The following is a 72,089-nucleotide window of genomic DNA, read 5'->3' on the forward strand; positions in this document are numbered from 1 at the left end:
CTCAAGTTTTGTTATTTAAACTTCGTATTGTCATGCTTCAAATTGTTTTGGTGTAATATGCCAAAATTATAATACAGAAGATAGAAGAGATATCTAGTGTTTTTAATTCTTCCTTTACCAAGACGTTTATACAGGTGTTAACTCGATGAAGTTTTATGAAAGATTTCCATTCATTAAAAAAGAGGAAGTTGTGAATATAAGTAGAAGAATAAGTATAAGTATTTCATGATATCATATGTTCTTAGGTGTAAATAATATATATTCTGTATGTAGGTTTAAATACTGTCAACATTGTGCAGCATATCATAAAGAAGATATAAATATGGTTATTATTTATAGTTCCGTTTCAGTCAAGTTATAAGTTTTCTATAGTACTTGGTATATTATAACCTGATAAGTACAACGTGGGATCCAATCCACTTAGGTATTGTTTAGAGAAAAGAATTGGGTGATTTATAAGGTTGAAGTTCACCCATTTGACTACCTTACTGCTCAAACAAATTAGATTTATAACTCCTCTTTTTTATTTAAAAAACTCTTGAAATGCATTTTACACAGCCTACATATCAACATATTTTTGAATATCTTGTTTGAATTTAATTAAGATGAAAAGGAAGATTTTTATTCACGAGTCCTATAAATTTTAGTTGATAGGTTTTTCTATAATTCTTTCTTATGTAATGATCTGGAAACAAAAGTTAAAGAACATACTAATCTGATAGGAACCCAATCCAATAGTATGATCTGCCAGAGTGTCGAATACGGGTTTTAAAAGTTCGGATACTATAAGAAAAACATATAATTTTGGAAAATGGTATCCTGAAAAGTTCGTATTCTTTAAATCTTCAAAAACATAGATTTCAGTCATAGCAATATGTTCACAGCCTACCGTATAGAATTTTAAATGAAACAAAACCTGCAATTCTGTTCAATGGCCCAATTTTTCCATTAACCATAACTTACTGTAAAATATATTTATACATATTGAAAACAAGGTTATAATTTTGTGTTTCCAGCCTTCAGACAAATAATTCAAAGTTATAATAGTTTTAAGGTGTAAAAGTAAATTTTATTCCCAAAATAATGGTCAAAAGAGTAATGAAATGTTTTCAATTTACAAAGATAGCCTTAATATCTTAGGTGTAAACCTCAAAACATGTTTATTACCATTACTATAACCAAATTGGTCACACCTTGGTAAGCGAAAAATGCACTCACAAACACGTGGAAACTCAATTTTCTCAAGAAGATAACCGATTAGTTTACAACTTCCGACTGTAAGTCCGAGCTAGATAGCGCAGGTCCAAATCCTGAAGGCAATGTTTATCAGTACCTTATCGTGTATGATAAGATCCTCTCACAGGCAATGACTCAAGAGGGTGAGCAGAATAAGGCTTAAAATGGAATGCTTACGTTTAACTCAATCATAAAGTAACGAAAGAAAATTGGTTACAATTTATCAGCCATAATCAAGAAGCTACAATAACAGTAATTCAGTAGGTTGATCATTTAAATTATTCTTTCTCCTAATTGCTCTTAATACCATTCTGATTTGAAAGTAGTCCTGACACCAGGAAGGTAGCCATAAAATAATTTATATTCCCAAGTACAATATAAAATTATATTAACTCATAATATATGTTACTTCTAAAAAAATATAGTTTTGAATCAGCGTGAGACAAGGTACCGTTTGCAACTTTTAAATACCACACTGCAGACCGAGACCGAAGTATATTATGGGCGCTAATGTTTTCCTGCTAATGGGACTTTGCATCTGGGCCACTATCTGCTGGTTTCTGTAATTAAGAGTTCCACGCTAGATGATAAGCTAGCTAATTATTCTGATAAGATTTCTTAACAGTATTTTCAAGAAAGGTATTTGATATTCTGAAGTTGATAACAATTGCAACCATGAGCTGTAATTGATAATTACTTGAAATTGATTATAATGAAAGAACTGTCATATGATAAAAAATGTCATATAAAAAACTGTCATATAAGAATGAAGAAAAAAAATTTAAATATGTATTTTATTAATAAAATAAACGCTTATAGGGAATATCAGACCCTAGTATTACAGTAATTGACATGTCTGTGGTTAGTTGTCAGATTTGTGGTATCAACAATACCGCAGTTCTCGGTATATTATCACGTCCTGCAATCTCGTGTCACGTCACTCACGTCACCAACACTCTGGTTAACTGACGTGACATGGACTGTGTGGTAGATACAGTAAATACCAATTTAGTTTTAAAATAGGCGCGAGTTTTCATTAATACAAAGTGAAGGCGTAATTACAATATTGTAGGAGAGTATGAAAGTTATTGACACGTCTATGGTTAGTTGGCAGGTTTGTGGCGTCATAACTACTGAAGTTCGCGGTAATTATCACGTCCGGCAATCTCGTGTCACGTCACTCACGTCCTCAGCACACTGGTTACTGACGTGATGGCGTAACATGGACCGTGCGTGAATACTTTAAATGCTAATTTATTTTTTAATAAAGCTGCAAGCATACATTAATAAAGTGAGTACATAACTAAAATATTAGAGGATAGTATGAAAGTTATTGACACGTCTATGGTTAGTTGGGAGGTTAGTGGCGTCATAACTACCGAAGTTCGCGGTAAATTATCACGTCCTCACTCGTGTCACGTCACTCACGTCCTCAGCACACTGGGTTACTGACGTGACATGGCTGTGCAGTGTTAAAGCAAGTTTATTTACGTACGAGTTTTAAGTAGACATTGGGCAACAGTCTAATCTCAGAAAATGTATTGTAAAATTATATTGCCAACAAATATCTATTACTTCTTTTAATTGTTGAATGTAAAATTTAGTTGAATATATGAATTAATCTTCTTAGATTAATTTAATCATCTAAACTTTGAGTTATCTAACTTAGCTTATCTAAAATTACTTTAATTTAGTTATCCACAATATCCATACAAATAAAATCAATTAGGAAATAAAATTTAGTGACGTTTAAATAAATTTCCTTTTAAATATTTCATTTGACAGATTGTTTAAAATGAACTCTTAGAAACAAATGAAAAATGTTTTCCTAACCGTTAATACGTATTTTTCGTAAAAATAATATAATTTTTCTAGCGGCATAGCGGATAAAAGTAGATTTTATATATATCTGTAGGCTGACCAGCTAAAATATGAAACAGGTCTTTATTGACGCAGACTTAATTTCTTGTGAGCAATTATAAACTATTTATACGCATATTGAACGGTCACATACTGATACTACGAATGATTCTCAATTTTTTCACAATGTGTTCATGTTGTGAAATGGTCTTAAAAATATTTTATACATTCCAAAGGTGATCATATAGAAACTCTTTATTGGATGAGAATAGTTTACCTATTCATTTTGTTTACATATTATATTAGCTCATCAAAACATTATTTATGTGCTTTCTTCATACGAAAATTAATTTGCATCAATGGGAAGTTATTACTTTAACCCCTTATTCCTATATCCAATCAATATTTTGCAAGATAGTTCTAAGAACACATTTACGAAATATTTGATTATTATTTATTATAAGCGAAATATTTGCTTCTGTTATAAAATAGTCGAGATAAAAATTTTCATGAATTTGAGCTACCATAATTTTAAAACTGTTTATTGCTGAGACTGACTAATTAACTTATCTACCTGATGTAGATATCATCTATGCTGTAATTTTTGTCCAAACTAATATAATTGTTAAGAAAATTATCAAGCCAATAATTGTGCAATATATATCATAACATTGAAATTCTCTTCATTTAAATTTGTTAATTAATTGTTAATTTAAATAAGTTAAGAACACTCTAGGAAAACCTTCAGACACATTAATAAATATAAAATAAGCGCATAAATAGCGAGTCGTACATACTGACTGTTTTGCAGAAGTAGCGACTTGGTCTCCTAATCTGTATGGAGGAATTTTTACTTACATGTGTGACAGTTAACTTTAGGTGCGGCAAGCCATGAAAATTATGACATAAAAGTATTTTAGGCTTAATTAATTAGTTAAATCTCTTTACCCTCTTAATTACTTAATATTTCGACCTCCGCTAAAACTAGGATGGCTAAAAGTTCGATTTCTACCTTAGGAGACATTTCTCTATCGATTTCACGAAAATGTGCTTATATAAAGTTGCAATAATAATTGAAATACTCCTCAATAAACTACAATCGAAAGAGAATATTTTTCAAATTTTTACAGTTGGTTTATCTACCATAAATCTATTTTTGTGTCTCAATTATTGATAAATTACGATATGGAAATTATAAGACATTCAGAAAGGCACATACCGGAAATATTTGTTGTAGAATAACTATGGGTCCAATAAATCTATGACAGATGAAAATATGAAAAAGGATGTTAGACCTGCCGTTCAGTGTACGTTAGTATTCTACCAATTCACATCAATTGCAGTACGTTGCACAGACAGAGATGAGAGCGCTTATGCAAAATGCGCACTATGTAATGGAGTTGCATGTACGAGTACGTTACTCCCTGGTAAGGTACAATTCTGCTGATTGATACTGACCATGTTGTCCAATCAACAGTACACAGCAGTTAGGGGTAACATTCGTCCGGGGTTGTTAGACGTCAATTAAATGGAAATGTGTTTGGTACCGAGATAACATATTGTTCAATAGCGCATTAGATTTAATAAACAGTTGTGCGAGGTTAAAAGCATCATCATGCAATTTATTTCCTAACAATAATATATATGTGTGCTCTCCTAGTTTCTCCATGTTTTTATATTCAAACAAAGAACAACCAAACGTAGTGTCGATCATTTGGGAAATACAAAAAGTACGGAAAAACTAGAGAGTTTAATGAACTTTCCAGTCATATTATAAAAGGAAACGGCCTTAGTAAAAATGTAGCAGAGTTTTCGTACTGAAATTCTCCTTGATATTTTCAATGCAATGTTATATATAATTACTGAAATGTAATATATATCTTATATATGTATTATATTATATTATATATGACTTAATATGATATATATATATATATATATATATGTGTATAATATACTTATATTGTATTATATATAATATATAAGTAAGGGCTCTGTGGTGTAATGGTAGCACATTCACCTGGCAAGTGAGAGATCCGGGTTCGAATCCCGGCGGAGCAAGTACTTTTTGTGATTAAATATTTATTGACATTATTGTATAATATATTTACATATACATTTACTTTTTCAATCTAAAATGATGTCGTAGCATTAATAGTTCTAGATACTATCCTACATAGTTATTTAATTTTTGTGGTATTCTATTCTTGTGTTCATTGAGGGTTTGTCGCAGGTTACTGCTATTAATTTAAGGCTCACTATAAATGTTTCCTGACTGAAAAAAAACCACAAAATTATATTAAATGGCCATATCTGTAGCTTAGTGTGTAAAAAACACAAAGAACTCTAAAGAAGATGTGGCAACGGTTTTAAACATCGCAAAGTGGCGTAATACTTTTTAAAACGTTTTGTAAAAAATATTTAATTTTCAAGTATGTTGTATTATTTTAGAACCTTCCAAAGTTGTAAAAAAATAATTCACTTACAATGAAACCAGAAAGTTATTAATTAATACATTTTAGTATAACACTGACGAAATTGTAATGATACAAAATAATAATTAATATTTAATAAACACAACTTGTGGATTTTACAAAAGAAAAAAAGCAAAAGAAAAAAGTTAAAAACCATTTTCAAATTCCAACAGTATTTAGTTCTAGAACGAGGAGTTAGTTATTATTTAGACACACTGACGTGTTCAAAAATAATGCGTTTCTTCAATTAATCATGACAATTTAGTATCCATGTTATAAAATTATATTATTGATAAACAATGTGCATTCTAGCACTTACGCAAACAGGTAATTAATTGAAGATAAACACATTTTTTAGCAAAAACTGGATAGGTATTGAAAATAAAATAGTTTCATGAATTTGGTTGGTGTGTAGAGAATTACTGTCATGGATCCATGTGGAGTATAAATTTTACCATATCAACTCCATGGCCCTATAATCTTACTCATCAGTATATTTGTTGGATCTTGAGATAACTAATGAACCACTCAACAATATGTCTGGAGTCTGCACTTTTATTTTTTTTGGCTGGTGATCAGGCAGGTGGGCGAACCGAGCTTTTTACTAATCATACCAACAGATGGCCTTGTTCTGCCAATTCTGGATGCTTACCCTCGTTGCTGGATCCTCAATTTTTCATGTTCTCTTAGCATCTTTTCATTTGTTCCGATAATTAAGAACTTCGGTCCTCCAGTTGTTATAGTCTCGCATCTTGCCTTTTAGACTCTGTGGGGCGAACATGAGCTGAACATTTTAGTGGACAGAGTAAGTGATTCGAGCTGACTGCCCCGCCTCCTCTACTTATCATACCTTAATATCATATCTAAAGCTTTCCTAAAAGGTCCACTTACCTCTGAAATGAGTAAGTAGTGCCCTGTAATCTTCCAAATTGTGAAAATCACATAAAACGCTTAATATTTGCACATTTATCACATTTGTTTGTTTTAAAACATTTCGAAACAGTTTATTTTACTTTGATGAAAATAAAAATTACGTTTATGTTGGAAGGTTATTTTTGACGATGAAAGGATTGTGAGTCAAAAAGGATTTTCCGGACATTTGCCATCGTTCAGTGAAAAAAGAGATCAGTAACACTACGTTTCGAGATCTGCAATCTGATCTCTTCTTCAGGTAAATAACTAACCTAATACATAATTACAAACTAAGTTAAAATAAAAAAAATCATACCAAAGCGTTGCGGCATGCATACACGTTTGTAATTATGTATTAGGTTAGTTCTTTACCTGAAGAAGAGATCAGATTGCAGATCTCGAAACATAGTGTTACTGATTTCTTGTTTCACTGAGCGTTGGCAAATGTCCGGAAAAATCCTGTTTCCTTCACGCTAATGTATTGACAAAATTATTCGGGAAATTAAACATATAGTAGCTATATGTTTGGTAAAATATTTATTGCATTTGTAATCAGTTTAATGAAAATGTTATGACGAATCCATTTTAATATAGCTGTGTTAGTTTGTAAATCTAGACCAAAAACAGTTTTTTGAACTCAGTTGAGTGAACAGCGCAACTAATAACTAACCTAACCACATTGTATTTTTGGTGTTCTTCTGAAGAACAATTTTTTCAGTTTTATCTTTGCTGATCTCTTATAGTTTCCAAGTTCACTATAGTGTGCATGCAAATTAGAAACATACTCTACTTATATATTATATGCGAGTTCTTTAAATTTATTTAGCAAATTTATTTATTTAGCATATTTATTAATAAATCCATAGAATTTTTTGAAAATTTACAAAACTCTACTTTAAATAACGAAACTAATAAAAGAACAACTCAATGGAGAATAGGTTGAATAAGAACCTCCTGAAAGTTATCGGTTGGGCTCTAGTGCATAAAGCTTGGCAACATTAAACTTTCTTGTTCCATGCTCCGTTGGCTGGGGGGAAATGGTTCTACAGCCTTTAAATAAACCCCATTATTTTGTTAAGTCATTATATAATATTTAAACTTTATTGTAGGTTAAATGTGCACAAGACAAAAAATTCAATGTTTATTATATTATTTTAATTCCAGTTGAATGCTCTTTTGAAACGCACGCATCAACACACAGTCAAACATTTCATAGTTTTATATTATTTTATACATCTTAATAAATGTATTAGAAGTGGATACAAGTGTGCTGATATTACTTCATGGCATTATTTCATCTCGCACCGGTACGGTGACGTAATTTAAGTTAATTCGCTAAACGTATGTATGCTAACCTTTACCTAACCTAACCATTAAACCTACGGCTTTTGCTTCCTTGCGATACGATAAGGACGTTGTAGGAAGTATCCTTTGGAATCCAAAACATTCATGAATGATGACCATTGTTAAATTTCGTCCTATCTCTTATGATAGGGTAGGGTTAAAATGAGGTAACATTTACACTCCAAGGGAGGTGGTACTTTTCAATACACTGATTTTGAAGTAGATACACATAGATTTTTATACCTGAGCTGTGTTCTGGTAACAGGCGTGAACAATAAAATTAGATAAAGGGACTACGAGGATCAAAGCGGATTATTTAACCTAGGAAGGTTTAATTAGTAATTTCCCCATTTATTGGTTGGGCGTAAACGAAGCCTGGTAAAAATTAACTTTTCTTTATTTGTACCAGAACTAGTTGAGTATATATTTTTTCTAGACTTCTACATAGGTAAGTGCATTAATCTTGCTCATGTGTACATGGCAAATGCCTGTGGGTTAGGGAAGTTTGTCAGTACAAAGGGTATCTTTAGAATGAATTAAGCTATAGACATGAAATTTGGATTAAAAGTCATTTCTAGCCATGTAAAATTTAGTTCAACGATAGTGCTATATGTGTTTGTCCCACGTAAGTGAACTCTAACAATGAGGGGAATACCTCGAGAACAAAAAGACCTATGAACTTCAAATATTGCATTAACCTTTACTCCTGCATGGGTGCGATTAAGTTCGATAATGGTGCATATGTTTACATGGCCATTGTCTGCGCGTTAGCGAAATCTGTTGATGAGGGGATATTTCGAGAATGAATTGAGCTGTGGGCTGGAAATTTGGGTCCAACGTTATTTATACACAGTGAAGATGGAGTTCGAAATGGTACATGTCTCTTCAGAGGATTCTCATCCAGCCAGGATACAGTCAAGGATACACTTTGTTATTAATTGGCATGATAAAAGGTAACTGTTAGTACTTTTTACATGTCCTACCAGGATAATGTTGAGATAATACCCATAACCTCAAAAACTACATATGCCTTGTTATTGCGTGTAGTGATAATGTTTTCCCAACAGTGCTGTACATGGTATTGTAATTGTATATTATCAGTAATTGCATATAATTTGATTGTGAACCATGAACAAAATTGAGTGAACAAATTTTATTTTTAATGATTAATATTTAGTGTGTCATATTTCTGGAACAGAACGAAGTGCTTGTAAATTATTATTAATCTCTATATTAACTCTGACTAATTGCTTCAAGTTTGAATCAAGCTGAACGAAACTCATAAAACAATTACCAATACTATCTAGTAGTATTATAAATATTATTAAATATTAATTGATCTTTAAAATATTTGAACTATTTTTTTCTTCCATTTCGATAAACCGATACAATAGAGACCCCCAAAAAAATAACAAAAAATCCTTACGACATATCAAACGATTCATCACGAGTTTTATAATGTATGATAAAATGTTATATTATTGTACTGTGTTCGGTTAAAAGTTTGTCTATTCTGCGTCTTTATAGCTATTACCATGGTTACGTAAGTATGAAAACCAATGTGATTAAAATAATGTAATTAAAATGTAACCAATTTAATGTAATAAAATTGTAGAACATATTATTTTTAATTTTCACTTTTAGACCTCAATATCGATAGTTCTTCTTTTGACCCAGAGGACCTTATATACCAAGTATCAAGTGCCTAGGCCTTTCAATGAAGAATTATTGCACAACAATATTTTAAAAGGCCTGTAAGGGGGATCCTTAATAACGCAAATTCCAAATGTCTTTATATAAAAATAAAACACACACACACACAATGAAGGTAAGACATTGTGCTATACAATTATGTAACGTTAGGCAAGTTTATTTTATTCCACATTATTAAATAGTAGTGCACAATTGGGCCCACTTATTTGAAAAAATCCTTAAACTAAAATTAATATAAAGTGCCTTTATCGTTACATGAATATAGGGTCAAACAGCTTTTGCACAGGAGTTCGAACAGTGTAGTATGTATATAATACAGTTCCAGTTCTTCCGGTCACTGTTGCTGGCGAAGGTACTAAAACATTCGAGGAAACTTAGCTTTCTCACTCTTGGTTGAGTTTCCTACAAAGTACGAGTGTGTTTATTAGGAAGTTTAATAAACTTATTAGGCTTAGTCAGAATCTTGAAGTAATTAGAATTAATTGTTTTACATTTATCTATGTCATGTAGACAAGGTTGTGTTGAATTGAAAAAATAACTAAAAATTAATAGTTTACTTGAATATGTGATCTAAAAGTTCTTCTCTGAAACGAGAAAAATGCAAATGTGAACATATTACAGTTTCAGCTCTTCCTTTAATTTATCCCTGGGAGGGTATTACAACATTCCAGGAAAATTGTCCTTCTTACCCTTGATACATTTTCCGGTTAAGTGTGTTTATTTGGGAGTTTAATCAATTTATTATTCTTAGTACAAAATCCCAGGTAATTAGAGTTAGCTGTTTAGCAATTGCTTGGTCCTTTTACTATATTAATGTTGATTTTAATAGAAAAATTAACTAATATCTAAATAAATTGCTTACACTCATAGGTAATTAAACAACTAAGTTATTCTCTGTAGATTAAAACAATGTAAATGTAAATATAAAGTTTTAGTTGATCCAGTCAGTTTTGGTGGGAAAGGTGATAAGACATTCCAGGAAACTAGTCTTCACTCTTTGTGGAGTTTCCGGTAAAGTATGTTATTTACGAAGTTTAATTGACTTATTCGTCTCCGCCAGAATTTCGACGTAATTAGAGTTACCTATTAAATATTTGTTAAATTCATGCGCTTTTAGAAAAAATTTAAATCGAATTAAAATATTATGTATTAGTCAAACAGTTTACTTTAAATATTTTATTTATTTTAATCTATTGCCTAACTGTTCAATGAGAAAGAATTTTAAAACCATTTTGTAAGTGTGTGATCAGTCAAATTTACTATATTCCTGTATAAATACACATATATGTTATCTTATGATAATTTCCTCTAAAAAGTACAGTACTTTTAAATTTGATGTGTCTTTTATTAAATTGAATCATAAGCAAAATGGTAGAGTTATCATCTATAAAGCATTTTCCCTATGTCTAAAGACGCCTTGTAACTGTATGGACAAATTGCTCAAGAACTGTTAATCAGGGATAATTCATGATCAGTTTTTGATCAAAAGTAAATCAAAGGCTCGAAACGCTTGTCTCCATAATAATATCGTAATGGAGGCCTAGGTTTACATGATTTTCAACAATTAGTATAACATTATAATATAATAATCTTATTTTTCATTCGCATAGTATTAATTTTTACGTAGCACTCATTTTAATATTATACTGTATTAAAATCCATAAAAGAACCAGATCATTAATTACTTTCAACATGGTTAATAAGACCCCATAACTTTGACACATTCAATCTTGTAATATCAAAGATTTGGTAACATTGCACCGCAAAATAGGATGTGTTTTGAATGAATTAGGTAAATCTTAAAAAAACCATTATAGCTTTAGGTGTAAAGGGCACGAGGGGAAAGTCAGCATCGATTATCGCTTACGAAAATACGAAAGAAAAAAAAACCTTTCCGTCGAAAGAGTAGGCTAAAAGCAAGATGGTATAAAATATAATTAATTGGTATGATATTTTCATAAGGCAAAATTATGGCTAAGACTTTATCTAACATTATCTGGGGACCACTGGCGTAAGGAAGACTTCCGTACCACCACCAATGGCTGAGTAGTTGATCTGCTTGCAAGGACAGGATCGATCATCGGTCACCCATTTAAGTGACAGCCACGCTCGTTGTTGTTGCTTGACACAGTATTCCTGAGGTTAAATCAAAAGACTTTTTAAATATTAAGGAAAAACCCTAAAACTCCTGTAAAATGAGCTCACTGATAGCTTATATAAACAATATAAGTAACTGTTATCTAAATCATACTATTAGGAATTTAGTATATATTACGTACCCCAATGACAATACAATACACTTCTAAAGGGCTGAGCGCATGAAACGGTTTTATTTAATAATGCAAAATATTTTCCTAAAATTGTTGCGTTTGTAACATTCACCTGTATTTTATGGGGCATCAGTGAATAAGGGCAACGGAAAGAATCCTCCGTTGTTTTATTCATGGAAAGAGTATCCACACTGTCTGTCAAGAATGGTATTCTCATGAATAAAGTATGAGTTGTGTCACCTTGTAGTGAAAGTTTGGAACCTTTAACTCAGTTGTGTCTGTAACGTTAACAACAAATTTAATACTTGAACTGGACGTCTGCGCTGTTATTGTCTATCAAGAATGGTATTCTCATGAATAAAGTATGAGTTGTGTCACCTTGTAGTGAAAGTTTGGAACCTTTAACTCAGTTGTGTCTGTAACGTTAACAACAAATTTAATACTTGAACTGGACGTCTGCGCTGTTATTGTCTATCAAGAATGGTATTCTCATGAATAAAGTATGAGTTGTGTCACCTTGTAGTGAAAGTTTGGAACCTTTAACTCAGTTGTGTCTGTAACGTTAACAACAAATTTAATACTTGAACTGGACGTCTGCGCTGTTATTGTCTATCAAGAATGGTATTCTCATGAATAAAGTATGAGTTGTGTCACCTTGTAGTGAAAGTTTGGAACCTTTAACTCAGTTGTGTCTGTAACGTTAACAACAAATTTAATACTTGAACTGGACGTCTGCGCTGTTATTGTCTATCAAGAATGGTATTCTCATGAATAAAGTATGAGTTGTGTCACCTTGTAGTGAAAGTTTGGAACCTTTAACTCAGTTGTGTCTGTAACGTTAACAACCAATTTAATACTTGAACTGAACGTCTTCGCTCAGTCATTGTCTATCAAGAATGGCATTCTCGTGAGTATAACATAAGTTGTGCCACTTTGAAAAGAAAGTTTGAAACCTTTAACTCAGTTGTTACTTTAGTATTAACAACCTATTTAATCAGAGTGTTGAATGTGTGAATACATTTCTCCTCTTAGTACATCGTCTGAAATCTGACGCTGTCACAGACTGGACCCCTGGAATTTAGACTCACGTTCTTGTAAAGAGAATAATTAATGTATATGACGAAGAAGTTTAAAACCAACTCTTTGCGTCCTTCTGACATCTGAGACACATGGCATACAAAACGCATTGTCTTTTAAGAGACTAGATCGTGTCACTGTTTATCAGGTGTACAAGTTCACAATAACGAGAACATTTTGGCCAGTTAATAAAATTTTTTTAATCACACAGAATATTTCCTGTAACAAGTTCTAAAATTGAAATAAAAGCTTTCACATGAGGATAATTTGTGAAGTATTTCGAGTAATTTCTACGTCATCAAGAGTAAGAAAATTACACTCATCCTCCTCTACAGAGTGAATATCGCCTTTTGCGCTTTTGAGAGTCTTTAATTAACGATTTTAGGCCGTTCGAATAGAGTTCGTTCGCTTCTATCCATTTTTTTTAAACTACACATGACGTACATCCTTTCAGTAAAACATCGCACGGGACCTAATGCTGCTGGCTTCAGTACTTTTTGTACTCTACAAAGTGATTTCAGCACTAAGGATATGGAGTGATATCCACCAACATCGATCTCAGTGTCGGCTAAGCAGAAATAAGGCTTCGTGTAAATTTCATAAAAGTCTTGCAAAAGGACGAGCTCGCAGATACACAAAAAAATGACATTTTCCACCCTCTTCAGTAGACAGGTTTCTCCGTCATTCAGCCAGTAAGGTAAATGAAGAAAACGTATTACATCAACGCATTAAATATTTATTCTAACCTAAAACTGTATAAATAAAAACTAAGAGGTAAGTACAGATTTTTAAATATATTTAGATGTAATTTTAAATATACATACTGCAAAACAAAAACGGAAAATCTTTGAATAAAAGGAAATTTATACAGTTATAAGATAATAGAAAACATTATTCTCATTTATATAAACTATTAAGCTTTATTAATAAACACGTGCACAATTTTCTTTTATATAGAGAATTAATCGGGCTAAGCGAATTAAAAAAATTACTTAAACAAAAAAATGTATGAAGCACTTAATAGGCTGATAATATTTTATTTTAGTTTGACGGAGGACTTGTAAAACTTAAGAAACAAAATAATATATATACATATATATATATATATATATATATATATATATATATATATATATTTGAGTTTTATAGGTACTTTGAGTATTTGTTGTTTGTAGAATTTTATTATTATTAAGTTAAGGTTATGGCAACTAATACACATCTGATTTATATATAACACGGAGAGTCCAGTTTCTGAAACCACCTTAATATGTTTTAACCATACCAGATAAAATCTAAAATATCTTAAATATGTTTTACAACTCTCTTCTTTTTATGCTATTACTAACTATCACGGGCTTACATTACGGGAACGATCCGTAGAAAGTGCCTTAGAAATCTTAAATTGCACACAACAATTTAATTTTTTTTATATGTGTATAATTGTAACGATTATGCATATTGCATTTAATTAGTAGCACTTAATGGCTCAAATCACATTTTATACGCTTTATTCATTACAAAATAATGACTGTTGAAATAAGATCAATGTTAAATACTTAAAAAGCCACCATTTTACATAGGGTAAATGTTTTGGGAGTCACTTTATCCGAACATATACTACTTTGAGTATTATAGAGGATTACAATTTGTAAAATTACTGAAATTTTAAATTTTGAGTTTTTGTTATTAATAGAAGTATGTGGGAACAATACCCAAATATTTCTTTTATTGCTCAAGCGATTGTACTTAAATATATATTTATATTGAATCGGGTTAGTACCAATTTCCCCTTCATACATTTCTGATTCTGTTATTTCTATTTCCGTATATGGTTGTGAGAATTTAACTACATATAAATCCTCGACTAACCGTATTAACTTTTCCAAGTAATCACCGTACTGTGATATGATACACAGCTTTGTTATGTCGAGTCTTCTGATCTACTCAGTTGTGTATAAAACAAAGACCTCGAGCGGGGAAGGATTACGAGAAAGCTGTGGGATTTGTTGAATCCTGCTCTTCTGCAAGCGGACAATCTGTATTCTAAATCCACACTTGCTTTAGTTGCTTCTAAATTTATTATAAAGTTTCCCAAAGTACATTGTGGAATTGGGAACACATTACTAATAACTAAGATAATTCAGACAAAGCAGAAATTTGCTCTTTATCCTCCGTCACGATTGTTACATTCACAAAAGTAGAATTAAAAATTTTAGTCTCTACCACAATTTGTAAGTTTTAAAAATATAAATTGGTTTTTATGCTCTTCCTATTTTAACGCTTTATCCCATATGCAAGTTAGTATGTTTAAGGCCTAATCATAGCATGACAATATATGATAATAAATTGCAAGCGTAAATTTATACTCACTGTATCTTAAAATGATGAAATATATTTTAATTTTCAAGAATATTTATTAGTTTATGGTTATTGCTTCGAATATTACAACATAATATACCTTTTGTTAAAACCAACTAAATATATGTTTATTATTCAACTAAGTTTTGTGGGTATTTGGCATATGTTTGGCATGTAACTACATAAACGAAAAAATCCTTATGGGTATAAAAGTAACATCTTACTGTACGTGGAACATTTAACGTACACTGCCTTTAATGTAACACTTACATAATAGAGGAAAGGAACGATAACCCAAGTAATGTTAAATCTATTATTCGATGTGAGAAACCTAAAACTACCATCATCACTCTCTATTTGTGGAAGAGATGGTTGTTGTGTTGTTCTCCTCAAACAACTGCGGCACGGCACAAGACAAATGCACGGTACTTACAGTAACACAACAGCCCTTACAGGCACAAGAGTAATATTTCACTGTACCTGAAACATTTAACGTGCAATGTTTGTAATGCTACACTTACATAATAGATTTACTTTTTGTGTGATGATTAATTTTCAATGTTCTTGATAGGATATGCAAGGTGCTCCGGAAACTGTCAAGAACTATTTTGCAAACTTTATTCCTTAAATTGGGATAAACATATACCAATATAAAAACATGGATATCTACGGTTAATTTCCCCGTATGTTTTTCTGTTTGTGTTTTTATTAATTATTGTATACTTTAGGAACGCCTTGATATAAAACTATGAAATTTGGTTTGGAGATGAAAGAATCGTTTTTCATATAAGATTAAACATTTTAAATTTTCTAATTAAAGCTTACAAAAGTGGTCCCTTTTAAAAATATTTAATTTAAGGTTAAAACAAAACAAACACAATAAAGAGGAACAAAAGATGCACAATTGTATTACAAACGCCATGACACCTCGTTTGAAGGAAAAATGTTTCAAAAAAAAGATAACACGGATGCCGTTTTCTTATGACCCAGTGTTTGGGAACATAATTGTTAATTATATAACATATTTCACCAATTCTCGTAATGTGAAAAATGCCTCTTATATTTAAAGAAGACAACTAAATAAAAGGAGGAAATTCAATGTCAGTAAATAGGAAAAGAGACACATTTTGGGGACAAAGAAAGTGGGACACATTCAGATTAAGCGGAATTGTTAATAATTGTTTTGGTGGAATGAGAGAAAAATTTGAAGGTTAAAGAGTTAGAACTAGGCCTCCACGAAGAGGAAATAAGGATAAAGGTTTTGTGTTCATATGCCTTAGGTATGAAAGGCAAATGTATTGTATTAGGTAGAGCAAAAGAATAACCATTGGAAAGAAAACTAATAGGCAGGGAGTGATATAAGCAAAAACGAATAACGCTGATGTGAAGAAGGTTAGGAAAAAAGGTTGACCGGTAGCAATGAAATGAGGAAAATTAGCAGGAACTGGGCAGAGAAGGCCCAGAGAAATAATTGGATAAATTAGATTAAGGAACAAAATTATAGAAACAATTGAGATTTTTTATTGATTATAAACTGTATTTGTATGTAATTAGTCTTTTTTGCTCATCGTAGAATGAGGTAATTGACTAGGAGAAATTGACTGCCAAAATACATTTTATATGGAAGTATAAAGCCGAAGTCACGTGTGATTACATGTAATAGAAACAACAAAACTACAGTATAAATTGTAGGGTCAGTAAAATCAAGTTTTCATTGTTTCTTAAGTGTGTCATTATCTCTAACCGTAATGTCTGGTTGTTAGTCACAACTTGAATGAATGGTTCATTATAAGTCAAATACCTTTGTTACTTCAGGGGTTCGCACAAAACCATCGGGCTGTGAACAATTGCGTAACCAATTTAGTAGAGTTGTACAAACCGACCTCATTAATTTTCTTGTTTTGTTGATAAAATGTCTCGACTAATTTCCTATCACAAAATCTCTTAGAATGAATACAGACAAAACATTTCTGAATACGGATCTTTCTTATCTTGCTCAATGCGGATTTACTGCCAGCATATTGTGGCCAAATTATTTTAATAGTAACTACAAAAACATTAAATGTTTTAACTAAAAAGAGACTTTAAAATTACTTGAATTGCCGTTGACTACTTGACTATTTGAGTTGACCATGAGCTGAGCATTAGCGAAGCATGTCTGTCGAAGGGATAGAACATTTTAACCTATGTATGTCCACCCACAAGATATCTAAAAAATAACACACCTATAATATCTGTTGACTTTTAATTTTGCTTCAACCTACATTTCAATATACTCAACATTAATTTCGATGATGGTCCATGTAACTGCAAGGAACTTGGCTGAGCATTAGTAAAAATGTGTACTTTGGTATTATGGGCAAAACCATATATAGCAAGAAGGAAATTTCGAAATAAATAAATTTGCAAGCAAACTTATTTTATGGATACAAAGTTTTGGCATATGACCGAGTAATACATTAAGCATAACAATGACTATGACAATAATAAACTATAAAATCTTTAGCTAAACACTTCACCTGCAACATCAACAAAGCCTGCTACGCATGTCGTGGCGTACAGTAAAGTTCTATATGGCCGAAACTGTATTCAGAATTGATGTATATTGTCTTGCAAGATTCGGCGTAATGAATCGATGGAAGAAATCAAATGGAAATAAAATGGCTGAATATTTGCATTCTACTCTGTTCAAGTTTAGTACAAAATTACTGCGTTGTGTCATTTTTTTCTGTTGAGGAAAGAAAATTATAGGGGAATTCCACTTTAACTGAAGTTTGAAAGCCAAGTCTTATAAAAGTTTCTCATGGCAGGGCGTGACTTATAAACATTAGTCAGCCTCAACCTCTTACCACGTCCCGCAAAACATTATAGACTTGAATGTTTTCAATATTTTCACATCTTTTACTATTTACCTATAGACAGACTCTGTATTTACATTGAGAATTTAATTTAATATAAGTTTTTACCCAATGTTTGGTACTTACTTCGTAGCATTACTGTTTTCTTCTGAATAAGTGGATTATTGAAAAGGGATAAGGAAGTTAATTCTTAAAAACAGAAATTTAATTTTTTCGTCTCAAAAACTAAACAATTGCTTTTCAAATTTTAACAGTTAAACAAAATATACCTAAACATACTTTTAGTTGTTTTAGGTATACCAAAATTTTTTAGAGGTATTTAGAGTTACCAAAACCACTATTTTATATTATATTTATTAGTTAGTTGACCTTGACTATTATTTGTATATAAACCAATATTAAATCTTGTATATGTTATAAAAAGTTACGTAATTTTGCAAGTAAATGTACGTAAAGTTCAAGTACAAAGACGGTATCAATAGCGATTCTATTCTTATAACCAGTTATTTTAAAGCTAAAACACTTAACCAAATCGATAACGTTATTAAATTATTATTCCAAGCTTAAACCGGCAATAACATGTGAAATCTAGTACAAATTAAGTACCATATCACTTAAAGATATTTAAGGCTATTTGTTATAGACATAATTTCACCACAAACACTGGCATTATATGTAACAAATGAGATTATTATAGTTATCACTAAAGGTCCTGTGGGACGATTTGGTATTCTTGATTAATTGGATCTATCCAAAGGTTTTCATGAGCACTTTTTTAGCCCTGTATTAGAAATTAAACAGATTTCCTAGGCAAAGTGTGAAATCAGGTCACATAATTAAACTTTTGCCTAATATTTTAACTACTTGTTAAGATTATTAGGACCTCCAAACATTGTACTGAGGTTCTATAATTCATATGTAGCGAGGTTGGGACTTTTTTACAGGTATTCTCTCATAATCGGCTTTTCTGAACTTATTAATGCTCTAGGACAATATCTTGATATTTAGATCAAGTATTAACAACAACACGCTGAAAGACATTTCTATGAAAGAAACAGGATTATCCGGACATTTGCCATCGTTCATTGCAACGAAAATTCAGTAACAGTACGTTTCGAGATCGGCAATCTGATCTCTTCTTCAGGCAAATAACAAACTTAATACATAATTACAAACTAAGTTAAAATAAACAAATCATACCAAAGCGTTGTGGCCACCTCGGCCACTTTTGTCAGTCGGTGGGGGAGTCACTCCGTCAAAGTATTGATTATTTTCTGCCTGGTTGGACTGATTGGTCGAGGTCAGGTGGTTGACCTTGACTGATTACGGATCAGCTGTTTACCGGCAGCGGCTACTGTTCGGAGCGGTCGGACATGTTCGGCAGAAGCGACTTGGTACTCTGGGCTCGTCCTGATGCCCATAGCTGGCTAATTCTTCTACTTTCGGCAGGTAATTGTCTTTTTCACTCTCTTTACTTAATTAGTTGGCGGTTTTTCTCTCCCACCCAGACACATATTTTCGTAGTTTAGTTATAAGTAGTTTATATATTATTTTGTAAATTGTGTTCCTTGTGTACGTTTTCGTGTCGGTAAGTGTTCTATCCTGTCTTTCGTATGTTCTAAATTTGTTACTTTATTAACTATGCCAGTTAAGTTTATATTATTTTTGCACTAGTGCTTTCTAACTGATCCGTTTGGCGAACGGAAATTATTATTTAGTAGTCACCTTGTATTTATTTAGTGTAAGCGAGACGCTGGGTGGCAACATTCATGATTTCCATTTTATTGTTTAATTAATTAATTGCCTTATAGTAGCGTGAACGGATTATAATTTAACTATTGTTATTTTGGAAATAACGTACTGTTATTATTTGTAATTTACATAATTATTATTATTAGGCCTACCTTACAATTAATATTCTAGAATGATTAAAATACAGTGAATTATTGTTACAAGTAAATGTTACCAAGCTGAATAGTTTAGTATGGCTGTTCTAGCCTATAAGTAAATGTTTAAATATTTGAAAATTTGTTTTGTTTGTAATATTTAATATTGTCACCAAGTAGTGTATCTTATAATACTTGGTGTATTGAGTTATTTTTGGGAAATAGTCTTTGGATACTTAAAAGGTACTGTTAGTTACAGATGGCTATTTTTAATTGTTAAATTTAAATATTTTATATATACTTTGTGGCAAACATAATTAAGTTTTTATTATTTCTCGGGTTATAGTAATATTTTTTCTGAATATCTACTGGTTATGTTGGGATTCAATAGGGTCCCCGTGAGTGCCGTCAACGGGACTGGTGCGGCGAATCTACCCAAACAGCATTGAAACAAAAATTGAATGCCCGCGCCCTGCCAGCGCTACTGTACCGGCATCCAACTGGAGCGTCTGTATTCGTCTTGAACAAGGTTGGATCCAAAATGTTTTTCCTTCTTCTTGTACCACTTGAGAGGATTGGATTGTATGGAGCGCTGCCAGATGTTAGATCTGGAGGAGGGCCAGTATTTTAGCCAGTATTTATTTAGTTTAGTTACATGACCTGAAGGGGATCCACGGATTTCGTCTTTAATTCGGATTCGTGGAGGCAACTAAACCCCCGCATCCTTCGAAAATTGGCTCTAAATATTTTTTTTTTTTAATTTTTCGGCTACAAACTTGAAACAAAAATACTTTTTAAAAATAGTGGGCCTAGAAATTCTACAACCTTTTCCCTTCCCTCAGTTCATACAAAAATTACCAGTTAAAATTTTTATATTTACTACTGCCGTACCTGAAATTATTTTATTTATATACCAAATTTCTATTTATTGTGTTATTTATATATCAAATTTCTATATTTTATTATGTTATTTAATTGTCAAATTTATATTTATTCTGTTATTGTCAATATGGGAATTTTATTTATTTTTGTTATTTAGTTTGTAAGGTACTCGGTGCACCGTGGGGCTGCAGTTTAAATATTTATTTTACTTTGTAGGCAAGGGAATTCATTTTATTGTATTTTTGTGTAAATATGTTTGTCACCTAATTAATTATGTCATGTACTCGAAATCTTGTCTCTCTTTGTCTCTCTTCCCACTAGTGGCATGTGATTATTTTTTTTATGCTTTGCTCCGAGTTTGGGAGGGGCGCGCTTCCGATACCTCCTGTCTATTTTCGCTAACTCGGAACACTATTCATACTTTATTCTGTACAGTTCTTCATTAAACCTGATAGCTTATGTTTTGTACATTAAATTCTTTAAAAAAATATGACATGCTCTTGAATATTACTCTTATTTTCAAAAGACTTAATTCTACACAATTAAGTAACCTAGGTTGACGTGTTTCCTTTAAATTTTTCGGTATTCTTGTGATTTGTCAAATTTAGCAACTATTTACTTCTAGTCTTGCATGGCGTTTGTTGTAGCCACGATGCCATCTAAAATAACGAATATCTTCTGCAACCTTCAGCTGACACAACATTATTAAATATTTTGGGAAATTTATTTCATTTAAATTATTTTTCATATTAAATATCAAGTAATGCAGTTTCATAAATTGTATATCTCAAGTTACAGCACTGCCTTTTTGTAAGAATTAAAAATGGTCTGAACTGATAATAAAGTATTTTCCTTCCAATATTTAAACATACTTCAAAGGGTTTTAAAGATTCCATTAGTAGAGCGTAACTTGAATGAGTGTCAAATGAGTTGGAAAATCTGACCCCGGCTCGGACCACTAACCGCTGACATGTTGCCAGTTTTACTTCACTTGTCAGGGAAGTTGCGGTGAACCCGGCGAATCTGTTGCATCACACTGGCAGCTCAGTGGTGAATAATATCAATGTCTCGACCTAAACAGAAAGTTTACCAGGAACTGTCAAAACAGGAGGATCTTATCGAATCTGACAGTTCTTTAATGTAAGGTTTTATTACAAGGTACCAGTTTTAAAATTTACGTTAAAAGAATCTTTATGGTAGTTGTTGTGTATTATCTGTTTAAAAAACGGTGCACCACATACATACAAAACTGTGATTTTACAAATACCTAATACTTTCTACGATATTTATACTCAAGCAGGTTATGGGTTATAAATCTGAAAAGAATTTAAATTATACAGCACATGGCCATATTTACTACATTTTCAGACCTCAAAAAATAAATTCGATATTGCCAATACGAAGATTTATATATGGGAAACCTGATATTAAACCTATTATAATAAGTTTAATAGCTAAAATAGTGGTAGAATTAAAATATTTACACCATAACCACTCATATTCGTGAGTCTGAAATTTAATATATGACCGGTTTTCATTATTTATACAGTTTAGATAGTGAATGTAGTAAATTTCACAGCCTTCGTTAATAATTGATAAGCTACTGGAATAAAAAATTATAAACTTCTGGTGAAACTACAGTATCACTTTTCCTATATTGATGAGAATATAATGACTGGATAGTTAGAGAATATCTGTCTGCCAAAAAAATAATTGGAAAGTCCTTTACGTCTGGAGAAACTACAGGGTAACATTTCCAATGTTGGTGAGAAAGTAATGAGTGGAAGTGGCTGTTGGCGCCAGGTGGATGAAATCACCCTCGTGACCGCAACTTTTGAAAGGCTTTCTTTTCAAACTTCTGATGAAGTGGAGATCGTGTTGGAATTTCTCTCACTGGCGCTGTTTAAGAGGATAGTACGGCTTCTGTCCAATCGTTCAACCTCAGTTTTATTGTTCAATACAACTGGTATTGTACCTAAGAGTAACGATAATGCAAACAACCGGATAAGTATCCTGATATAATATCGATTTTTATATTTCATACTTTAAATATCCCTTTAATTCTTTAAACAGTTCAGCTAAACTGCAATGTATGTCAATTATGCAATATTTTATCTGTCACTCTCTAATATTTCTATGTATTGTTTTTTTATTTATATAGATATAAATATATATATATATATATATATATATATATATATATATATATATATATATATATATATATATATATATAGATTATATAATATATTTATAAATATATATGTCGCTAAAGGGGTTTATTTTTAGTCTTAATAAACGTTTACAAACTTCAAATATGTTAGTGCAATGTAAAAGGTCTTATAGAGGTTTGTAATAAATATATTCTAAAGTAACGAAATATTTAATTTATTATAAGTTTAATAATAATTTAACTATCATAATGTATTTTTATAAGCCCCATTTTTGCATTAATTAGTTATTCAAAATTTTAAACTAAAGGTTTTACATTTTGAATTTACAATAATTTCTTTTTAATTTTACATTTTCTATACATGTTTTGCAGTAAAAACATATTTCTGTGAGTTTAATTTTATCAAATGACATAATTATGTACGTGATAATTACGTGACAAATATTACTAAAGCTACATAGACAGATTATTCTTTTTAAAATTAATTCTTAAATTTGGCTATCAAAAGCGGAACATTAACAAAAACGCCCTTCTATATTTATTTTAAAGAAGAAAATTGGAAGAATGGAATTGTTTAAAGAGAGTTTTGAAACTGAAAGGAGAGATTAACAAAATTTAAAACGTAGGTTAGAGAGGGTTCCATAATTCAGTTACCAATGAATAGAATTTTATAACAATTCAACATATAAAGTTTAAAGTGTCAACATTAAAATAACGCCTAAAGAATAAAACATGACCTAAGTGCTTGGGTATTTAGTGACCAAGTTAATGTGAGATTGCTATCCATCAGAGTCACAGACTACAGTCAAGTGATTATGATGAATCTACTATCCTCGTCCATTTTCATGGTCTCAAAACATGATTCTCCAAGCTGTTAATAGGTAAAAACTAAATGGCACATTTATCAGGTAGAACTTGTAACTTACTCAGTCTAAGGGTAAAAAGCATAATTAATCCCAAGCTAATTTTAGAACGGAAAAGCTCTGTTGAGGAAAATGTAAGTAACAAAAATGTCACTGTAGTCAGATATATAAAACTCTGGAAAACAAGGTGGGCTCCAGTATATAAATAAATAAAATATTACAGTCAAAAAGAGGCTTAGTTCCATATTACGTAGATATGGCAGGTACGTATATAACATAATAACAAATAACGATAACCAAATGGTGCGTTAGTTTATATAATTATTTATATAAACTAGGCTTATATTTACGTAAATAAAGTCTTTAAGAACTATTAATATTACGTTATCATAGATAACGCGTGTAATAAAAAAAACGAAAGACATATCCATGATTAAAAAAGAGTTAATGAAGTACATCTTGATCCAATATGGTAAACAGGCACACGATAAGGAAATAGTAAAAAAAAACAAATAAATTCACGTAATTTCTGGTAGAGCCAGGATATTTTATATCTGGAAAAAACCTAGAATATTAAGTGATAGGTATTATTAGAGTACAAATATTCAGGTAAAGAGTGAGGAATGGCATTAAAAAAGCAGCATAGTTCATCATTCATTGCATGATTATCATAATTTTGGAATATTGAAAGTACAAGGAATGACGGTTTAGAAATGAACACGTATTAATGGATAATATGCGTCTGTTTTGACTCTTCATGTGAGATTCGAACAGACAAAAGATTAAAATACATTCATATTAAAAAAATTCCATATAAACCTTCACTGAGTGTTATAATTTGTTAATGAAATTATGGTGTCTACGGATTTATTTAAATTTAATCATGAGGAGCAATATAAAGAAATAAACTATTTATTTTTGTATAATAAATGTATATCACTAGCATTTTAAATAACAATAGAGAAATTTATGAAAAAGTATTTTTAAATTCATCATAACATACCTTTAGTATAAAAACGTACAGCGTCATTACGAGGTTCATAAATTTAAAAATGTTATACAAGCTATGTGTTTCAGAGAAGGTTAACTCTTTTTGAATAAAAAGTACTACAAGTTTACATATACATTAATTTTGGGATTGTAAACAGTATAAATATTAAGAGTACATTTTTACATAAGTTTAAATTAAATGAGAAATAAAACAAAAATTAGTACAGCTTCGCAACAATCTTATTACAGAAAACATGTATTAATTAATAACATTAATATTAATTTTAATTATAACATCGACATAATTAATCAACAATTATTCAGCTTTGCACTGTTTAAATTTTTTGTAACTATTAATAGATTTCATCTAGTATTGGGGACAATACATGAGTACCCCTTCAAATATAAAAGGAGATAAGTACTTGTGTTCAGGGTACCAAATACTTTTACTGGAAGGGAAGTGTGTCGTATTTCAGACAGGAATGACACACAACACCAGACAGTCACGGAAGGCACAGACCTCACATTCAATCCACTCGCTGTTGTCTCGTAAACTACTACATCTTCGTTCATGGTACAAAATACTTTTTACTGGAAGGGAAGTGTGTCGTATTTCAGACAGGAATGACACACAACACCAGACAGTCACGGAAGGCACAGACCTCACAATTCAATCCACTCTTCGATTCATTCAAGTAGATACTTTATTTTAGCTGGGTTTTGTATTTTAAAATATGAGCTAAACATAACATAAATGCTTATATTTTAGTCACAATAATGAAATAGTTATTGAAAATAAAAGATTTGATAAAGCTTGTTATGTATGAATATGAGCATAACTATTAACGTCTAAATTTAAAGACTAGTTTGCCTGCTTTAATAAGCGTAACTATACCAAGATCTAGTCTTTAAATGAATTTATTCAAACAGAAATTATACAAAATATAGCAAAAAGATACGTTACTATCTTAAGGTAGGAGTAGATATTTTTTTAAGTTAAAGATATTTAAAATACCTCCTCTTATTAAAACCATACCTTTCTAAAACCAATACAAAAATTAGAAAACACTATTTAATCGAGGTCAATTTTGTAACCAGGTCCGAATAAAAACGGCTCAAGATAGATTGAAAACTTTCGCCTTAGATGAGTAACGGCTTAAGAAAGTAAAATGTTTCATATTAATTAATGTTTTAAAAAATTAAATTTTGAAATTTTAAGTAAATATAATTGAATAAAATGGAATTTTTTCTAATAAAATATTGTTTGAGAATATCAATGAATTATCTACTTCCTCCAGATATTTTTAGTTCTGTAAAAACTGATATAGTTGTGCATGTGATAGTTTTGATTGGGGTCTAATTATACATTTTTCCTTTAAATCACATAAAAAACGCCTTCAGTTCTTTATGTAATAATAAAACATGTTTACTTCTATTTCTACCTTTCCAAGGAGAGGCCAATTCCTTTTATAGCCCCTTTCTAGGCGTCTTCACGGACTTTAAATACATCCAAGTTATATTTTATCCAGGAGACCATAATATTAAATTAATTAATATTAATATTAAATCAAGTAAACGTTTTTTTAGAGAAAGTTTGACTTTTTAGGAGAGTCATTAATGAGAAGAAAGCATTTATTACAGAGGAATTCACAAGGCCATTAAAATCTACATAAACTGTACTAATCTTTGTTTTGAATATTTCTTCCTTTTCTTCAAATGAAGCAGTTTATAAAGCAAATTGGAACAGTATTTGTACTTACCATTGCTTTTGTCTAGCTTTCTAAAGACTACTTTTCACTGCAGTTGGCGATAAAATTAAACAAAATCCAAATATTTTATAATTCTACGCTCTGACTATATAGACCACACCAAAAACGAAAAAAGAAACCACACGCTATATTTTGTGGGTTTTTATGTTTGGTTGTTTGATTATATAATCAAAGAACCATTAAATGTTCGTTATTTATATTTTCTATTTTTCTGTAAAGAAGCGGTGGATTTATCTGTAATGACCGTAAATGTTTTAAAAATTAGGATAAGATAGATCCACGCATCTGGTTATCCACACTTCCTCTTAACTTTAATTATGTTCTTGCTTACTATCGCCATCTTGTCAGAAAAGTACGGCTTGAAAAGTAAACAAGGTTTCCCCTGTATTTCCATTCTTAATTTTGTATATAAATTCTTTTTTATGATGGGTTATGTGTAATTGTTGTTTCTTTAAGTACAAGTTCTCGTGAGAATTCTTACACTATGGAAGACTTTTGGAGGAACTGGAAATAGTTAAACCAGTTACGGTAATTAATAATTAATAATATAAATTTGATTTTAGGAAGAGGCCTTATTGTTAGGCTATTCCTCAATAGCCAATACAAAAAACTAAATGGGACTTTAGTTTAGATTTGTACAAAAATGTTTAGAAGTTAGAAGGGAATTTCGATAAGCCCTTCTTTATTTATTTGCACTTCCCACTCATTCAAGTGCATTGTTTTAATATTTTAAGTAGCAGAGAGCTAATTTGCATTTTTCATACTATAGGAACATACTGTAGAGATATCTAGGTGTTGAATGCCAGTACACTAGGTACTCATTGAAGTCTGACCGTCATGTCATTTTTGACAATCCACACGTTCTAAAGACAAAACACTGCGGCTACAACTATATCCAACAAAGCTGGCCCTTAGTGTATGTGATGAATCCAGGAAGTATGATATAGTGGAAATGAGTGTTATGTGTTGTAACTGTATGATTCTTCATTTAAAACTACGAATGATCAGATAGTTTGCGTTAAAATAATTTTCACCAATTTTAATATTATACTCCTAAATTAATTTAAGTTCCTAAATGTAGATTACCTTATTATCGTTGGTTTGTTCTAAAGATAATGAACACAGCTCTTTCTAGTTACGTGCATGTTACGTGATGAATAAAGATATTACTGGTGAACAATAGAAAATTTAAACAAAAGAGCAATTTGGCTCCAGCTGTGAGCTGTCGGAGAACAAAAGAGTAAAATGTTTTCTGTCTCCTGAACAATTAGGTGCGTTATGTAAATCCTTTCATAAATGTGTCCACCTCATTTTTACAAATGCTTATGTTTTAGTAATCCATTGCACATGTAACTTTCAGACAAATTAAGTTACAAAAATACCACAGTTTTATTCTGATGATATGACAAAATAATCTTTTTCAAATATCAAATTCTTAGCATGTTTCTTTAAGTTGATATGACTGGCTGTAATGATTAGTACTGAAATCAAACAATATGTTGGTAAAAGGTAAATGTAATAGATATTAATTATTGCGTGAGTTTTAGGTAATCTAGTTTTGGTAATCGAACGGAGTTTCCGATTAATCTGGGACAAAGATAACACTAGCTCATGTTTGCAAACATTCTTTTATATAATTTGTCTGTTAAACATTAGAACATAAGAAATAAGAATAAGAAATAAGAAATATTTTATGCCAAACTTTGTACAATTTTACAATAAATGAAATGTGTAAATACTAGCCATCTGAACAAGTAGCGATGGCTAGTGCAAAGAAAATTTAACTATGTGTTTTACACTGACAGTCAGTCTACATAACTATCTTCTTGTGTACCTGGTCGACACCACAGCACTCGCAATCTATGCTTGAAAAAATAACTCTTTATACAAAGATAGTATATTCTTAAAAAAAAAAATAATAAACGCAAAATTAAATTAAAGTATTACACCACAGAATTGTTTCATCAACCACTTCTAAGTGAAAAAAGATACTCTATTTTACATACAAATTAAAGTGTGGAAAATAACTCAATTTAATGATACCTGTTTCTATCTATTCTATATCTATATCTATTCTACCTTTTTTTAATTGCAGCTTACGATAAAATCGTACATAAATAACTTACGTCATCTTTAGTCAGTAACAATTTTCTAACTTTAGCCAAAAACTGTTTGCAGTTTTTATTGTTTATTTTAACGAAATTAGGCAATTGATTGTAAATTTTGGGGCCCAAAAAAATGAAACTCTTTTTGAAAATCGATATTTTTACTTTAGGATGAGTGTAGAGCCCGCGAGCCACACATCTAGTATTGTTATAGGCTCTGTCGAAGCCATAATTTCCACTTCTATTAAAAAATATTTTTAAGACTTTGTCGACAAATAAATGACTTAAGGGAAGAATCTTCAAGTGGTTGTATAATGGAGGAGCAGAGGCACGTTTTGGTTGGAAGGTAATTGTACGAACAAAATAATTTTGCGTTACTATTAATGAATTAATGGACACTTTGTCTGTCCCTCCCCAGTTTTCAATTCCATAGTTTAGTCTTGACTCTATAAGTCAAAAATAAAGGGTCCGCATAAGATTTAAATTTACAATATTTCTTAAAAAAATAAAAATTTCCTTATATTTTTCCTGAGTTTTATCTGTAATTGTGAAGTATGAGTTTTCCATGAAAGTTTATCGTCTATGTAAACACCAAGATATTTTATTTGATTAATTTGCTCAATTTTAACACAATCGCAAGGTTGGATGCACTCATTAACGACGTGAAAATGTAAATCCGTGTCGAAAGAAAACCCTCTAAGGTCAAAATTCACAATACAGTCAGATAGTCTTTAAACATAACGTTTAACATTTCAGTAACAGCTGCTGGTGGTATAAACTGCAAAGATCTTCAAATTCTAAAATATATTTGTTTAAAATAGTAAAATCTGTTTTTGAAAATTATTAGTTTTTTTATTGTTCTTCAGCCCCTTAAGTTACTTTTTCTTAATACAGAAGGAATAAGAATTTTTGTGTTCATTGCAGGAGACATCGTAGGCGTAAAGAGCTTTTTTAATGTGACTTAAGTAAAAACAGTTGCAATTAAGGGTGATGATTTTTAAACCATGTAAATTAAAGATGACAGGAGGACATAAAATATTATATCTGAAAATGTAATAAATATGCAATCAGAAGATGTTTAGTTTTCTTAATTGTATTTAATATTTTAAATAAAATCATATTTAAAAATACGTGGCTACATGATGCTATAACTTATATAAAAACTGTAAAATGTATATATTTTAACCCATAACAATTGTATTCCACCTTTTTTTTCAAATCGTCCTTAGTTTAAGTTTGTTTAATACTTTGCAGAGTGATTGAAAATATTTTCGTTATTTCGTCATCTTCACAGTAGTTACTTGAAAAGCTATGGCCAAGAATATATTACAGAAAATTAACGTGTACTTTTAACTATTTGTTTGGAGGTTTATATTATTTAAATACATATCCATGGAATTTATATAAAATAAAGACACTTTTAATACTAGTTCTATTAATGATGTGATTCACACAATATTATTAAAGGACTAAGTATATCATGTAGTATAGTCTTATCACTGATTTGACTAAATTTTCTCACAGTTCCAGACTACAATATAATCCTTGCTCTTGTTCCTGCCTAAAAGCAGGTGTTTGACTTGTATAACACACTCAGCTGTCAGACTGACTGGCAGGTCTATTATCGTCTGACAGGACGATACGTCAAGGCTCCCCTTGCTAGAGATGTTAAATTCCCCATCTAAAGAAAGTATCAAGTCACTACACTATGCCTGTAAGTAACGGGCCAGTTTGAGAAATTCGTCAGGTGTGGACGTAAAACTGGTAATATTATTGACTTTTCCAAACTTTCAGTGAAACGCGAAATGCTGTATAATAACAGAGTATGCTATGTATACATAGCAAAATATGTTTCAGTAAGAGTTAATTATTTGCTTAAGGTTTATCTTGATGATGAGGGAAACGGATTATTTGCCACATGCCATGATTCGGTGACACAAGAAATCAGTAACTTTCAAAAGATGCAATCTGATCTCTACTATAGATAACCTGTCATACGCAAAACCTAGGAATCACAATACACCAATTGAACACTGTCACAACCTATTTCCTAATATGATAAAGATATTTATTAGGTTTGAGTGTTGGACAGTGTGAGTTTTGCAACAAACCAATATGGACAATCTAAATTATATACAATAACGCTAAAAACAAACAAATAAAAATCAATGTTAATTATGGAGAAAGTCTTTGTTACAGACATCTTATTTTAAACATAGTTTATGATTGGGAATTTATAATTAATGATTAAATAATTTATAATCATCATTAGTAGCGATAAGTATACAAGACTTTTCAATAGCAAACATCGAACTCATGTCCCTTTAATTGCATATGAAGGAGTAGGATTGGATGAAATTGAGAGTGTGAGTTTTGTACCAAAACAAAAGTTGGGTTAGGATAGTGTGATCTTTGTACCGTAATGACTGTTTGTTTGATGGAATGAATCTTTTACAAACACAACTACAGGAACCTATGCATTTTGTTCAAAAACGACTGTGAGATGTTTGGGCTTTGTTCGATAAAAAATCGTTATTTACGTAGACAGTGTGAGATTTTAATAAAAACAATAGTTAAATAATGTGAGTTTTATAAAAAAAGTGTTATAGTGATAATTTTATAAAAACTTGTGTTGGACAAGTAAAGGAAAAAACAATAATTTATTTCCTCTTAAACGGAAAAAAAATTCACTAGGACTGTTGTGGCCATCCCGTACAGTAATCATGCGTTCCGATCGTGTCTGGGAACAATACCGCAGTTAATGTGAGCCACCAACACAATAGTCTGGTATATTGATGTTATTGTCCTCACTCACCTCATTCTCTGTGGTAATATTTCCTTTTTCTAATACGGTTTTCTGTAAAACTTCTGTAATACGAAGAGTAGTAAGTTTTTAATTCATAATATTTACTTAATGCTATGCACTATTCGCGCAAAATATTATTATTTATAACCATACATATTCACACTTCGTTTTACAAAATATACGGAATATGTTTTTCAAAATCTACATTTAAGTATGTGTACTAATAGCAACTAAAATGCGGTAGTACGATTCACAACCGTATTGAATACAACATTTGAATGATTATAGAATGTATTAAATATAGCCAGCAATTTATTTGCCATTCTGTTAAGCCGAAAAGCTCATGCAATGTTCTATGTGGTAACAAACCTATGCAAACAAAATACAATAGGAAATATTTATATTATCATGTATTTGTAATGGCCTTGTCGTGCCACAATAGCACACGACGTGAGTTTGGGGTAAAATAATTAAAATTATCGAGTCAGGAGCATACTACTTTATTACGTGCAAAATTCAAATGACTCAAAGCAATAGCTTTACTAAAACCATTTCATTTAAATTAGCTTCAAGCAATACAGAACACTAAAGTTATATGATTGTTTTAGACTATTTACTAGGCAAATAATCATGAATACTCAAAATTCAAAGAAAACCTGGAGCATTGGACGACTTAATGTCGAGATACTTTTAGAAAAGGATTTAATTCATTGAGAATTTGGAAATTCAGGCAAATTCGCAACGGTTCTTAGACTAATAGTGGGAGGGGCCCACTTACTTGGTGTGTTGTCATCAAGTCTCGGGAACGGAATGATCAACAGACTGAAAACTTAGGGCATACTGCAGGGGTCCCCCCTGGTTGTTCTACTTAGTTGCTATTGGATTAAAGCTATCAAGAAAGTTCTTTTGTTACCATAAATGGTATGTTACAATGTTGGGTGGCTATAATTGGTCCACTCATGATAGGAGTCATCGTTCTACATTTAGTTTTATCTCGTTCCCACTTCCTTGAGGAAACTTTTCCAACGTTTTAGTTCTCTTGGGAAAAGACATTTGTCCTATTTCTTTTATCACATGAATGTACCAATTTTAAATAATATTAACAACGTTTTGGGGTTTAACTTAATAATTTTATAGATAGTTTGAGACGAATTTAACTATATAGGGTATTACAGCACTCCATTTCTAAAACAAAATTTCACTAACTAATCGTATGCGATTTCTAATTATATTTTTACTGTAACGTTTTAAATCTTGCAAATCCAAAGTTATATTTGGTGAAATAATTTGTTGATTTTCAAAGCAGGTAATGTATGTTCCGGTAGTCATAATAAGTGAGGCGTATGTGCTGTACATGCTTTCAGGTATTTTATACTAATTGATCTTTTGTAAAAGTATACTTCCTCGATTAAGTCTTGCAAACTCCAGATATCTGTTGATGTTGATCAATTTTCGTCATTCCACTTGTTCTTTTGTATAGGGGCACCATAGTTAAAATTAAGCTGTGAAACAACTATCCTAACTGTCTCTCATCTTTGAATAATTAGTATAAATCGGAAATTGTATAAATATAACAGTTGTTTTAATTTGCTCCCAGTTTTTCTTCCTTACGTTCCTTAAATATTATACCAAAGATAAAATATTGCACAAACGGAAAATAGTAATTGAATTTACAATGTTATACTTTTATAGTGTTACAATCCAAAGTTAATTTGAGTTTAAAATCTTTGAAGAAAAGTTTCCATGTTCCAAGAATGTGTAATTTATATTTTATAAGACAATGCGTGTACATTCAGTGCTCGAGGGTAGACATTGTAAGTACATTCCAGGAGAATTTGCTTTGAAGAAGGGCGATTATACATGAAAAATTCATTTAAGGTTTATGTATCCAATGTTCTATTAGGAATGTTTGAATTATTTTCAAGGATTTGCAACAACACTAAGTTGCCAAACCTGTAATAAAAAACTGTAAATTACTGAACCCTTTTCGTAGAGCACAATAATTTAATCCTTGATATGCCCTGCGTACACACTGTCCTTTCTTTTCTCGAATCGCCCTCTAATATAATTTTTCGATTATCACATTTGCCTTGTTCCTATTTTAACTCCAATTGTTTCGTTTATACTAAGGAATAAATATTAAGTTTCTATTTTTATCATTGAAATTCAGTTATACATTATTGTGAAATGTGAGTGAAAAGAAAAATGTGCAGTGACAACATTAATATTAAAAAACATTCTACCTTGCTAGTGAATTTGGCTAATCTGGATCTGAAGGATCAGAAGTTACTTTAAGGCAGACCGAGGTGTTGCACTTGACCGTTCTCTACCTCAGTGTTTTATTCCCAACATGTATAGCTCCTTTAATTCTCAACATGTTCAGAGGACATCCAGACAATTAATTATACATTGCCAGTTATATTCCTTAATTTACATTCCAAAGGTTTTAGTAGTAAAAGCCTATATACCAAAGCACTAAATGAAAGTAACAATTGGTCAGTTAGGCTACGTGAATTAAAATGTCATTTTTTGAATGTTATATAATTTTTAACAGTCTTTTAACAATTCTTTGTAACTGTTTACAACATTTTATTTTGCATATTTCTTTATAAAACTGTTTGCTAACTCCCAGCTAAATTCCTCGTAGTGTCATACACAATCGTGAAACTCAATGTTCCTCATATAGGATTAAAGCTTGAAACAAAGTTTAAATTTTATTGGTATGTTTATTCTCACAATATCGTGTTTACATAGAGATACATATACAGGCAGCCATGAATAATTTCCAGTCACTCTAATGATAGGCTTCGCTTACGCTCAGCCAATATAATTGTAAGAGAGTAGACACCTTATTAACCATTCTCGAATTAACCATCCCACAGCTTAACCGTCTCCGTTCTGTGCAGTGGATCTATTTTTAGGCATATTATAGCAAAGAACAAGTTAGTTTTTCCACTGTTACAGTTGTGAGTTATCTTTTGTTTACTAATACCACTACAACCTGAGAAGCTGGATTAAGTTTTAATCTATCTGTCTTTATCTCACTGTCTACATGATATCTACTTTACATAAAGCTTCATTTATATATAAGGAACATCGAGTTCGACGATCGTGTATGTCTTTCCTGAGAGAATTGGTTAAGCCGGCAATTGGGACTTTAGCTTCTGAGAAAGAGATAGCACAAGCTCAAACCTGCCTGTGACATAGCACTTTTCGTCAGCACTATCGATCGACCTTGTACAGTATTGACCCTCTTCCTGATTTTGTTTGATAAGATCCTCGCAAAGTCCAATGAGAATGGGTAGAATAAGGCATAAACGGGAATTGGCCTTTCCTTCAAAAACTGATAAAATTTAAGTTGTTTATACTACTTATAGCTTAATAGTTCTCCTATTTTTGTAAGTGTAGCGTAGGGTATTTGACAAGTAATTTATACACTTTTTATAGTAAAATGTAATACAGCAGCCGAGACTAGAAAACAAACAATAAGAGTTTTAACCAAATACCAAGTCTAACTAATTTTTTGATTGTATATAAAGTGGTAATTTATCCTTTTAACCCAATTGTTTCATATCGAACCTTAACTTAAATGATCGCTTTTGAAGTTTTCTACATTAGTATAAACTAAATTATATTTAAAAATAAAACACAACACACTTCATATTCTTAACTTACACACAATTTTGGAGAAGATTAAATGTTGAGAAGATAATATAATTGAGAAAATGTTAATTCAAAGGAAATGTCAGATTTCCTCTAAAAATATGTAGGACTGTTGCCATATCTAGAGGAGAACGATGCATATAACACAACAACAGCAGACAGTCACGACAGGCACAGTCGATAATCTGGATACCTCCTGTGTCTGTAGCTCACCTCTGCGATGTCGGAGCGTTATATTCCACGTGGCTTGTGGCAATATGTAGGACTGTTGCCGTATCTAGAGGAGAGCGATGCATATAACACACAACAGCAGACAGTCACGGCAGGCACAGTCGATAATCTGGATACTTTCTGTGTCTGTAGCTCACCTCTGCGATGTCGGAGCGTTATATTCCACGTGGCTTGTGGCAATATGTAGGACTGTTGCCGTATCTAGAGGAGAGCGATGCATATAACACAACAACAGCAGACAGTCACGGCAGGCACAGTCGATAATCTGGATACTTCCTGTGTCTGTAGCTCACCTCTGCGATGTCGGAGCGTTATATTCCACGTGGCTTGTGGCAATATGTAGGACTGTTGCCGTATCTAGAGGAGAGCGATGCATATAACACAACAACAGCAGACAGTCACGACAGGCACAGTCGATAATCTGGATACCTCCTGTGTCTGTAGCTCACCTCTGCGATGTCGGAGCGTTATATTCCACGTGGCTTGTGTCAATATGTAGGACTGTTGCCGTATCTAGAGGAGAGCGATGCATATAACACACAACAGCAGACAGTCACGGCAGGCACAGTCGATAATCTGGATACTTCCTGTGTCTGTAGCTCACCTCTGCGATGTCGGAGCGTTATATTCCACGTGGCTTGTGGCAATATGTAGGACTGTTGCCGTATCTAGAGGAGAGCGATGCATATAACACACAACAGCAGACAGTCACGGCAGGCACAGTCGATAATCTGGATACTTCCTGTGTCTGTAGCTCACCTCTTCGATGTCGGGGCGTTATATTCCACGTGGCTTGTGTCAATATGTAGGACTGTTGCCGTATCTAGAGGAGAGCGATGCATATAACACACAACAGCAGACAGTCACGGCAGGCACAGTCGATAATCTGGATACTTTCTGTGTCTGTAGCTCACCTCTGCGATGTCGGAGCGTTATATTCCACGTGGCTTGTGGCAATATGTAGGACTGTTGTCGTATCTAGAGGAGAGCGATGCATATAACACACAACAGCAGGCAGTCACGGCAGGCACAGTCGATAATCTGGATACTTCCTGTGTCTGTAGCTCACCTCTGCGATGTCGGAGCGTTATATGTCACGTGGCTTGTGGCAATATGTAGGACTGTTGCCGTATCTAGAGGAGAGCGATGCATATAACACACAACAGCAGACAGTCACGGCAGGCACAGTCGATAATCTGGATACTTTCTGTGTCTGTAGCTCACCTCTGCGATGTCGGAGCGTTATATTCCACGTGGCTTGTGGCAATATGTAGGACTGTTGTCGTATCTAGAGGAGAGCGATGCATATAACACACAACAGCAGGCAGTCACGGCAGGCACAGTCGATAATCTGGATACTTTCTGTGTCTGTAGCTCACCTCTGCGATGTCGGAGCGTTATATTCCACGTGGCTTGTGGCAATATGTAGGACTGTTGTCGTATCTAGAGGAGAGCGATGCATATAACACACAACAGCAGGACAGTCACGGCAGGCACAGTCGATAATCTGGATACTTTCTGTGTCTGTAGCTCACCTCTGCGATGTCGGAGCGTTATATTCCACGTGGCTTGTGGCAATATGTAGGACTGTTGTCGTATCTAGAGGAGAGCGATGCATATAACACACAACAGCAGGCAGTCACGGCAGGCACAGTCGATAATCTGGATACTTCCTGTGTCTGTAGCTCACCTCTGCGATGTCGGAGCGTTATATTCCACGTGGCTTGTGGCAATATGTAGGACTGTTGCCGTATCTAGAGGAGAGCGATGCATATAACACACAACAGCAGACAGTCACGGCAGGCACAGTCGATAATCTGGATACTTCCTGTGTCTGTAGCTCACCTCTGCGATGTCGGAGCGTTATATTCCACGTGGCTTGTGGCAATATGTAGGACTGTTTCGTATCTAGAGGAGAGCGATGCATATAACACACAACAGCAGGCAGTCACGGCAGGCACAGTCGATAATCTGGATACTTCTGTGTCTGTAGCTCACCTCTTCGATGTCGGAGCGTTATATTCCACGTGGCTTGTGGCAATATGTAGGACTGTTGCCGTATCTAGAGGAGAGCGATGCATATAACACACAACAGCAGACAGTCACGGCAGGCACAGTCGATAATCTGGATACTTCCTGTGTCTGTAGCTCACCTCTGCGATGTCGGAGCGTTATATTCCACGTGGCTTGTGGCAATATGTAGGACTGTTGCCGTATCTAGAGGAGAGCGATGCATATAACACAACAACAGCAGACAGTCACGACAGGCACAGTCGATAATCTGGATACTTCCTGTGTCTGTAGCTCACCTCTGCGATGTCGGAGCGTTATATTCCACGTGGCTTGTGGCAATATGTAGGACTGTTGCCGTATCTAGAGGAGAGCGATGCATATAACACACAACAGCAGACAGTCACGGCAGGCACAGTCGATAATCTGGATACTTTCTGTGTCTGTAGCTCACCTCTTCGATGTCGGAGCGTTATATTCCACGTGGCTTGTGGCAATATGTAGGACTGTTGCCGTATCTAGAGGAGAGCGATGCATATAACACACAACAGCAGGAAGTCACGGCAGGCACAGTCGATAATCTGGATACTTCCTGTGTCTGTAGCTCACCTCTGCGATGTCGGAGCGTTATATTCCACGTGGCTTGTGGCAATATGTAGGACTGTTTCGTATCTAGAGGAGAGCGATGCATATAACACACAACAGCAGGCAGTCACGGCAGGCACAGTCGATAATCTGGATACTTTCTGTGTCTGTAGCTCACCTCTGCGATGTCGGAGCGTTATATTCCACGTGGCTTGTGGCAATATGTAGGACTGTTTCGTATCTAGAGGAGAGCGATGCATATAACACACAACAGCAGACAGTCACGGCAGGCACAGTCGATAATCTGGATACTTTCTGTGTCTGTAGCTCACCTCTTCGATGTCGGAGCGTTATATTCCACGTGGCTTGTATCAATATGTAGGACTGTTGCCGTATCTAGAGGAGAGCGATGCATATAACACACAACAGCAGGAAGTCACGGCAGGCACAGTCGATAATCTGGATACTTTCTGTGTCTGTAGCTCACCTCTTCGATGTCGGAGCGTTATATGTCACGTGGCTTGTGGCAATATCGCCTATGTTTTCCATTTGACTGTATCATCGTATACAAAATAAATTCAGCCTTTTATATGTTCCTAGTTATTTACTGTGACTAACATTTCATGAAATACTACGTATTAACTTAACGTCCGTAAGACAACAGTGTAGATAATAGCATAGAAATGACTTTTTATACACATTTCAGCCAGCCGTAACGATTTTACTTGCTATACAATTTGCTGCGTTTAATTGTTGTAGTTTGTTAATGGGAAACATGTTTGTAACATCTTAATTAATATGAATCACTCGTTTTACTTTGAAATTGAAAGATTTGTATACAAATAGGTAAAAGTATCTTTGTACAGGAAATTTATAAGTAAAGAAATAAGACTTTAATTCATTAAACTTGCAAGTAAAATTTAAAGTTTTTTATAAATGTTCTTGATTTTATTCATAATATGTCGAATTGAGGTATTAATAAACGACTTATATTGAAAATTTAATATAAAAATATGAATTTGATTTAAAAATATAAGTTACAAAAAATAGGAATAGGACTGTAGCTCAAGGCATAGAAAGAAATTAGGAACATACCCGACTTCGTGGCAGAATGAGTTTAAGTTCGTATAATAGTTGTAGTTCGTTTCAGGGAAATGTGTATGTAAAATGTAAAATGGGAATAAGGATTTTAACTTTAAATTTGAAAGATTGGTAAGCAAATAGGTAACAGTATCCTTGTAAATGTCATTTATAAGGAAAGAGATAGCACTTTAGTTGATTAAAACTGCGAAGTGATGTATTATTATTATTTTATATTATCATTATATTATTTTCAGAAATTTCTCTGAGATTTTGCGATAATATCTCAAACCGTAGTATCCATTTATACATAAAAGACTTTTATTAACAATATTTACAATTGTAAATAGAAATAAAATTTGATAAAATATATAAACTAGAAATAATTTAACTAATAAATAATTTGTAAAATACGAATAGGAATAAGATTTTGAAGACAAAACTCCAAAATCTCAAACGCATATTTTGAATACGTGTAGATAGTATGAAAACAATTAAAATGTTATGCTCTGCACTAATTAAATTAAAAAAAAACTTTAAATTATAAAAGAAAATTAAAAAAATAGGATTTAATCATAAGAACTAAATCTGAATAAGGGATGTTGAAATACACCGAATAATGAAAAGCGTTAAAAAATAATTAGTTAAGAGGAAAGATTTTTAATGTCTCTTTTTAATAAAAAGAGACAGTAAAATCCATACTGATAATGACGATGCTGATTATGAACTATAAACATATATTTGTAATGTTTGAAAAAATCATTTAAGTTCTTTGTATTATATTTAAATAAATGTTAAACATGTATCGATGGTTAATATATTTATGACAGTTATCTTTTAGCATGTTTCATTTTGTTTACATTATGGTGTAAGATTACCAAAGTCGTAACTAATTCTAAACATTCCAGTTTACTTTACACATGCACTCAAAATAAAGTTTAAAACTTCAAAACCAAAATTTCCCTCAGTGAGATTTTTATCTCATGAAACTACTACATGACAGCGTATACAATACATCATGTATGACATGAATAGGCAGAACCCTGAGAGCGTCGTACATCACTAAAACAGTAGGAAGACGAGGTTAATATATTTGCATTGTCCGGTGAGCTAATGGAAACTCTCGTTAACAATGTGCCAGTAGGGAGTGTTAGAACACATTAGGGCACTTTGTTTGGTTCCATTTTTTTAATTGTTTGTTTGCTACAACATTAAGTACTATAGCAAAATTCCTTTACATATCTGCTGTTTGAAGTGGTGGGGAATTTACTCTTGTTTTAATTTGCATGGAGATGAATTTACATTATTTTATACTCATTAAATGTTTTAGTTGTTTAAGTAAAATAGTTAATTAGGTAGAAATATTTATATTTCATCTACAAAATATAATTTTTGGTTGGAATTGAAATAAACAGTACAATAAATTATGCATCATAATGCATAAATTATGCAATTATGCATCATCTGCACTTTTTAATGACAACAATAAAAACAATAACACAATTTTTAGACGAACTAACCATAGGTACGGAAATAGGATTTCTGTTTTAGTAAATATTTTAACAGATAGATTAACTAAAAGTTTTACATTAACTAATTCTCATTATATAATGCAAATTTTGATTAGAAATTTACCGAGACCATTAACTGATTTTTATAATATTAAATTGGAATATTTAAGAAGCTACTGGTTAATTGGCTTACGGATTTGGGAGGGGAGGCAACGGAGAACGTTATTGCATCCAATTACAGATAGGAATTTTCTTTTATTTAAAGCCCTTGTCTGTTACCAGCCTATGCCCGTTACTTTACTTTTTTTAGTTCTATTGTACTGGGAGCTAGGTTTATGTATTTATGTATGTACGTGAGTGTGTTAAGTATGCTATATATCTGAGTTATATATGATTAAAACTTATCGGCAATGTAGGCGACCTATCCTTTCAACGACGTGCCCACGCACAGGCTTGCTTATGTGGGTACTTTTTTCCTATATTTTAAGTAATGTTTATATTTTAATCATACTTGAAAATTACTATAGTATATATTAATCTATTATGGAATTGTAATTTCTTTATTTGGAAATAAATAAGGTTTTGAATTCGAAAAAATAAAATGTATATTTATGCTGTTACCCATGACAAAAAAGAGGTAAAACTCCCCGTTTATAACTGCGACGAAAAACATGACTTGTTATCTTTTGGGCAGTGTTATATAGTGGTAGTCACATTTTAAAACTAAGTGTTTAATTTATTCACTTTCCGTTAGTTAAGAAACAGTTAAAAAACTGAGTATAAATAAACAAACAAACGAATACCAAAATTTAAGTTTAGCTGTAATTACTTTGAAGGTCAGTCTTGGGAAGGAAAGGTTGTACATTAGTGTATGTGTTAAGCGAATGATTAGCGGAGGTGACAAATACTTTGTATGAACAAGTCAGATATAACCTGGATATGTAAGGATTTCCTGTTTGTATTCAGATATAACGAAGTAGGAATACGTGGTGACGTGTCGCGGTACAGGCTTCGCTCATGTTGCTTGCGAACTTTCAAATATTTGGCACATTTCCTTCTTGAGATGTCGTACAGTCGGATAGACAGTCATAACTACAGTTGTATAGAAAATATATTTGTACATCCCCCAAACAGGCAAAAGAGAAATAAAATTGTGTCAGCCTCCTAAGTGTTACTAGGCTTCAATAACGCCAAGACAAATTCCATGTTTACAAATCTACCAATCATAAACTCATTCTTGTCTATGTAGATTTGGAGTTTCAGGCAAAATTTTAAATGTACAAATGCAACCTTCATTTAAATAATTGTAAACATGATGCATTAACATGCTGACTCATTACATTGACTGTCATATCACTGTTAAAATAACAAAAACAAAAATGTCCAAGTTATGACAAAATAATAAACATATTTAGGATACCTGTATTAATTTCACATTTTTATTTGTTAAAAAAATATTTATTCTTATATTTTCACTTTACCATTACGGTTACAAACAATTAAAAAGTAAAAATATTCACTATGATTAAACTCAATGCTCCTCATACAGAAATGAATGGTCATGCAAAATTTCAAAGATATACATTTACATCTTTTACCAGTTTCTTTTCGAAAGATGGTGCGGACCGATAGATAGACATATTGATTGACAACCCTACAGGGACATTAACGGAAAGGATGCCACTTTACACAGTTAAAGGCTTCACTAAAGCTCAGCCAATAAATGTTATCATAGTTTTCTCGAATTTCATGTTATGATGACGTCATAATGAATGTACCGTATAATAAAATTAGGAAATTCACTGTATATGTTGATGATATACTCTTCCACATGGACTGTTATTGTAAAGGGAACATGATTTTTCGGATATTTTCCCTTTTTAGTTGTAAAAAACATAAACTCAACGTTTATAGACCAGCAATCTGATATCTCCCTCAGGTGGATAACATACAACTAAGTTGTTTTAAAGCATTGTGATTCCTGACAGGCGTATCACAACTATCTATTATAATTAATTAGTTTATTTTTAAATATATTACAGCTAAGTGCTAGTTACGATTATTTTTATGCCTGAGATAGATAAAAGAATTTAGATCACAAAAGTAGTGTTACTGAAATTTGTATCACTGAACGATGGTAACTGTCCAAAAATACATGCACAATCCAACATCATAAAAAACTTTAAACAAAGGACTGGTAAGCGTTTATTTGAAGTTAAACGTACACTAATAAATGTATTCAATAGTTCAATATATATATATGAATAGTGAACAGTTTAAAAATACAGTTATATAGTCGTATACTCTACACTGTACAAATATTATTAAGTGAACTACTCCGAAAGGTACTTCAGGAAAGGTTAATTGCAGCTTTAAGAAGAAATCTCAAAGTAATACTTGTGTGTCTTGGAAGTTTGTAACTTATAATTGGTTGATCCCTCGTAATTAAGCCCTGGTATTATACCCTACTCTCGTTCGACGACCACTGATCCCTAATAATGGCTTCTAGTCCTTCATAATTGAGGTTATTAAGTGTTCCACGTGAAGCTTTACAATTATTGGCGAAGGCCTCCAACAAACCACTATGATTTATTTTCCAGATATATTTGTGCCATATTAAGCTGCCTTTCTTATAGCGATGATAAAAGTACTTATTACACTATTGAATATTTCACTGTAATATCCAGACAATCTTGCCAAAGTTTTCAAAACTCTTCACGTGTATATATTTTATGCAATAAATAATATTCCGTTACTGAAAATTTAACACTATTGTTTAACTGGTGATAACTTTTTAATATTTACAAAGCATGCATTAAGCACTAAAGAAAGATTTTAAGCTAAGAGACATATTCGTAGTACAAAATTATATAAATAAATATTAAAATAAAAAAATGTAATAATAAAATAATATAAATAATAAAATTTAATACACAGTAAATTGGGAATTTAAACTTTTAAAATTGAATTTTCTTTCCTTAAAGCCCCGGCAATATGTTAAGATGAGGGGAGATTAGTTGTGTCTTCTTTGTCTGTAGTTTATTTTTTTTATTTTTATTTTTTATGTCTTTATAATGTGGCAGCATAGCATTTTAAACTATAACTACTATATGCATGTATAACCTTATTACAGAATACCTTGCGGGACTAAATGAATATAAACTAACATCTAATTACAAAACATTCGCTTTATTCCTTTTCTTACCATTTCCTCAGTAAAGCTTAAATAGTTTAAGGTATTCTTACAACCTTGCAATGAGCTATAACGCTTCAAATAAAAACTATTACATTTAAATAAAATGCACGAATTCTGTAATACAACTTTTACTGTGGAATTAAAGTTGGATCATAATTTCTTAAAACATTTAATTTATTAAAACATACAGAGTTATTAGTACTTAAACTTTTTCTCTCTTGTTAAATTTAATGAACCGGTAAAATATACTGTGTAACTCTTAAAATAATATAATATAAGCAATAACAATGAACTCTTGAGTAATGAGTCAAAATTCAGAATAAATAAAGAACTTTTTTTATCTTAACTGAGTTTCATTTCTAGGTTTGCTATAAAAGGTTTATAATTAGTTATACAAACGAGTCATTCATTTTCCAGTTTCAAACTGTGCAGAGTCTTCGGCTCATACCGTAGTCTTTAATTTATACAATTTGAGAAGTCTATAAATCAAATTGTAAATTTGCTGTTAATTTGATTTTACTTTAAATTTAGAAGATTATAATAAATTAAAATGTTACTGTTACTGTACTCTTAACCTTTCTTGTCAACTTTTCTCCACAAACATCTCTTTTACAATTGGACATTTCTATTAGTACCACAAAATATCTATATTTCACTTCTAAAAGAAATCCAAATATCATTCGAGATCATCTGATTGATTCCACAAGCATAAAGCACATCTCAAATTCATATAATTCAAAAGCATTGCTGATCAAATTTTCAAGAAATCCTCCTCTTTCAATGTCAAATACTAAGTGTAAGACTTGACAGCTTGACAGCTCTTACGAACAATAGAACAGGATGCACATACATAGACTTAGACATGCGCTTTAACCTGGCCTTAACTTGTTTGATACACTGTGAAGTCTATTCTAAATAAAATTGAACTTGTCTTCGTGAGCTAGACGCTGGAATTAATTAAAAATGTTACGCGTTTGCTGTCAATTACAATTCTAAAATGTACAAGGATTTTATTTGGGTAAATATGCATTCTTCACAGGTGAGTCCAAAACATTTAAATAATCGAATGCCTCAATAGTGTTCATGTGGCTTTGCAGAAACTCAAAAAAAACACTTAAAGATATTTATAATCGTGTATGATGAATTGCCTTGTAGATATCATCTCTTACAAAGTGATGCAATAAAAGATATTCCCCACCGTATGGAATGTAATGCGCACCACATTACTTTTGTTCTAACATGTAAGCTATTGTTACTTGTTAGTTTCTACTGCGACGCCACCACTTGTTTCCTTACGCAGGTGTTCCAAGTTTAACCAGCTGTGCAGCTGACTCACTCACAACTGACTGACAGTCTGAACCAGAGTCAGTCGACGTGTTACACGTAAACTATGTACCTCTCTTGTGTATTTGTAGCAGCTCTGGGGGTGGCCTTGGGCGACCCTCCGGTACCAACTTCTACCAAGGGTGAGCATTACAAATAATGTCAATCATAGACACACAAACACAAAATCCATTTCTGGATATGTACATATAAAATATACATGAAGTACTTAATGAACTATTTACGATAACGTAATAAGAAATATTTATGTATAGATTGAAGAAGTTTCAAATTTATTTTAATTAAGACTAATAAGCAATATTAATTATATTTTGAGTTTGTCCATGACAGTGCAGTGTAGAGGAAAAAATTCTACAAACACAAAATAAAGCTATAATAAATTGACTGTAGTACTATATTTTAAGTTGCGGCAAGAAATATTAAGACATTGTAAAATCGGTTAGGTGTTCTATCAGTTACTTAGTTATTTGCACGCCCAATTATTTAATAAATAACAAACATAAATCAAACATTAATATTTATATTTTACTATCACTGTTATAAATGAATAAAACATATTCCAATATAACTTTTATTTTTGCACAAGGCCTTTCGGAATCAATTATTCCATCATCAAGCACTTCACAAACTAATAAATCATATTAGTAATATGTAGTATATGTAATTTTTCTAATAATACATATTATAATAACATATGGTTATTATAATATTTTGTTTCCAATACTCCAAGATTCTACATTAATATTTATAATTACGAGTAAGAAATAGTATAAGGTAAATAAAAACACTCATATTATAATTTATTTATTTTTAGGAGGAGAATAAGGAAGGCCAACCATAGAACCTAGGTGTTTTCCCTTTGTGTATTTTTATTGGAACCAGTGAATAATAATTCGTCTTGATTTAATCAAAGTTAAATTAAAATATAAACAAGTGTCTATTTAACTTACCTTGAATATAAACATCAGGCAATCGCAATACAAAATTTTGGTTTGTAACTTTTTCCTACACACCAGGAAGTCCTGAGAATACCTGGTGGGTCTCGGTTCCAAAAAGTCTACAGCTCTAAAATCTTCTGATATTTTAGAGCTATGGTAGTTATAAGGATGAACATTGAGTAATACCAGTGTATCAAACTGGTTTAATGGTAGAAAGATCTAAACCGATTTTATCTATCAATTAATTACTGCACATACAACACTTAATTTGAAGTAAGCCAGTGTGCGTTATTAAGCTGGAGTACCATTATTCTAAAAGTAAGGTACACATAAAGGTTAATCTGGAAATCTAGGCTGACGTATTGGTTAAACACAATACAAATATACTTATAATATAACTCACATTTTAAAATGTCGAGATGAGTTACGTAAACGTTGGAACTGATACATGTAAAAAATGTTATCAGATTAATTTTATTGAAGTGAAAACTTCTTTAAGCACGTTGAGCGTTTTGGTAGAGGGTAAAATCCTCGGTTCTCGTCACCGACATGCTAACAAATATATCGAAAATTCCAAGTGGTTTCCATGGAAACGTTAATAATCTTTGGAAAATTTGTTTATTCTATTTTAGTCACTTTGTGCTATTTGTGATATATTAAACGCCTAATACTAAATCTACGCAATGTAATATGCTAATGATAATATTATATCTATAGCTATGGAGAGCCAGACTAGCGCACGCGCAGTAGCCTGTGTACACGTATACACTAATACATCGACTATTTCTGACTGTATTATGTGCGCGTTGGACGCTTTTTGGATAAGTATAATTTTGTGAGTCACGTCAACAATACGTTATAGTAGCAGTACATCTGTAATTGTAAATGTGACGCGTTGTACATTAAGTATTAGAGTGTAGAATACATAAGTAAAGTTAAATTGACCACGTGGGAAGTTCAAGTTGTGTGTACTGGATTTTGTTTATTTAAGTGAATTTTTATTGAAGTGAAAACTTCTTTAGGCGCGTTGAGCGTTTTGGTAGAGGGTAAAATCCTCGATTGGCGTCACCGACATGCTAATGATACTAACCTGCATGAAAAAGTCAGTCTCGTGTGTTTTTTAACCGTAGACTTGGCCGCGGACTACTAACCTGCATGAAAAAGTCCGTCTCGCTGTGTTAAAACTGTCCCGGCGGAGTATGAAAACAGACTGCGAAAATCAGTGACCTTTACGGCTTCCTCTCGCGATTTAAAAGTGAAGCCAATGTCGTACAATTCTGTAAGATGCGTCAAATTTAAGCTCTTAATATTGGCAATCTATTGGTTACATTTTTAAATATTAAAAAAATTTAGAAATAATTTTGATTATTGTTTACATTTTACATAGCGTTTACAATGACAAAAAAAAGTAGTAAGCGAGGATTTTTTTTAATTTTTTGGTCAGACAAAGTTTGTCACCGAGAAAGTTGTGTGAAAATAGATGAATATTTTTTTTGTAATTTATCATTTTTTTATTGGAAGTTTAGTTTAGCCTGTAGTAGCGTATGAAGTGATGAGTGAACGTTTCTGCCGGAACTGTAGTTGGCGCATTGGCTCACTGATACCGTATTAACTCAATAAATTAGTTTATTGTGCAATAAAAACACCTTTACGAAAGAACCAAGTTAATTTAACTAATTTATTAGTTTTAAAAATATTGTGGGTTTAATTGTTATTGCAATTATATACTTTATCCGTAGCAATAACTGTATTATTTACAACGGTGTTCAACTCACTGTTGTTCACTCGGTGTTTACTCACTTATAAATGAATAATGAAAACAACGAATATATTTTTAAACATATTTAATATTTGTACGAATATTTGTATTTAAAATTTAGCATTATTCATTTTAATTATGTTTTTAATATTTAACCTCTTCATCATGAAATGAGTATTATTACGGTATAAGATTTATCTTACTAGCGTGGTAAAAATAGATTTCTAGTTATTTGATAATATTTTTTCGTGGATTTTAAAATTGGAAAATTAAAAACGCGTCACATTTACAATTACAGATGAACTGCTACTATAACGTATTGTTAATTACTCTCAACTTAATAGTTCCGTTTTCACTTCTATCGGCAGTCCCACGACTGCTGTATTTTTTTAAATTTAAAACCTATAAGTAAGGCCGTAAACTTAAATATTTTCTCTATATACCATTACAGCAACACTTAAATTAAAAAAACTAAGAAATCTTTCAAGGATAATAAATAAGGCGTAGGCATAATATAAAATTAGAATAGCTTAAAAGACGGATATACAGTAATATGATATTTTAAGCAACTAATAAGATTCTAAAAAATTTAAAATATCTGAAACATCAATCGGAAATTTACAATATAGGTCATACGTTGGAAATTATTTAAGGCGGTAATCATGAATGACCTTGAGTTTTATACATATCCAGCACGTAGGCTACTGACCATATGTCGTATACAACTGTGCAGATAATAGTTATAATACATGTATCGCCCTTCATATACCGGGTGAGTTTTTTAAAGTGATCCAATAGCTAACTTTACACGACTTAGCACCACACTTTAAATTTGGAACTTGCTCAATTTTAAGTTTCACTCAGGGATACACTTTCAAATTTTTTGAAGATGGCCGCCATTTTCCAATATGGCGGTCAACTTTAAAATATTTTATGGAACACGCAGGTATTTTATGTTGTTTTTAGATTCTACTCTAAAAAATAATACATTTTTGCTTTAGAGAGTTTTTCAATATCTCTAATGATTCAGGAGCTACGTGGACTGGAAGTTTTCGGATTTTTTCAGACTGATGATGAAAACTTCCAGTCCATGTAGCTCCTGAACCATTAGAGATATAGAAAAACTATTAAAAGCGAAAATGTCTTATTTTGTAGAGTAAAATCTAAAAACAACATAAAATACAGGGTGTTCCATAAAGGATTTTAAAGTTGACCGCCATATTGGAAAATGGCGGCCATCCTCAAAAAATTTGAAAGTGGATCCCTGAATGAAACTTAAAATTGAGCAAGTTCCAAATTTAAAGTGTGGTGCTAAGTAGTATAATTAAAAAGTTAGCTATTGGATCACTTTAAAAAAACTCACCCGGTATATTCCTGGCTAATCACTGATTTTTAATTGGCTAATCATCACATGTCCATTCTAGGATGCATCTCTTTGTAAGCTCAGGACGCATGGCTAGCTTCATGACACCTATGATAAAAATGGAAGATATAAAGATATAAATGCCTAGCAGCTCCTCTGTCTTTCATTCCAATAAATGATATGATAACTTTAATTATTAAGTATACTGTTCATTTGGATACTACAAACGTATAGGCTCTACACCATCAGAGGAATTTAGCAAGGGAGTATGAACTTACAGAGGCTCAGATCTCATGAATCTTTGAGGAAGTCTCATTTTAATTGTAAATATTTCGTGTAATGCACCCTCCAACGGTTATAATACTTTATTCCCAATTGGGTTGATGCAATGTTTGAAATCCATCCTATAAAACTGTTTCTATATTTAAATTGCTAATGGAGAATTTTATAAACTTTCAAACGATAGGGAATCGGGTTTATAAATAATAATTTTTCAAACTGCGTTTTCTTACTGCTGAACACTTAAATAGTAATTAGTATCTCGTTAATAAAGACAAGAAAACGTTTCCGCCAACTATATTGGCATAGCCTATTGAGTATCAATGATTTTAAATTATTAGGCGAGATCTTTAGCCGAATATATATTGACTATGCTATTTTTATTAGAGAATATGATGACTATTGCATAAGTAATATTACGTTGCCATTGTTATGCATAGTTTTTTCGCTAGAATATCAATCTGAGGAACGACATTTTTTAAGTTTTCTGCGCGGCTTCCTAGGTGAGGATATTTATGACGTGTATGATCTGAGATTGTGGCAATGATCTGAAGAAAGTGCTATATGTCAGTTATGACATTTCGGTAAATAGGGAAGCTTCCTCTGTTAAAAAATAAAGGCTTCCCGTTGTCTTATATTGATTCTTTAACCTTTAAGGAAGCCTCTTATTCCAACTCCAAATATCATATATCTTAATAAACTGTACTTATTGGTCAAGTTATCCCTTACCATGTTTCTGACAAACCTCACGGAGGCACAGGATTCATTAGCACTCAATTCAGAGCTACTGATAGTAAATACCCTTTTTGAGATCCCGATGTATCGCTAAATAATGTCTATGGTGCAAACTCAATATCAACACTGACATCGTATTAAGGAGAAGCGAAATCATACGGAATAGAAATATCACCATGGGAGAAAATGAAATTGAACATCTAAAATAGATTCCTAAGGAATAATTAATATTATTTTTAGTGCCGCCGATCGACTATGCGTGTATCATGGGTGACCCATCCGTGTCATGCAGGAGCAGGTGCAGTGTTACCTCATGGGTGCCCTATTGTGTGGGGGACCATTGTCTCTGCCGAGCCCCGATACAGGAGTCCCACAACGAACTGCACAAGGAGCCCGTAGACCCACCCACCACGGAAACACCACCTTCACCAACTGGTATGGATCCTACATTAAATCCTTATTCACTACAAAAGTTCAGGTTGAAAATAGAAGATAAGATGTCCAGATAAGATAAGACATATTTACGTAATAGGAGCTTTTAGCAGATGAGAGCATACAGTTTTCGAGTAAGATCTGAATTCCGATTGTATAGGCTTAACGTACTAAAAGTGCTGCAGTATTGCGGAAATATGTAGCAACACTATATTTTTCAAGAACCGCGAGTTTTACTTTATCATATATTAGAATATTTCCTTAAAAATTAGTGTTTATTTCTTTCTTTTAGCGCTACTTTTAAATAGTACATTAAACTAACGGTACCTTAACGGTGTAGCTTAAATACATGTTGTTAAAGCTATCATGTTGAATGGGTTCCAGGTTCTTAGTTATCTTGCTTACCTTCCGTTTCAGGCCGTACATAACATCCATATTTTTGAGCTATACGGTGGTCAAAATTTAGATTACCATTGATGGCCTAACTTTCAACTAAAAATAAACATCTGTATAATTAGTTTGTAAACTATAGGGTGGTGTCTTCAAGGAAAAAACAGATCATACTTCTTCTTCTGTAGTACAGATTATATTGGGATTACTATCATAGGGTAATGTTTAAAAATAGTAAACATTTATATATGTTGGAATGATTTTTGTTAACTTATTATGAATTCTCTATGTTCAAAATTATAAGCATATACTCTATTTGAAGCGTTAAATGTGTATACACCATATACAAATTTCATATTTTCTAGACTACGAATCTGAAGAAAGTGGAGAGCACGACAGAGAACATCACGTATGGTTCTTTATTGTGAACCTTGGCCGATACTTTGGATACAACAGGAATGAGACCGCTAACTCTACAGCTGTACCAGACACCACTTCATCTCCCTTGCTGTCAAGTTCTGCTGACGTCACGGTTGACCGTGTGAATACACGTCATGGAGTACTGGAAGCCGATTCCTGGAGTTTCCAGTACTACTTAGGGTTCCTCATTGTCCTGCTACTGTGCGTCCTTATCTTGCTGGAAGTGTCTTCCTGTTATAGGAAACGCAAGGAGAAAAATAACTCTGACAACCTCTTCAAAAACGTCCCAGTTCCAAATAAGTAGATGAACCTACATATTGTACACTGCGAAGAAAGTAATTTTGAGTAATAAAAATAATTCATGTGAAATTTCTATGTTGATGTCCTATGTATTCCTTGCTTTTAGTAAAATATTTTATTCTGACTTCTTTGTGTATGCAGATTCATAAATACGCTGTTGACGACAATGCGATTGTTGATTCGACTTTTATTTGTTGTTTACAGTATCGGACCATTGAAAAAAAAACTAAACATATGGACCAATCGATTAAAAAAACAGTAAAAAAATAATGTTGCTTTAAGTAATGATTCCTACGTGCAAAAAAGTGGCAGGTTTTACTAATAAATTTTTCAACCAACCTTTGTTTTATTAGACAACACATGTAGAAAATTATTTTGTATGTTACGATATGTACATATTAGTGTCAATATATAATAAACCAAATCGTAATCCTATTCTTTACTTTTATATGATGTAGATCGCAATGTACTTTCTGTTGTCTGAAACACGACCACCATTGAGAAACCTTCGTATTAACTAGGAAAACAATAATAAAAATTAATATGCTTTTATTGTGCTTTGATATTAAAACACTTTTTTTATGTAAGTGTAACAACAAAGCTACTAAACCAATTTTGATTACTTTTAACCATATAAAAATACCCCCTGTTTACTGCTATAGTATGTTTAACTAGATCTTTTAAGTATTTAATAATTTAAAACGTACGGTGTGATGAGGGCTAGGTAGTTATCACCCAACATTGTAATAATGCACCTATATACTCATAGCGACACCTGTGTCAACTTAACAGCATTGCTCATCATACATTCTCTAGCAGCACTAAGTGGAATGTTATAACGCAGTACTCTTATAAATTACAAAATATACTACATCTAATGAAATGACCCTTTATCTAAAAAGGTAATTCTACAATATTACAGTTATTTGTCACGTCGAACATTTATTTATTTGAATAAATTATTTTTATTGGCTATTAATTTAAAACTTAGTTTTGCCAACAAGTCCATTAATTATTGAACTCTCTTTCATTGAATAACCTTTGATTAAAATAAGAATAGCGAAATAACATGTAAGAAAACGAAAAAGCTGAAATTATTATTGTTTATTAAATACATAGTACAACAAGGTAATAATATGGTACTCAAATGTTACATAATAGGGTTTGCTGAGGTTCTAAGAAAAATTTGAGGTCTATGCTTTATTTCATTATCAGCTGGAAATGAAATGGAAAACAAGCAACTAATTCAAACAGGCAACTGGTTTGATACACAAAAGGATTATTTTAACATATTTTTGGTAGCAAAAGGAAATTGTGACACCTTATTGACTAAGTTTTTTATTTCCATTTTACTATTACTTTACGAATTAATTAGGTTTAATTTAACAAAATTAATATATTACACACAAATAACATTTTATATGCATTATTTTTATGTGTTTAAAGTATTTATATAAACACAAAGCAAGCTACATAATTTGAAATTTTCTGAGGTTTGAACCTGTTCTCTTTGTAATTTTTAGCAAATCCTCATTACTTACGGTATTATAAATATTGATTAATATTAAATAAATCAAGTATATATACGTTACCATTATGAAGTTTAAACTTTGTTTTGGCGGTTGAATTTTTAATTTTATTTATAATACAGATTAAGTAAAATATTACCAGTGATAGTAGAAAAAATATTGTAAAATAATTAACTGCATCATCAATAAACAATACAATAGTCCATTTAATTTAAGATTACGTTTGAATAATATTGATTATTTAACTATGATGAAAATTTTAATTGGTTAGAGACTCCAAGTAGATAATATTAACTTTCATACCATGAGTACAAATTTGCTTATTGAAGAAATAAAAACTACTTTTTCTGTTTATTTTTGTTTTAATTTCCTATGTACAGTAATATGAAAATTACGAGTAATACACGGTGTCAGACTAAATGATGAAGTTATTATTTTAAAGTGTGTACAGGTACATTAACATACGACTTTACCCAAACTGATCATTTCAATTCTACACATAATTTCCTAACACGGAATATTTCTTACCAATACTGAAATAATAAGATTGAATTAAAATTTATATTATAGCCTAATATTGTTGCATTATTTAAAAAATCTATATACTTTCTTAATTTTTATATTTTGGATTTCATATAATATAAGGCTTTAAGACGCTTAAAACTCAAACAATTAAAATATATTGGTATTTATAAAAACAGAACAATTTGAATTTTGAGGTAAATTTGTATTGAAACATTCTATTCTAAAAATTACTATTGTAAAATAATTCTTTACCCCGCGAGCTTTCTAGAATTGAATGTACAAACATATCATCTTGTATTTTTAAGAAGCTCTTAAAGACTTTTTATATTGTTTTAACTTAAAGTTTTCTTTCAATAAAATCAGCTACATTTTTTTTTTAATTTACTGAACATGGTGTTTCTCTTTCTTAATTTTATATCACAAAACAACTTTTACTAGAAAACATAGCTAAAGTGATACTATTCTCTGTATATAGTTTTATTACACTAACAATATCCAGTAACTTCACTCATTGATTTTTTAATCACACAAATCCTTCGACACAAACGTGTGGCAGATATCCTATTACCGGGTTCAAGGGAACAATTCACTTCCGGTGAACAATTCCATTTCAATTCAAACCTGGGATTGATGTGAGAAATTTAAGCAGTTGTTGATTGCTTTTGCATTACAAATGAGACAGGCAGACTGGGTTCAACTGTACTGCCTAGACTTTTCAACAAAATAATTTCTATATACTGCGAAAAAGTACGTTTATATTGGGTTAGTATGGTTGAACTACCTACGGACAGAGCAGGAAATAAGTTGACGATTGAGGACAAATTGTTTAACTTTTAAATAAATATTATATATCAGCAGTTTTGGACATTAATGTCTACAGGTTTGGTTAAATCTTGGGAAATGTTTTATTAAAAATAGGTAGGTTTAACACTATGAAAGGTAAGCTTTAAGGTTAAATTATTTTCGTGCGTATACTACCTGTTGTAACCTTTGCCTTTTCTGAAATATATAAATTGATTCATTGACAAATTCCTTTATAGTAGTATTGTTGGTATTCATGTAGTCCATTCACTGAGTGTTGAGAGTGAGGCCCCGCCCACCACTGCCGTGACGTATGACAGGTTGGTTCTCACGCCGCTAACTAACTGGAGCTGCAACCAATATACTACAAGGCGCGAGTGGTCGCTATTAAAACTGGCCGCCATTAGGCCAAGTATACTATCGCCACGGAGTTTAATGTGTTCTAATGTGTCTAATGTTAAACTGGCTTTAAAGAAATTTTCAAATTATTTTTATATTTAATCAATGAAATGGTTTTTAAAACATGTGCAAAGAAACAGCACCATAATTTACTACCCGTTGGTTGTAAACAGAGTTTGGAAATGCATTGAATAACGTACATGTCCACAATATAACTTCGTGCGTATTAAACTTATCAACCCAAAGAACCCAAAATTGTTTTAGTTCAACGCGCCAAAACATACAAGCATATATATTAACCACAGGCATTCCCATTCTAACAAATGTTTTATGTAAGAGCTGAGAGAGGGTGGTGACCTGTTTACATGGTAATGAATCGCTTTACAGAGTGCTAAGCTAAACCTAAACCCACAAACAAATCTGAAATCTTATTTGTTTAAACGTATGTGCAGCTGGTATCCAGAGGGTTATTTGTTAATGTGTTATCGTTAAATAGTTTTGTTTCACAAGCTCCCCTGTTTAAACTTCTCTGTGGAGGGCTGTTTTCAAAAACATTAAAACTAAAGGAATAATTATTAGAGTGATTTCTCTAAAGAAGGAAATTGTGTGAATTTCACGAGAAACTAAATTGTATGCTCGTATAGTCCAAATTACCTTCCGAAGTCTGGAAGATAAAGAATGTTATCCAAAAAAACAATCTTCATTAATTTCGTAGCATAGCCTTAATAGCAATGTGAATAGAGCCTCTGACATGACCTGAATCTATATAATTTAAACTTCAGTGAAGTGGTTACAAAAGCGCGATACCTGTGGGAGTCCGCACATTGTCTGGTTTCCCCATTGTTGTTATGCAGCAACTGTGAGCCCACTGCACACAATAACACTGACCATGAATGTACAATCAGCCACATCACATCAACTGTTGTCATTCACATCTCCATTACCTGATCTATTGTTCCGTAATAAAACCTGCAGATGCTTTTTGTTCCCGATCATTATTCGAAACGCACCAGCGTATTAAAATTACCAGTATTGGTGCACAAAGAGAATGGGCATTCATTAAGCGTTATTACACTTATGATGCCTTATCTCTTTACAAAAATATTACGATAGTGTTTTGGTTAATTATTGTGTTGTACTTTGTATGCAGTTTACTATCAAGTTTACTTTATTCCTTTCTTAACCTAATATAAGAAAACAAAAGTGTTTTTTTAGGTAAAGGGTCATTATAGGTGGTTGATGAATAACTACCAAGAAAGTAGAAGGAAATTTGGTGGGCCCTTATTCCATTATTTATATTTATATAAAGTGGTTTTTACTTATTCAAGTTCATTAGTTTTATAATAGTTTGGAGCCAATTTCCGTTTTGTTTACTATTGGAAAGAGACATCTAGCTACTGAATGCCAGTACACCAGTTACTCATCGAAACCTGGCTGTCACACCATTCTTGGCAACCCACACATTCTGAGGACTACACTCAGAGACTGTAACTACATCCAACAATACTGGCTATTGGCATATTTGATGAATCCAGAAAGTGTGTTGTAGTGGCAACGTGTATGTGTACCTGAATTATTTGCCATTTTAAACTACGGCTAATATGGTGTGTTTTGAAATTAAATGATTTTATCAGATATTAATATTAAAATCCTAATTATTTAATTGTAGTTCCTAAATGTAATTTATAAAATTAGCATTAATTTCTTCTAAGCACAATGAACAAAGCTCATTATAGTTACGTGCATGTTACGATATGAATAAAGTTATTACTGTCGAACAATAGAAAATTTAAACAAAAGAGCAATTTAGCTCCAGCTTTGCGCTGTCAGAGAACAAAAGAGTAAGTAAAATGTTTTCTGTCTCCTGAACAATTAGGTACGTTATGTAAATCCTTTGATAAATGTCTCTACTTCTTTTGTCGAAATACTTATGTTTCAATAATCCAATGCACATATATCTTTCAGATAGTTTACATTCTAAACAATCCACAGACAGATTTAGTTAGCTGCTATGACAAGATAATTTTCCTTTGTTTAAAGTTGTTTATTGGCGATAGACGGTATGAAAGTTTAACAGGATTTCTGACATTTGTCATCGTAATATTATGCGAAACTTTATATGTTAATCTATACCTTTTTTAACGTATAACGATGGAAAATGCCCGAAATCCTGTTATCCTTTCTAGATAATATTTTTAGAATATAAAAGTTTTAGTATATTCCTTTAAATTAATGTAACGGGCTGTAGTGTTTACTACTCAAATTAAACAGTATGCAGAAAGTAGTTAAATTTTTATACAGTAGATATTAATAGGTGTGTGTCAATTAATTTTAGGTTATGTTTTTTTTTAATTTAGCTGATGTGGGAAAATATGTACTACTAGCTCGTGTTTTTAACCATAAAAAATGTCTGATAAACATTAAACAAAATTTTAGCAGCAGATGCTGGTAGTATAAGCTGAAATGATTGTCAGATTGAAAAATATATTACTAAGCTTGTTGGTAATGTTTTTTATTTCAAACAAAATTGGTATTCAGCCCATTAAGATACATTTTCTGAATACAACAGTTGTTTTAGTACAAAACTCAAACTATTTATTTGTTTGTTAAAAAAAATCAAACTACTCATTACTGATTTCATACTGACTCACACTATCTAAATATTGTTTCTGGAAAAATTCACATAAACGTACAGGTGTTTTGGTAAAAAACTTTTACTATCCAAGTTTATTAAATTCATACTATAAAATGAATGTCCTTATACAAAACCCAACTACGATTGTCTTTGTACGAATCTCACATTGTCGAAACCCATATTTACATACTTGAATTCAACTAATACAGCCAATTGCGCCAACAAAAATCGTAGGGTGTTTGCTGCTTGAAAACTATTTGAAATATTGCTATTAATAATGATTATTATTGATAGATTCCCATCAATTAATTCGTTTTAAGTAGGATGTAATAAAATTTGTGCCCATATTTATTTGTAATCCCCAAATCCATTTTTTCGAGTTCATGGTTTCTTAATATCCTAGAATTTACATTCCCCTCATTAGTTTGCTGCAAAACTCACACTGTCCATATCTCAAACCTAACTTATATCTTCATCATAGTAGAAAACATATTGCGACTGGATTCAAATGGAAAAAAAACTCTTGACTGGTGCAGGAAAGCTTTAACAGTTCCGTTTTAATCTCGGTTTTTAAGATCAGATTTTAGATCTCGAAACAAAAAGTTTCTATTTCTTGTATCGCTGAACTCATCGTCAAAAGCAAACCTTAAACAAATATTTACCTCTCACTGAAAAATATTTGGTGTTGTTGTTTGGTGTTGTATATTTCGCATACTCTATTATTATACAACATTTCGAGTTCCGCCGAAAGTGTGGAAAAGTCAATAATAATACCAATTTTACGCTCAACACCTGAATTAAAAATGTTTAAAATAACCCATTACTTACAGGCAAGGTGTAGTGAATGACTTGATATTTTTGGTGCGGAATTTAGCATTTCCAGCATGGGGAGCCTTGACGAATCGACCTGTCAGACAATAATAGACCTGCCAGTCACTCTGACAGCTAAGTGTACTATGCAAGTCAAACACCTGCTTGTAGGCAGAAACAAGAGCAGGGATTATCTGTAATCTGGAACTGTGAGTAAAGTACTGTGAGTATCGTAGTCACTGATAAGACTAGGTTAAATTATGTACCGTGTCCTTTATATAAATGGTTTGAATGGCACCATTAATAGAATTAGTTTACAAACTTCATTATTTAAGATAAATTTCTTGGAAACATTTAAATAATATAAACCTGGAAAAATAGTAGAAATTAGACTTTAATTTCCAGTAAGGATTTTTAGTCCTAGCTCTTAATGTATAAAAAAGGAAATTAATCGAGGCTACATACATTGGAAGACAAAGCAATCAGTCAACAATCGGTCAAGATAGGTCGCTTTGGTTACCAATTCTGAAAAATGAAATAAAAAGAAAACCAAAAGTATCAAACAGATTAGATATTTGTAATAAACAAATTCGGAGTCATAGTATGGTTTCAGAGGTTCATGTAGCATGAACCAATAACATAAAAAAGGCCCAATCCCCTAAAAAAAACCCCTTCCTAATAAGCTTTAGCTTTTAGCTTTTCAGCTTTCCTATTTAAAGGCCCTTCCTTCTTTGCTGCCATCTTGTTTCTGCCATGACGATCGTTATTTGCAATTAGTCTCTGGTCAGTCGTAGGTGGTTGGTTGGCCAATGCAGAAATATTGTGATCTGTATTCTATAGTTCAGTTTTGATAAATAGTGATGGGTTTATTAGTTTAAGTGCATGTTTTAGGCTTAACAGGTTTTGTATGAATTGTGTATTTTAACCTAGTTTGTAAATGTGTTAGGTTAGTTATTTACCTGAAGAAGAGATCAGATTGCGGATCTCAAAACGTAGTGTAACTGACCTTTTTATATCTCTGAACGATGGAAAATGTCCGGCAAAAACCTTTCTCCCTCTTCACGTGCCTTCCGTGAAGATATAAACGTGAAAAATGTTTCTAAAATTAAAGATTTAGGTGTAATTTTTAGTTCTTCATTCTGTTTTAATGATCATGTCCACATGCTGGTGTCGATTGCATACAAACTTCTGGGCTTTGTCAAGAGAAATTCAAGATATTTTCACAATACTGAGACAATTATGACTTTGTATAAAACTATGATAAGAAGTAAATTAGAGTATTGTTCTGTTATCTGGAATTCAATAAATGTGTTAGAGTGTAGCAATTTAGAGATAATACAAAACAAATTTCTTAAATTTTTATTTTACAAACAACATAATTATGTATGTCCTTACGACGTGCCCACTTCTAATTTAAGGGAAATGTTTGAGATTAAAAAATTTTCCATAAGAAGGGAACTAGCCTCAATAAGTTTTTTATGTAAGTTACTTAATAATTCAGTTGATAGTTCGTATTTGTTAAGTCACATAGGTTTGCATGTACCACATCATATATTTAGAGAATTTAATTTATTTGCTTTACCTACATGTAGAACAGTTTCTCATTATAACTTTCCTTTGTACAAGACTCTACGGTTTCTTAATTTAAACCAATCAAACATAGATATTTTTAATGATAATTTGGAAAATATTTTAAAGATATGCAGCAACCTTTTATTTTGATTTAATTTATTGTTCATTGTAGAAGTGTATGTGTACAATGAAGCAAGTTGTTATTTTTTTAAATTGTATAGAGTTCATTTATTTATGTTGTGTAAAGAAATTTTAATATTAATTTGTGTAACTGCCAGCAGTTTAGTTTAGTTTGTTATGTAAAGTTCATATTAAGAGTACATTAATTTTAGTTAGGATAGCTGTTTTGGGAATAATTGAAGGTTTTGTACTTTGTTTGTGCTATATCATGTCCTTTAGCTGTCATATAAAATTGAAAATAAATATAAAAAAAAATAAAAAAAAAAAACATTTTTGATTATCCAGCAGAGAATTACAGGCACTTAGTATAAGGGAGATTTGAAACCAATCCCGAATATCAAACGGTTTTCAGTTAAAATATAAACACTAAACAATTTGTACATCATTTATAGCTTCAATAGGTAACTTTCTTAACAAATTGTTTTTAAAATGTTCCATTTGTAATTAAGTGAAACTTTCAGAATTACACGTTTTTTTTGCAAACTAAATTTATTTATGGATAGTAAACAAGTTAAACTCCTGTAATGATCAAAGGGACGCTGACTTGGTTAGTGTGAGCACTGTACAACAACATCTTTTACACAACTGAAAGAAAATTGTTTACTTATTTCCCTTGAAGGGATACTAATTCCCTAGGACTGTTGTAGTAATGATCACGCATCGCTTTCGTGTCTGAAAAAACAATGCCGCAGTTAATGAGAGCCACGTACACAATAGTCTGCTATATTGAAGTTATTAAGGTAACTAATTCTCTAGGACCGTTGCACTAATGATCACGCATCGCTTTCGTGTCTGAAAAAACAATGCCGCAGTTAATGTGAGCCACCAACATAATAGTCTGCTATATTGAAGTTATTAAGCGAACTAATTCCCTAGGACTTTTGCAGTAATGATCACGCATCGCTTTCGTGTCTGATAAAACAATGCCGCAATTAATGTGAGCCACCAACAAAATAGTCTGCTATATTGAAGTTATTAAGGGAACTAATTCTCTAGGACTTTTGTGGCTATTCCGTGCAGTAATCACGCGTCGCGGTCGAGTCTGGGAACAATATCGCAGTTAATGTGAGCCACCAACACAATAGTCTGCTAAATTGATGTTATTGTCCTTAGTCATCTCGTTCTTCGTGGTAATATCACTATGTGTTTCTTTCTTCTACCCAGGTACGTTAGATGTCTTTGAAGATTTTCGATAAACATTCAGTATAAAATCTGCACGTTTAAAGTCAACGTTCAATTCCTGAATAATTTAACTGGATAGTTGGTAGGATTAATTAAATTTATATATAAATTCATACTAAAATTTATATTTCTCACATTATAATTGCTCTAATGGCCTCTATACTGAAAGCTACAGTTCAATGACGGTGGGTTCATGCAGATGAAAAGTGTGTGATTAACATAGTTTGGAGTTACTGCAGTTACGGTTTTTTTTAATTCGATGCAACGTTTCTGCATACAACTCAAAATTTTGTGAGATGGAAGATCATAACGCTATATATCGGAATATATTCCGAAAATATAAACAAACCGATAGCCCTGATATGAATTTTATATCTCATATTTAAATAAAAGTTATCTTGAGACATTTTGTATACATCATAAAATCTATAACTATAACATTTTGGTATAATTTTATTATCTTTTTCTAGCTTTCGATCATTAAATGTTGTACATTAAATGTTCCTAGAATGTGTTATTTTTAATTTTTAAGAAAATAAATATTAATCCAATGCCCAAAGTTGGGCGTTAATCTTGGAGGGTGGACAGCTATAGGGTAAGTGCACTGTCCATAGAGTTTGCTTTGAGGGTGAGTGCCTTCATTAGTATTGTACCAAAACGTGCAATATATGCATATGTTACATAGAATTATTTAGAAGGTTAAATTTTTTGAAGATAATTTAAAAAAAGAAACGTTTTTTTGAAAGAAAATGTCAGATTTCCTCTGAAAATATGTAGGATTGTTGCCGTATCTAGAGGAGAGCGATGCATATAACACACAAGAGCAGACAGTCACGACAGGCACAGTCGATAATCTGGATACTTTCTGTGTCTGTAGCTGACCTCTGCGATGTCGGAGCTGAATATTCCACGTGGCTTGTGGCAATATGTACGACTGTTGTCGTATCTAGAGGAGAGCGATGCATATAACACACAACAGCAGACAGTCACGGCAGGCACAGTCGATAATCTGGATACGTCCTGTGTCTGTAGCTCACCTCTGCGATGTCGGAGCTGAATATTCCACGTGGCTTGTAGAATATCGTCTATGTTATTCACTTGACCTGAACACCGTATAGAAAATAACTACAGCCTCTTATATATTCAATGTTATTTACTTCGACTTACATTTCGTGACGTACCACGTAGTACTCTGGTAATAGCATAGAAGCAATGTAGGCACATACCCGGCTTGGTGTCAGAATGAATTTAGGTTTCTGTACAGCTGTCAGACAGTCATAATGGTGTCACCTTATATAAAGTTTTCTGTGTAAGACAGTTATAGTTTATATCTAGAGTAGCATGTAGGACACAGCTTATATGAGAATTACATTTTTTAACCTTGAAGATGTAGGATTTGTAGAGAAATAGGTGAAATTATCATTATAAAGGACATTTATATGGAAAGAAACGATACTTTAGATCACCTTTTAAGTAAGTTATGCAGTTTTCATAATGTTCCAAATTGTTTTATACAATATCTAAAACTGAAGTACCCAATTATATATACAGAATTTTCTATACAGAATATATTGAACTATTGGTTGTGAATTTTATACATTTATATTGAAAATTAACGTTTTAAATGACATTCTTAAAATTCAACGATTTAATACAGATTGAATCATCAGATTTTATGGAGATAAACGGCAGACGAAATTAATTAAACATTTCGAGAATATCAAATAATTAACATTATAAAACAATTTATAATTAATAAGCTTCCGATATGTATATATAAATTACTGATAAAGTAATATGAGCAGTTACATTCATTTTTATGAATTCATTTAATTAAATTGTAGTGAATTTAATGTTAATCATTATACATGTTAAATCTTGTTTTATAATTTGTCAGTAGGTTTTATCAAATATTCTTCGCAATAATAAAAACACATGGCATGTACATTATAAGTGAAAGAACACTGTAGCTCATTTTAAATGTGGGTTGTAGTTTATTTTACATGAGCAACCAAAATCAAATTTAAAGCTTCGTGAATAAAGTTTTCCTTCAGTGAGATTGTATCTCATGAAACTGCAACAGGAAATCGTGTACAATACATCATGTATGACATGAATAGGCAGAACCCTGAGAGTGTCATACATCACTAAAACAGTAGGAAGACAAGGTGAATATATTTGCATTGTCCGGTGAGCTAATGGAAACTCTCGTTAACAAATTGCCAGTTGGGGAGTGTTCTAACACGTTGGAGCGCTTTGTTTGGTTCTATTTAATTGTTTCTAACATCACACAACATTAAATACTGCATAATGACAGATGATATACTACATCATGTTTGACATGAATAGGAAGAACCCCGAGAGCGCCGTACATCACTAAAACAGTAGGAAGACAAGGTTAATATATTTGCATTGTCCGGTGAGCTAATGAAAACTCTCGTTAACAAATTGCCAGTTGGGGAGTGTTCTAACACGTTGGAGCGCTTTGTTTGGTTCTATTTAATTGTTTCTAACATCACACAACATTAAATACTGCATAATGACAGATGATATACTACATCATGTTTGACATGAATAGGAAGAACCCCCGAGAGCGCCGTACATCACTAAAACAGTAGGAAGACAAGGTTAATATATTTGCATTGTCCGGTGAGCTAATGGAAACTCTCGTTAACAAATTGCCAGTTGGGGAGTGTTCTAACACGTTGGGGCGCTTTGTTTGGTTCCATTTAATTGTTTCTAACATCACACAACATTAAATACTGCATAATGACAGACGTATATACTACATCATGTTTGATATGAATAGGAAGAACCCCGAGAGCGCCGTACATCACTAAAACAGTAGGAAGACAAGGTTAATATATTTGCATTGTCCGGTGAGCTAATGGAAACTCTCGTTAACAAATTGCCAGTCGGGGAGTGTTCTAACACGTTGGGGCGCTTTGTTTGGTTCCATTTAATTGTTTCTAACATCACACAACATTAAATACTGCATAATGACAACGTATAAACTACATCATGTTTGATATGATAAGGTAGAACCCTGAGAGCGCCGTACATCACTAAAACATTAGGATGACAAGGTGAATATATTTGCATTGTCCAGTGAGCTAATGGAAACTCTCGTTAACAAATTGCCAGTTGGGGAGTGTTCTAACACGTTGGGGCGCTTTGTTTTGTTCTATTGAATTGTTTCAAACATACACCAACATTAAATACTGCATAATGGCAACGTATAAACTACATCATGTTTGATGTGAATAGATAGAACCCTGAGAGTGCCGTACATCACTAAAACAGTAGGAAGACAAGGTGAATATATTTGCATTGTCCGGTGAGCTAATGAAAACTCTCGTTAACAAATTGCCAGTTGGGGAGTGTTCTAACACGTTGGGGCGCTTTGTTTGGTTCTATTTAATTGTTTCAAACATACCACAACATTAAATACTGCATAATGACAACGTATAAACTAAATCATGTTTGATATGATAAGATAGAACCCTGAGAGCGCCGTACATCACTAAAACAGCAGGAAGACACGGTGAATATATTTGTATTTTCCGATGAGCTAATGGAAACTATCGTATTGTACCGATTGTATTAAATTGTAATTCTGGGGTAACTGGATTAAAGGTGGAAGGAGTAGGCCCAGAAGAATGATAAGGACTGGACAGTACAAAAGAAGCTTCTATCAGCGAGGCGCGCATCGCAGATGGGAGTGTTTGATAACGAAATTGAGAGGTGGGGTGAGGTAGACGTGCCGTACCTCCCGTCACAGTTGACCAGTAGTAGCAACGAGTAAAGTCTTTGAAAGTGCTTAGAGTTATTCTTGCTAATCGTCATCGAACCTGCGGGTAAGTGAACTTTTTAACTGGAGTCCAGTCAATATTCATTCTTAATTATTTTAATTAATTTTGGGGAAAAAAATATTGTAAAAATTAAATTTAATGGGAATTTAGGAACTTGTTCTTTTGATCTGTGCAATATAAAACTTGTTGGTGCAGTGAGCACATGCATATACAATTTTATGTAAAAATACTAAAAGAGTTTTGTGGTTGTTACAGATGCTTTCAGCAATATATAAATTCTAACACTGAAAAGAAGTAATAGTTAAAGTAAAGTAAAGAAAATTAGTAAAAAAATAAAATTGAATTTTGAGGATAAATTAAAGTGAAGAATTGCCAGATCAGATTAAAGTGTGAAAGTTTTGAATTTTGAAAATTGAATAAAATAAAAGCTGTAAGAAGTTTGTACATTTTTGAGTGACGAATATATTACAAGTTTGAACTTAAAAGTCATCAAGAAGTTTTTATTTTAATTTTAAATCCAGTAATTATTTTCAAGAAGAAATTTATTTTAGTTTGAACTTTATTTATTTAAGAAGATTTTCTTTTCCTTTTTGAACCTTCACAAAAATTTAAATTTCAAAGCTAACACCTCATGTGCCAGTAAAACGGTACAGTATAACGACACACCCCTAGGATGTGTTTTAAGTCATTGGGGTGCTTAGTTTGGTTCTATTTTTTGAATAATTACCACAACATTACGTTCTCCAATAAAATTGACTTTAATATTCTGCTGTTACCAATGTTGAGAAATTTACGCCTGATTTGGTCTTTCCTAGCACTGAATCTACATTATTTTATACTCAGTGATTTTTATCCACAAATGAAATGTAAAAATACTCACCAAATTTCAGCAAATTTTTATGATATGTACCTCAATGAAACTCAATGTCCCTCATTAAGCATAATTCCAAGACTATAGGCCAGTTGTTTTTCAAAATATATTGCGGACAGACAGACAGATATTGAATAAAAAACTGACACAAACAATATAAATGAATTTTTTCAGCCCTTCACTCAGCCATAGGTTTCACTACAGCTCAGCCAATACATTTTTCACAGTTTAATTGAATTTTAGGTTATAACCAGTTAATGGTGTTCTATCAAATATATATTAATTTCATATTTCATTATTTACTGGATGTTAGTTGTGTATTCTTATTTGGACTGTTATAGTGAAGGAAATAAGATTGTATGGACATTTTCCCTCTTGTGAGAATGTTAACCCCTACGTTTTTAGACCTGCAATCTGATATCTTCCTCACGTGAATATCACAGAAATAAGTTGTTACACAACATGTATATCCTGACATGCGTGTTACAACTACCTTGTATGATTTTTTTTATTTTTAATGTATATTAATGTTACGTGATAATTACGGTATTTTTTTGTCTGAGTAAAAAGTAAGATCGTAGGTTTAGAAAATAGTGTTACTGAGTTTTTTATCACTAAAAGATGACAAATATCTAAACATACCTGATCGTGTTACAATATTTTTGTCATAAAAAACGAAAAAAACAAATGGTTATGCATTAATTTAATTTTAAACGTAAACTAATAAAAGTATTCAATAGCCAAATATATATGAATAACGAAAAGTTAAAAAATACAGTTATATAGAGTCAACTGTATAATGTACAAATTATTAAGTAAACTACTCCGAAAGGTACTTCAGGAAAGGTTAATTGCAGCTTTAAGAAGAAATCTCAAAGTAATACTTGTGTGTCTTGGAAGTTTGTAACTTATAATTGGTTGATCCCTCGTAATTAAGCCCTGGTATTATACCCTACTCTCGTTCGACGACCACTGATCCCTAATAATGGCTTCTAGCCCTTTAAAATTGAGGTTATTAAGTGTTCCACGTGAAGCTTTACAACTATTGGCGAAGACCTGAATTTTATATTGTTCCTCCGACAAACAAATATGATTTATTTCCCGTTATATCTGTGCTATATTAAAACTAACTCCCCCCCTAGCGATTATGTGAGTACTTTTTATCCTATGTAATACATCATCGTCTTACGCTCGTTATTCAATATCCTGATAAAATACCTAAATTGTTAACATGCACACAAAACTAGTTACTTAAACACTTTTAAAAGTGTTTTAAGTAATTAATTTTGTGTGCATTAGTAAAAAATGAAAATAATTGTTGTCTTTTGATAAAAATATATATATATTTTACATTTTAATAAATTAAACATTTTACTAATTTTACAACATTTTTTTTAAATTAATCGTCTTAGACCTAAAAAATCATGTTTCCAAAAATCGTTTTCGCTTTTTAGGATCAACGACAAATGCGGAGTAGTACAAAATTAAATAAATAGTATAATTAAATTATTTATATTAAATTATAATTTTATACATGAAGCTTTCCGATTTGAACGTTTAAAAAGAATTTGTCTTTTCTTACTGCATCGGAAATCCATTCAAAAGAGAAGGAGAATTTCTAGATAAGTCTTTTCTATTTTTAACTAAACTTTATTTTAACTGTTTCAAGCAGTTATAACTACAACTCTTATATCCATGTAGGACCTTATTCTAATGTACCTAGTTAGACTAAATTTGTGTAGAAAAATTCAGAACTGATAATCGCAATAAAATTCTCTTTGTTTCGTTCCTTTGATTTTCTCAGTAAACCTTAATTTAAATTGTTAAATTTATTCTTAAAACAATTCAATTAACTACGTAATTTAAAATTATTCAAACTTGTTAAAATAAAATAAATTCTGTAATACAAATATACTGTGGAAATAGATAAACTTCAGAATTTTGTAAAATCTATAATTTAAAAAAGCATCCAAAGTTATACAAAGTTTTGTACCTTTTTTCCTTTTGGAAAATAAAATAAACCGGTAAACCACAGTTATTTTATTCCATAAATAATATAACTAATAGCTATATATCCATGTATAACTAGTTTAAAATCAGAATAAACTAAATAATATTTTATTTTTCTCACGGTTTCGTTTCTAGATTTGTTTAAGAAAATAACAGGTCATAATACTTCAAGAATGTCATCGTGTAGAGAGTACACAATGTTACTATGCAATTCCAACATAATAAGATGTAGTTATAACACAAGCTGCGTAAGCATAAGAGCTGAGACCTCTTCTCTTAAATTTCTAAAGTAAATTAACATAATAAATGAATTGACTCCTTAAAATTGTAACGAAACAAATATGAAAGTTTTATAATCAATTTTATAAAAATAGGAGTAGGAAATATTTCAGTATCAAAGTTGCGCAGAGCCAGGGGCTGATATCATACTCTTTATTCTACATCACCTTAAGTCTTTAAGAAATTATACTATCAATTTTCTTTCAATATAAGTTTAGAATTTTATATTAAATTAAAGTATAACAGTTATTGCACATTCAAGTTTATCAATTTTTGCCAAAATATTTTTTTACTGTACGATTGGAATGTTTATACATATAAGCCTCTAAGAATTTGACAAAATAAAAATATACTGGTATTTGCAAAAACAGAACAAACTTAATATTCTTAAACCATGGTGTATTGAAACGTTTCAATCTAAAAATGTTTTGGTAAATAAAATCCTTTACCTTGCACGTTTTCCAGATTAGAATGTCTATCAACAGAACCTTACGGCCATATCCTATTACCAGATTCTAAGGAACAATTCACTTCTGGGGAGCAATCCGGTTTCAATTCGAAACAGGGATTGATGTGAGAAATTTAAGCAGTTGTTGATTGCTTTCGCATTACAAATGAGACAAGCAGACTAGGTTTAACTGTACTGAGTAGACTTGTCAACAAAATAATTTCAATATACTGTGAAAAAGTGCTTTTTTACTGGCTTAGTATGTCGTACTACCTACAGATAGAGCAGGGAATAAATAGACCATTAATGAAAAATTATTTACCTCTTAAATAATTCATAATAAGCCATTGACATTAATGTCTACAGGTTTGACTAAATCTTAGATAAATCTTAGGAAATGTTGGATTAAAAATAGGTAGGTGCAACAATATAAAAAAAACTTTAAGGTGAAATTATTTTTCGTGTATATACTAACTGTTGTAACCTTTGACTTCTCTAAATTACATAAAGTGATTCATTGAGAACATTCTTTTTAATTGAAATTTCTTGTATTTATGTTGTTCATTCACTGAGTGTTGAGAGTGAGGCATCGCCCACCACTGCCGTGATGTAAGACATTCTCATGCCGGAGAGCAGCGCGAACTCACTGGATATCCAACGGACAAACTACAAGGCGTGAGTGGCTGCTATTGAAACTCGGTGTCGCCATCAGGCCAGGTACACTATCGCTTGTAGTTACTACCGACTTTGATCGCATGCGACAATCGAGAGGGTGGGAGGAGGGAGAGAGGTGGTGAGAGAGAGAGAGGGAGAGAGAGAGAGAGAGAGAGAGAGAGAGAGAGAGAGAGAGAGAGGAGAGAGAGAGAGAGAGAGAGAGAGAGAGAGAGAGAGAGAGAGAGAGAGAGAGAGAGAAAGAGAGAGAGAGAGATGCATATTGTTTAAGAGGTTTATTACCTTATGTTCAGTTTTAAGCATTGTTCTTCTTTTCGAATGCATTTTTTATTTTTTTCCAAGATCTTGCTTTGAAATCTTTTACATCCTCTTTTGAATACTACCAGTTTTCAGTCCAGTGTTGAACATCATTGGAACAGAACAGTAATTTTTAGATTGCTTACATATAATAGAGAAGATATCCTAGCAATTATTTGGATTTCAATGTAGAGATATTTGGGTGTGAAGGTTTTGGTTTATGTGTAAATCAAAACATTGCTCAAGAATTTACTATCCACCGTTTGTAAAGGTAGTCAGAAAATTTATTTATTATCGTACACATACATTATATAAGATCGTACGTATTTAACCCTAAATTGTTTTATTTTTACAAGCCAAAACACCTCCTCTTGTAAGAGGCAAACTCATTGTAACAAATGATTAATCTTGGAGCTGCGAGGGGTTAGTATAAACCTGATGCTTGGCAATGAATGGTTTTACAGAGTACTAGGCTAATTATACAAATATATAGTACTTCACTTATTCAAAGTAAAAACGAAGATATAAAGCTTCTATGTATTTCATGGGATTTGATACCCACATCTTCACGAAGCAAAATATAAATATCAAAAGAACAACAAGAAACACAACAAATAGGAAGAAATAACCTATAATGTACATACGCAACTAAAACATTCAAAGACCCAGTCGTTATATCATTAATGGCAAAGAGGGAAATTTGGAAGAGTTAATTTGTTCTTAAAGATAAACCATTTAGGAATTTAGATTTTAGAAGTAACTGATGGGCTTGTTAGAGATTTTAAAATTTTAATCTATTTAAATTCTTTTCAGGACAAAGGGGACAAAGGGAAGACCTTATTAAATCCTTTAAGCTCATAACACTTTTCAATTTTGTCTTTTTTGTGCTCAGTATCATGTTTGGCAAATGGCTTCTCCTTGTCTTTATGAAAGATATCAAATCTGTGCCCTGTTATTCTGACTAAAGTGGTTTTATATATATATATATATATATATATATATATATATATATATATATATATATATAAAACGACATATATATATATGTCAACCAAAAAAGGGTTAAAATAGGCTTTGATATATTACATTATCTTAGCTTAACACATTTAAAACTAAAGGTTATATCAATAATTAATTTTTATTGACCATTGTTATATTGCAAATTTTACACATAAAAAATGCCCTGAAACAATATATAATTTAAACTATGGTGAAGTGGTTACAAAAGCAAGATACCTGTGGGAGTCCACACATTGTCTGGTTCACCCATTGTTGTAATGCAGCAACTGTGAGCCCACTGCACACAATAACACTGACCATGAATGTACAATCAGCCACATCACATCAACTGTTGTCATTCACATCTCCATTACGTGATCTATTGTTCCGTAATAAAACCTGCAGATGCTTTTTGTTCCCAATCATCATTCGACGCAGCAGCGTACTAAAATTACCAGTATTGGTACACAAACAGAATTAGCTTAAGCGCAGATATTGCTCAGTTCATTCATTAACCTTTATTACACTTCTGATACGTTATCCCTTGTACAATAATAATAGGATAATGTTTTGGATACATTAAGGTATTCTACTTTGTATGCAGTTTACAATCGAGTTTACTTTATCCTTCTCTTTTGCCTTATTTCTTCCGCAGACCTAACTAAAAAGACAAAATTGGTTTCTTATGCAAAGGATCATTATAAACTATACCAGTGTTGTTCTTGTAAACCTGGTAACTTCAAACTAAACTGTTTCTTCTGCTAAGTCTTACATCAAGTTAGCTAAACAATAATGGAATCTAAGCAAAAGAACTTTGTAAGGGTAAAATAGATCGCTCGTTTATATTTTATAAAAAATGTCTCTTGTAAAACTTAAATACAGCTAGAATCCGGATTTGACAATATGACAACTAACACGTTACATAGCAATATTGATATAAAAGTAAAAATATGTATTGGTCTGTTGTTTGCTTATAAATATTTGTTGTAAATATTTTATACCTACTATGTTTACGGTTCACCGGATTGCATCTACTACACGGGCGTTCCCGACGACGCGGAACACACTTTCTTCCGCTGTCCGCGTTGGTAAAGGCCCCGCCTGGAGGCCACAAGAACACCTGGCGTTTTTTTTGGTGGATACGGTCTGCGAAAAGATTATGGAGGATGAGGGGAACTGGGATTGCTTGTCACAGTTCGTCCGGGGCATTCTCCTGGAAAAGAAACCCGATCTGGACCGCGAAGTGGCCCAGATCC

General features: G+C 32.0%; 1 protein-coding gene and 1 non-coding gene across 2 annotated transcripts; both read left to right on the forward strand.

Annotated features, from left to right (window-relative positions):
* Nucleotides 1-5,086: 5,086 nt before the first annotated feature.
* On the forward strand, nucleotides 5,087-5,157 carry Trnaa-ggc. The gene has a single exon. It is a non-coding gene; the product is annotated as a tRNA-Ala (tRNA).
* Nucleotides 5,158-45,159: 40,002 nt separating this feature from the next.
* LOC124360835 lies at nucleotides 45,160-51,881 on the forward strand. The gene is made up of 3 exons (XM_046814776.1): nucleotides 45,160-45,318; nucleotides 50,511-50,705; nucleotides 51,458-51,881. Exons 1-3 carry the CDS (start codon nucleotides 45,243-45,245, stop codon nucleotides 51,814-51,816), a joined length of 630 nt encoding a protein of 209 aa, XP_046670732.1. The 5' UTR covers nucleotides 45,160-45,242; the 3' UTR covers nucleotides 51,817-51,881.
* Nucleotides 51,882-72,089: the final 20,208 nt, after the last annotated feature.

This window comes from Homalodisca vitripennis, chromosome 4 (genome assembly GCF_021130785.1).
Source record: "Homalodisca vitripennis isolate AUS2020 chromosome 4, UT_GWSS_2.1, whole genome shotgun sequence".
In the NCBI taxonomy this organism is placed as follows: Eukaryota; Metazoa; Arthropoda; class Insecta; order Hemiptera; family Cicadellidae; genus Homalodisca; species Homalodisca vitripennis.

What these genes read in the sequence shown, in the direction of transcription:
- LOC124360835 (XM_046814776.1), top strand. Translation starts at nt 45,243, where the DNA reads ATGTACCTCTCTTGTGTATTTGTAGCAGCTCTGGGGGTGGCCTTGGGC. An exon ending in GGTACCAACTTCTACCAAGG is followed by an intron (nt 45,319 to 50,510) that starts GTGAGCATTACA and finishes TATTATTTTTAG; the next exon opens with TGCCGCCGATCGACTATGCG. An exon ending in AACACCACCTTCACCAACTG is followed by an intron (nt 50,706 to 51,457) that starts GTATGGATCCTA and finishes CATATTTTCTAG; the next exon opens with ACTACGAATCTGAAGAAAGT.